Source organism: Triticum dicoccoides, chromosome 5A (genome assembly GCF_002162155.2).
Source record: "Triticum dicoccoides isolate Atlit2015 ecotype Zavitan chromosome 5A, WEW_v2.0, whole genome shotgun sequence".
NCBI classification, from domain to species: Eukaryota; Viridiplantae; Streptophyta; class Magnoliopsida; order Poales; family Poaceae; genus Triticum; species Triticum dicoccoides.
Window position 1 is genome coordinate 348,831,090 of NC_041388.1, and position 72,089 is coordinate 348,903,178.

General features: G+C 44.3%; 1 protein-coding gene across 2 annotated transcripts; it reads left to right on the forward strand.

The window, feature by feature from the left end:
* The first annotated feature begins 36,127 nt into the window (after positions 1 to 36,127).
* On the forward strand, positions 36,128 to 41,666 carry LOC119301453 (protein FAR1-RELATED SEQUENCE 5-like). 2 transcript variants are annotated; one of them, XM_037578414.1, is made up of 3 exons: positions 36,128 to 36,447; positions 38,425 to 38,540; positions 38,629 to 41,666. In XM_037578414.1, the coding sequence occupies exon 3, from the start codon at positions 38,912 to 38,914 to the stop codon at positions 41,432 to 41,434; it is 2,523 nt and encodes an 840-aa protein (XP_037434311.1). In that variant the 5' UTR covers positions 36,128 to 36,447; positions 38,425 to 38,540; positions 38,629 to 38,911; the 3' UTR covers positions 41,435 to 41,666. The 2 variants fall into 2 exon arrangements, with proteins under 2 accessions (XP_037434311.1, XP_037434312.1); XM_037578415.1 differs by lacking the exon at positions 38,425 to 38,540 and having other exon boundaries at positions 38,589 to 41,666.
* The last annotated feature ends 30,423 nt before the right edge of the window (positions 41,667 to 72,089 follow it).

Sequence of the window (72,089 nt, forward strand, 5' to 3'; positions counted from 1 at the left end):
GCAGCATCGTGGGATGAAGCGGCCCGGACCAACCTTACACGTACTCTTACGTGAGACTGGTTCCACCGACTAACATGCACTAGTTGCATAAGGTGGCTAGCGGGTGTCTGTCTCTCCCACTTTAGTCGGATCGGATTCGATGAAAAGGGTCCTTATGAAGGGTAAATAGCAATTGGCATATCACGTTGTGGTTTTGCGTAGGTAAGAAACGTTCTTGCTAGAAACCCATAGCAGCCACGTAAAACATGCAAACAACAATTAGAGGACGTCTAACTTGTTTTTGCAGGGTATGCCTTGTGATGTGATATGGCCAAAAGGATGTGATGAATGATATATGTGATGTATGAGATTGATCATGTTCTTGTAATAGGAATCACGACTTGCATGTCGATGAGTATGACAACCGGCAGGAGCCATAAGAGTTGTCTTTATTTATTTATGACCTGCGTGTCAACATAAACGTCATGTAATTACTTTACTTTATTGCTAAAGCGTTAGCCATACTAGTAGAAGTAATAGATGACGAGACAACTTCAAGAAGACACGATGATGGAGATCATGGTGTCATGCTGGTGACAACGATGATCATGGAGCCCCGAAGATGGAGATCAAAATGAGCAAAATGATATTTGCCATATCATGTCACTATTTGATTGCATGTGATGTTTATCATGTTTTACATCTTATTTGCTTAGAACGACGGTAGCTTAAATAAGATGATCCCTCTCTAAAATTTCAAGAAAAGTGTTCCCCCTAACTGTGCACCGTTGCGAAGGTTCGTTGTTTCGAAGCACCACATGATGATCGGGTGTGATAGATTCTAACGTTCGAATACAACGGGTGTAAGCCAGATTTACACAGCAAAAACACTTAGGTTGACTTGACGAGCCTAGCATGTACAGACATGGCCTCAGAACACGGAAGACCGAAAGGTCGAGCATGAGTCGTATAGAAGATACGATCAACATGAAGATGTTCACCGATGTTGACTAGTCCGTCTCACGTGATGATCGGACACGGCCTAGTTGACTCGGATCATGTTTCACTTAGATGACTAGAGGGATGTCTATCTGAGTGGCAGTTCATTAGATGAACTCAATTATCATGAACAGAGTCTAAATTGTCTTTGCAAATATGTTGTAGATAAATATCTCACGTTGTAGCTCCCTGTTTCAATACGTTCCTAGAGAGAGATTAAGTTGAAAGATATTGTAAGCAATGATGCGGACTGGGTCCGTAGTCCGAGGAGTGTCCTCACTGCTACACAGAAGGCTTACGTCTTTGATGCACCGCTCGATGTGCAAACCCCTACAACGTCATCTGTGGATGTTGTGAACACCTGACAGACACGTCCTCATGACTACTTGATAGTTTAGTGCACCATACTTTACGGCTTAGAATCGGGATTCCAATGACGTTTTAAACGCCATAGAACATATGAGATGTTCCAAGAGCTAAAATTGGGATTTCAGGCTCATGCCCGTGTTGAGAGGTGTGAGACCTCTGACAAGTTCTTTAGCCAACAAGATGGAGGAGAATAGCTCAGCTAGTGAGCATGTGCTCAGAATGTCTGGGTGCTACAATCACTTAAATCAAGTGGGAGTTAAACTTACAGATAAGATAGTGATTGATAGAGTTCTCTAGCCACTATCACTAAGCTACTAGATCTTCGTGATGAACTATGACATGCAAGGGATGGAGTTGATCCCGGAGCTGTTTGCGGTGCTTAAGACCATAAAGGGTAGAAATCAAGAAGGAGCATCAAGTGTTGATGGTTTAACAAGACCACTGGTTTCAAGAAGGGCAAGGGCTAGAAGGGAAACTTCATGGATGGCAAACCAGTTGCCGCTCCAGTGAAGGAACCCAAGGTTGAACCCAAACCTGAGACTAAGTGCTTCTATTGTAAGGGGAACGGTCACTGGTAGCGGAATTACCCCAAATGCATGGTAGATAAGAAGGCTGGCAACTTCAACAAAGTATATACGTGTTATTAATGTGTACCTCGCTAGTACTCCTGGTAGCACCTGGGTATTAGATACCGGTTTAGTTGCTATTACTGGTGACTTGAAGCAAAAGCTACGGACTAACGGAGACTGGCTAAGGGCGAGGTGACGATGTGTGTTGGAAGTGTTTCCAAAGTTGATGAGATCACCATCGCACGCTCCATCTGCCTTCGGGATTAGTATTGAACCTAGATACATGTTATCAGGTGTCTACGTTGAGCATGAATATGATTAGATCATGTTCATTGCAATACGGTCATTCATTTAAGTTAAAGAATAATGGTTATTCTGTTTTACATGAATGATACCTTTCATGGTCATGCACCCTATGTGAATGGTTCATTGAATCTCGGTCGTGGTAATACACATGTTCACGCCAAAAGATGTAGAGTTAATAATGATAGTACCACTTTCTCGTGGCACTGCCGCTTAAGTCATATTGGCATAAGATGCATGAAGAAACTCCATGTCGATGGATGTTTGGAGTCACTTGATTTTGAATCGCTTGACACATGCGAGCCATGCCTCATGGGCAGGATGACTAAGACCCCGTTTTCAGGTACAATGAAACGGGCAAGTGACTTGTTGGAGATCATGCATGCTGATGCGTGTGATCCAATGAGAATTGAAGCGTGCGGTGGATATCGCTATTTTCTCATCTTCACTGATGATTTGAGTAGATGTAGGTATATTTACTTAATGAAGCACAAGTCTAAAACGTTTGAAAAGTTCAAGCGATTTCAGAGTGAAGTTAAGAATCATCATAACAAGAAGATCAAATTCCTATGATCTGATCAATGAGAATATCTGAGTTATGAGTTTGGCAAACACTTAAGACATTGTGGAATTGTTTCACAGTTGAAGCCACCTGGAACACCACTGGGTTATGGTGTGTCCGGACATCGTAATCGAACCTTATGAGATATGGTGCGATCTATGATGTCTCTTATCAATCTACCGTTTTCATTTTGAGGTTATGCGTTAGAGACTACTGCATTCACTTTAGATAGGACACCATCTAAGTCCGTTGAGACGACGTCATAAGAACATTGGTTTGGCAAAAAACCAAAGTTGTCGTTTCTGAACATTTGGGGATGCGATGCTTAAGGCTTCAGCCGGAGAAGCTCGAACCCAAAGCGGACAAACACATCTTCATAGGATACCCAAAGGTGACAGTAGGGTATACCTTCTATCTCAGATCCAAGGGCAAATTGTTTGTCGCTAAGAACGGGTCCTTTCTCGAGAAGGAGTTTCTCTCGAAAGAATTGAGTGGGAGGAAGATAGAACTAGATGAGGTTGTTAAACCTTTATTTCAACCAGAAAGTGATGAAACACAGAAAGATGTTTTCTGTGGCACCTACGTCTGTTGAATAGGAAGTTAATGATAGTGATCATGAAGCTTCAGATCAAGTTGCTATCGAACATCGTAGGTCGACAAGGATATGTACTACTCCTGAGTGGTATGGTAATCCTGTCTAAGATATCATTTTGTTAGACAACAATGAACCTACGAGCTATGGAGAAGCGATGGTGGGCCCGTATTCCGACAAATGGTTAGAAGCCATGAAATCCGAGATAGGATCCATGCATGGACTTTGGTGGACTTGCCCGATGATCGGCAAGCCATTGAGATAAATGGATCTTTAAGAAGAAGACGGACGTGGGCGGTAATGTTACCGTCTATGAAGCTCGACTTGTGGGAAAGAGTCTTTTCACAAGTTCAAGGAGTTGACTACGATGAGAATTTCTCACCCGTAGCGATGCTTAAGTCCGTCGGAATCATGTTAGCATTAGCTGTATTTTTCGATTATGAAATATTATAGATGGATGTCAAAACAAGTTTTCTTACCAAGTTTTCGTAAGAAAAGTTGTATGTGATACAATAAAAAATTTTGACGATCCTAAGGATGCAAAAAGGTATGCTGGCTCCAGCAATCCTTCTATGGACTAGAGCAAGCATCTCGGAGTCGGAATATATGCTTTGATGGAGTAATCAAAGCTTTTAGGTTTATACAATGTTTGTTAGAAACTTGTATTTACAAGAAAGTGAGTGGGAGCACTACAATATTTCTGATAAGTATATGTGGATGACATATTGTTGATATGAAATAATGTAGAACTTCTGGAAAGCATAAACAGTTGTTTGAAGAGTGATTTTCAAAGGAAGACCTGAATAAAGCTGCTTACATATTGGGCATCAAGATCTATAGAGATAGATCAAAATGCCTGATGATACTTTCAAAGAACGACACCTTGACATGTTTTTGAAGGAGTTCAAAATAGATCAGTCAAAGAAGGGGTTCTTACCTGAGTTGTGAGGTGTCAAGTTGAGTAAGACTCAAAGATTGACCACGACAGAAGAAAGAGGAAGGACGAAGGTCGTCCCCTATGCTTCTGTCATAGGCTCTGTACAGTATGCCATGCTGAGTGCCGCACCTGATGTGTGCCTTGCCACATGTCTGGCAAGAGGGTACAAAGGTGATCTAGGAGTGGATCACCAGATAGTGGTCAAATTATCCTTAGAGGAATAAGGAAATGTTTCTCGGTTATGGAGGTGATAAAGAGTTCGACATAAAGAGTTACGTCGATGCAAGCTTAACACCTATCCGGATAGCTCTTAGTAGAGATACCGAATACGTATAATGGAGCAACAATTTGGAATAGCTCCAAGTGGAATGTGGTAGCAGCATCTACGATATAAAGTTTTGCGAAATACATAGGGATCTGAATATGGCAAGACCCATTGACTACAACCTCTCTCACAAGCATAACATGATCAAACCCAGAACTCTTTGAGTGTTTATCACATAGTGATGAGAACTAGATCATTGAGTCTAGTAAACTCTTGGATGTTGGTCACATGGCGATGTGACCTGTGAGTGTTAATCACATGGCGATGTGAACTAGATTATTGACTCTAGTGCAAGTGGGAGCCCTAGAGGCAATAATAAATTGGTTATTATTATATTTCCTTGTTCATGATAATCGTTTATTATCCATGCTACAATTGTATTGATAGGAAACTCAGATACATGTGTGGATACATAGACAACACCATGTCCCTAGTAAGCCTCTAGTTGACTAGCTCGTTGATCAATAGATGGTCACGGTTTCCTGACCATGGGCATTGGATGTCGTTGATAACGGGATCACATCATTAGGATAATGATGTGATGGACAAGACCCAATCCTAAGCCTAGCACAAAGATCGTGTAGTTCGTATGCTAAAGCTTTTCTAATGTCAAGTATCATTTCCTTAGACCATGAGATTGTGCAATTCCCGGATACCGTAGGAGTGCTTTGGGTGTGCCAAACGTCACAACGTAACTGGGTGGCTATAAAGGTACACTACAGGTATCTCCGAAAGTATCTGTTGGGTTGGCACTAATCGAGACTGGGATTTGTCACTCCGTGTAACGGAGAGGTATCTCTGGGCCCACTCGGTAGGACATCATCATAATGTGCATAATGTGACCAAGGAGTTGATCACGGGATGATGTGTTACGGAACGAGTAAAGAGACTTGCCGGTAACGAGATTGAACAAGGTATCGGGATGCCGACGATCGAATCTCGGGCAAGTATCGTACCGCTAGACAAAGGGAATTGTATACGGGATTGATTGAATCCTTGACATCGTGGTTCATCCGATGAGATCATCGTGGAACATGTGGGAGCCAACATGGGTATCCAGATCCCTCTGTTGGTTATTGGCCGGAGAGTTGTCTCGGTCATGTCTGCATGGTTCCCGAACCCATAGGGTCTACACACTTAAGGTTCGATGACGCTAGGGTTATAGGGAATAGATATATGTGGTTACCGAATGTTGTTCAGAGTCCCGGATGAGATTCCGGACGTCACGAGGAGTTCCGGAATGGTCCGGAGGTAAAGATTTATATATGGGAAGTCCTGTTTTGGTCACCGGAAAGGTTTCGGGTGCTATCGGTAATGTTCCGGGACCACCGGGAGGGTCTCGGGGGTCCACCAGGTGGGGCTACCTACCCCAGAGGGTCGCGTGGACCAAGTGTGAGAGGGGACCAGCCCCAGGTGGGCTGGTGCGCCCCCCACCAGGGCCCAAGGCGAAGAGAGAAGGGAAAAGGGGAAACCCTAGGCTCAGATGGGCCTAAGGCCCACCTAGTGGTGCGCCCCCCTCTCTCCCCCCTTGGCCCCCCCTAGATGGGATCTAGGGCTGGCCGCCACCCCTAGGGGTGGAAACCTAGGTGGGGGCGCAGCCCCTCCCTTTCCCCTATATATAGTGGGGTTCTGGGCTGCCATACACACGAGAACATCTCCTTCTTGGCGCAGCCCTACCCCTCTCCCTCCTCGTCTCTTGCGGTGCCTGGCGAAGCCCTGCTGGAGTACCACGCTCCTCCACCACCACCACGCCATCATGCTGCTGCTGGACGGAGTCTTCCCCAACCTCTCCGTCTCCCCTTGCTGGATCAAGGTGTAGGAGACGTCACCGGGCTGTACGTGTGTTGAACACGGAGGTGTCGTCCGTTCGGCACTAGGATCATCGGTGATTTGGATCACGACGAGTACGACTCCATCAACCCCGTTCACTTGAACGCTTCCGCTTAGCGATCTACAAGGGTATGTAGATGCACTCTCCTTCCCCTCGTTGCTAGATTACTCCATAGATTGATCTTGGTGATGCATAGAAAATTTTGAATTTCTCCTACGTTCCCCAACAAATATGTGTATACCCATTAGAGGAAGGAAATGGTCCCATATAATCAAATCCCCAAACATCAAATGGTTCAATAACAGGTGAATAATTCATAGGCATTTCTTGACGTCTACTAATATTACCAATTCTTTGACATTCATCACAAGACAAGACAAACTTACGGGCATCTTTGAAGAGAGTAGGCCAATAAAAACCGGATTGCAATACCTTATGTGCAGTTCTATCTCTAGCATGGTGTCCTCCATAAGCCTCGGAGTGATAGTTGCGTAGGATTTGTTCCTGTTCATGCGCAGGCACACAACTTCTAATAACACCATCTACTCCTTCTATATAAAGATGTGGGTCATCCCAAAAGTAATTCCTTAAATCATAGAAGAATTTTTTCTTTTGTTGGTAAGTAAAGCTAGGTGGTATGTATTTAGCAACAATATAATTAGCATAGTCGGCATACCAAGGTGTACTATGAGAAACATTTATTGCATCTAATTGCTCATCACGAAAACTATCATTAATAGGTTGTGGGTCATCAAGATTATTTTCAAGCCTAGACAAGTTATCAGCTACGGGGTTCTCCGCTCCTTTTCTATCAATGATATGCAAATCAAATTCTTGTAGCAATAGAACCCACCTAATGAGTCTAGGTTAGCATTTTTCTTTTCCATAAGATATTTTATAGCAGCATGATCAGTGTGAACAATAACTTTAGAATCAACAATGTAGGATCTGAATTTATCACAAGCAAACACCACTACTAAGAATTCTTTTTTAGTAGTAGCATAATTTCGTTGAGCACTGTCTAGAGTTTTACTAGCATAATGAATAACATTCAGTATTTTAACAACACCAACAACATAATCACTAGCATTACACATAATTTCAAAAGGCAAGTTCCAATTAGGTGGTTGAACAATAGGTGCAGAAATAAAGGCTTTCTTGAGTGTTTCAAAGGCTTATAAACAATCATCATCAAAAACAAATGGAATATCCTTTTGCAAAAGATTTGTAAGAGGCCTAGAAGTTTTCGAGAAGTCTTTAATAAACCTCCTGTGGAAACCGGCATAACCAAGGAAACTACGAATACCTTTGATATCTTTAGGACATGGCATTTTCTCAATTGCATCAACTTAGCTTTGTCCACCTCAATACCTCTTTCAGAAATTTTATGGCCCAAAGCAATACCTTCATTAACCATAAAGTGGCACTTCTCCCAATTCAAGACAAGATTTGTTTGCTCGCATCTTTGCAAAACTCGATCAAGATTTCTCAAACAATCATTAAAAGACTTCCCATAAACAGAAAAGCCATCCATGAAAACCTCAATGATATTTTCAAAAAATTCAGAGAATATAGCAGTCATACATCTTTGAAAGGTAGCAGGTGCATTTGATAACCCACAAGTATAGGGGATCGCAATAGTTTTCGAGGGTAGAGTATTCAACCCAAATTTATAGATTCGAAACAAGGGGAGCCAAAGAATATTTGAAGGTATTTGAGTTGTCAATTCAACCACACCTGGAGATTAATTATCTGCAACAACGTGATCAGTAGCAAAGTAATATGATAGTTTTGGTAATAGTGACAACAATAATAGTAACGGTAATAGTGATAGCAGTAGTTTTGTAGCAAATGTGACAGTAGTGATAGCAGTAATAACTTAGCAAGAACAATATAAGATAAATTCGTAGGCATTGGATCGGTAATTTGTTGGATGATATTCATCATGTGACAGTCATAACCTAGGGCGATACGGCACTAGCTCCAGTTCATAAATATAATGTAGGCATGTATTTCGTAAATAGTCGTACGTGCTTATGGAAAGAACTTGCATGACATCTTTTGTCCTACCCTCCCGTGGCAGCAGGGTCCAATTGGAAACTAAGGGATATTAAGGCATCTTTTTAATAGAGAACTGGAACAAAGCATTAACACACGGTGAATACATGAACTCCTCAAACTACGGTCATCACCGGGAGTGGTCCCGACTATTGTCACTCCGGGGTTGCCGGATCATAACACGTAGTAGGTGACTATAACTTGAAAGATCGGATCTACAACATGGATATAATGGTGATAACATAAACGGTTCAGATCTAAAATCATGGCACACGGTCCCAAAGTGACAAGCATTAAGCATGGCAAAGTCATCGCAACATCAATCTCAGAACATAGTGGATATTAGGGATCAAACCCTAACAAAACTAACTAGATTACATGATGAATCTCATCCAAGTCCTCACCGACCAGCGAGCCTACGAAGGAATTACTCACTCCCGGTGGGGAGCATCATGGAATTGGCGATGGAGAAGGGTTGGTGATGACGAAGAACGAAGATCCCCCTCGAGGAGCCCCAAACGGACTCCAGATTTGGCCTCTGATGAAGAACAGGAGGTGACGGCGGCTCCGTCTCATGGATCGTGATAATTCTTTCTCCCTGATTTTTTCTAGAAAAATAGGATTTTATAGCGTCGGTTTCAGGGTCTGCGGGGCCACCGGGTGGGGACAACCCACCTGGGTGTGCCAGGAGGGGGCGCGCCCTGGTGGGTTGTGCCCACCCAGGTGCCCCCCCCTCCAGTGGATCTTGGCTCCAGAAATTCTCTTTATTGATATAAAAAATCCTCGCAAAGTTTTATTCCATTCCGAGAACTTTTATTTCTATACAAAAACAACACCATGGTAGTTTTGCTGAAAACAGGCTCAGTCCGGGGTTAGTTTCATTCAAATCATGCAAATTAGAGTCCAAAACAAGAGGAAAATCGTTAGGAAAAGTAGATACGATGGAGACGTATGAACTTCCCCAAGGTTAAACCTTTGCTTGTCCTCAAGCAATTCAGTTGATAAACTGAAAGTGAAAAAGAAAAACTTTTACGAACTCTTTTTCTCTTGTTTGCATAAATAAGCTTAAACAGCACCCGGGTTTTCAGCCAACATTATAACTAACCATGCCGACAATAACTCTTAAAGATTATATTAACTCATATCAATGACATAATCAGCTAGCGAGCAATAATAAGATATCTCAAATAGCAACATGTTATCAAAACAACCATGATATAATATGACAATAGTGGTATCTTTCTAGCCCTTTATGAGACCGCAAAACATAAATTCAGAGCACCTCCAAAGTTCAAGCAACGACTAAGTATTGTATTTCATGGTAGAAAAGATCCAGTCATGATGCACCCAACATTAGCTACACACAATGCATAAGCATGACATCAGTGCTCTCAGGTTCTGGTGCTTATTTTAGAAGGTGATGACACAACATAAAAATAAATAGATAGTCCCTTCGCAGAGGAAAGCAGTGATGTGCAGAGGTGCTAGAGCTCAAGTTTTTAAAACAAAGGTAAATGATATTTTGAGACATGCACCCTTCTTGTTTACTTCACGACCACCAATTATCAATATCTTCCATGCTAAGCACGCTAGTGGCGGTTCCCAAGCGATAAAAGTAAAGGTTTTGACTCCATTGGGAGTTTTTGTTTGATTATTTCTAAGCTTTTTCTGTTTGCAGTTTGGGACTGGGCATCCCTATTACCGCCCTTTTCTTGTGCGATGGCAAGTGAATAAACACTCGACCTTAGAATAACCCGCTTAGCATGGAAGATACCCGACCACCTCCTATCGTTCCATGAATGATCCAGGCACACAAAAAAAGATATTTATTTGAAGTTTTTAGAGGTGGCACATGCAAATTTACTTAGGACGGCGGGGTAATACCGCATATAGGTAGGTATGGTGGAATCATTTGGAATAACTTGGGTTCAAGGTTTTTGATGTACAAGCAGAATTCCCACTTAGTACGGGCGAAGGCTAGCAATTAGATTGAGAATTGGCCAGCTAGAGAGCAACAATGGTCATGAACATGCATTATGCATAAGTAACATTGGACACTAGCATGAGTAGGATATGAACACCATGAACATAAATATCATAGAGGCTATGTTGGTTTTGATTCAACCACATGCATGAACATGTGCCAAGTCAAGCCACTCGAACATTCAGAGAAGGATACCATATCATCATACTACATCACAATCATTTTAACGCAATGTTGATATCTAAGATAAATCATTATCCACTCCTAGCCACTTATGCATGGCATGAGAAACTATAATCTCTAATTGTCATTACAAACATGTTTAATCATAATGGGCTGAAGCATGGATACTAGGTTAAACATATTCACAAAAACGGAACAAGTCGAATTCATGCCAGTTTATCTTTGCCACGGCCAATTCATCGAATATCGTTATTATTGTCTTTCACTTGCACGACCGAACGATGTGAAAATAATAATAGTGCAAGAGTGCCATGTATTAAGCTGGAATATGCAAACATTTTATTCAACAGGAGAAGACAAGGTAAAATGGGATCTTCTTAGATCAACAATTATGCAAATGAGAGCCACTCAACATTTTCATCGTGGTATTCTCCTCAGTAAGACTCGAATAAAAAGAAAATAAGTTCAGAGAAACACACTAAAATATTTTTGGAGTTTTTCGTTTTCTTAAACAAGCAATTAAAAGGGAAAAGCAAAAACGAGAAAAACTATTTACATGGGAAAGCTCCCAACAAGCAAAAGAAGAATAAGGAAATCTTTTTGGGTTTTCTTTTTTAGTACTACAACTAAGCATGCATAGAAAGAAAACTAACTACAACTAATTTTTTGGCTTTTATTAAAGTTTTTCAAACACAGAAGAAGAAATCGAGAAAATAAAATTAAGCATGGATGATACAATGAAAAAGTGGAGACGCCGACAACTAGAATGAAATGTGTGAACATGAATGTAATGTCAGTGGAGAACACGTACTCCCCCAAGCTTAGGCTTTTGGCCTAACTTGGTAATCAATTAGTAGCCTGGATAATAGTCGGCGTGGTAGCTCACAGAGGCTGTCGGTGCGGATGCCTCGGCCTACCGTGCCGCCTCAACTGCTGCGTTGTGGGCTCAAGCCTCGCTCTCAAGAAAAAATATCTTCCCTTGCTGTGATAATCAAAAAGAGCAGGCACATGCAAATATGTGTGCACAATAGATTCTTGGTTAAACAACAATTTATAGGTGAAATTATGAATATTTCCTTTAAGGATCTTATGATTTTTCATAGCATCAAAGTCTAAATACTGCGTGGGTAGGGTAGGGTCAAAGGGCAAAGGTGAACACCTAGCTCTCTTGCTAAATGTGTGACATAAATTCCATCATAGAAATAGCCACAATTAGCGTTGTGTTGTAACCTGCGTGCAACAATCGCCCCAAGATTATAAATTCTATCACCGATGAGAGCGGTGCTGAGGCTCAAGTCTGGAGCACAAAGTGTACTACAATCTTGTTTGCCTACAATACATTTCCCATTGAATAAAGCAAAGTATTGAATTGCAGGAAAATGAATGCTCTTTATTATTCTACCTTGTGCCACTCCCCTCGTCTCACCATAGCAAAGGCTAGTAAAAAAATGATTGGTACTCAGCTCTTGGTGGTTCATCAAGCGAACCCCAAAATGGGAGTTTGCAGTGGTGAGCAAATCTCTCTAGTGATATGGTGAATGGATTTTCATACAGTTTAAATGACACCCTAGACTCATGTGGATGAAATTTAAATCCTTTTACAAATGATTCAGTGAGAGTGTGGTGTTGATCTCACTTATCTGAAATGTAGGGACCAAGACCGGCATTGTGAACATATTGCTCAAATTCCTCCTTAATGCTCACATGCACCATATAATCATCTCATGTCCATAGGCATGTTTTGGTGGCGGCATCTCGAATGGAACTTTCACTTGGTTCAACATAAGACCGACGAGCAGAGCTGTCACTAGAAGATGCCCCCAAGGATCTCCTCCTCGAAGAACTCCTTCCAAATAGGTTCATCATGTTCGCGTACAATTTTCTGAAAAAATTTGGTGACAAAAATTTATCAACAAAACTTTACAAGATTTATAGCAACTACTCATAGGGATACATAGACGCCATAACAAGCATTCAAACTATTTAGAACTCTAAGAATTCAACATGCAAGCTCATCTACAGCAGCACCAAGAGTAGCTAATTATTCAAAATATAAACTACTAAAGCAAAAACTAATTGGACAAACGGTAGAGTCACATACCAAGCAACAATCTCCTGAAACAGTTTCTGAAACGGAGCTTCGAGCAAAGAGATCGAAATCCGCGGGTTTGAGAGCAAGAACATGAGAGAGAGAGAGAGAGAGAGATCAATGGAGATTTTTTTCTGGAGGTAGGTGATGATGTGGTGTGAAGAGATAAGTGAGGGGGGCCACGTGGGGACCACAACCCACCAGGGCGCGCCTGGGGGTCCTGGCGCGCCCAGGTGGGTTGTGCCCACCTGATGCACCTCCCTTTGATATTATTTGCACTAGAAATTCTTAAATATTCAGAAAAAAAATCGTATTAAATTTTCAGGGCATTCTGAGAACTTTATTTTTGGGTCATTTTTTTATTGCACGAGAAATTCAGAAAACAAGCAAGATGTGGCATTTTATTTTATTTAACTAATAAAAACAGAAAACAAAAGGTAGGGACAGAAGTAGTGCTTACTAAATTCATCAACTTCATACCTCTCAAAAATGATCCATTAATAAGGTTGATCAGGTCTTATTAACAACCACTTTTGATTAATATGAAAATGAAGAACTTTCATAAATCACTAAGTTACCTCAATGGGGATATGAATGTCCCAACAATAAGCATTTCGTAATTCTTTTTGGTGGTAGGTAGAGGTATTTGAAAACTTCCAATAGTGATTGTCGGAGATTTTTCAATAACATTAATACCATTCACTTGGAATTGTTTCTTTGGAAAGTGCACCGTATGCTCATTACCATTAATATGAAAAGTGATCTTGCTTTTATTGCAATCAATAACAGCCATGTAGTATTCAAGAAGGGTCTACCAAGGATAATCGACATGTTGTCGTCCTCGGGCATCTCAAGTATAACAAAGTCAGTCAAAATAGTAACATTAGCAACAACAACGGGCACATCCTCACAAATACCGATAGGTATGGCAGTTGATTTGTCAACCATTTTCAAAGATATTTCAGTAGGTGTAATTTTATTCAAATCAAGTCTTTTATATAAAGAGAAAGGCATAACACTAACACCAGCTCCCAAATCACATAAAGCAGTTTTCACATAGTTCTTTTTGATGGAGCAAGGTATAGTTGGTATTCCTGGATCTCCAAGTTTTTTAGGTACTACATATTTAAAAGTATAATTAGTGAGCATAGTGGAGATTTCAGCTTCCGGTATTTGTCTCTTATTGGTAATGATGTCTTTCATATACTTTGCATAAGGAGGCATTTTAAGGATATCAGTCAAGCGAGTACGCAAAAAGACTGGCCTCAGCATTTCAGCAAAGCGTTCAAATTCTTCATCATCTTTCTTTTTAGTTGACTTAGGTGGAAAGGGCATAGGTTTTTGAACCCACGGTCATCTTTCTTTACCGTGTTTTCTAGCAACAAAGTCTCTTTTATCATACCTTTTATTTTTAGGTTGTGGGTTATCAAGATCTGTAGGGGAACGTAGTAATTTCAAAAAAATTCCTACGCACACGCAAGATCATGGTGACGCATAGCAACGAGAGGGGAGAGTGTGATCTACGTACCCTTGTAGACCGACAGCGGAAGCGTTAGCACGACGCGGTTGATGTAGTCGTACGTCTTCACGACCCGACCGATCAAGCACCGAAACTACGGCACCTTCGAGTTTTAGCACATGTTCAGCTCGATGATGATCCCCGGACTCCGATCCAGCAAAGTGTCGGGGAAGAGTTCCGTCAGCACGACGGCCTGGTGACGATCTTGATGTACTACTGTCGCAGGGCTTCGCCTAAGCACCGCTACAATATTATCGAGGATTATGGTGGAAGGGGGCACCGCACACGGCTAAGAATATGATCACGTGGATCAACTTGTGTGTCTAGGGGTGCCCCCTGCCCCCGTATATAAAGGATCAAGGGGAGGAGGCCGGCCGGCCCCTATGGTGCGCCAAGGAGGAGTCCTCCTCCTAGTAGGAGTAGGACTCCTACTAGGAGGGGGAAAGAAGTGGGGAGGGAGAAGGAAAGGGGGGCACCGCCCCCCCTCTCCTAGTCCAATTTGGACCAGGGGGGAGGAGGCGCGTGGCCCACCTTTGGTTGCCCCTCTCTCTCTCCAGTAAGGCCCATATGGCCCATTACTCCTCCCGGGGGGGTTCCGGTAACCCTCCGGCTCTCCGGTTTTCTTCGAAATCACCCGGAACACTTCCAGTGTCCGAATATAGCCGTCCAATATATCAATCTTTATGTCTCGACCATTTCGAGACTCCTCGTCATGTCCGTGATCACATCCGGGACTCCGAACTAACTTTGGTACATCAAAACTCATAAACTCATAATATAATTGTCATCATAACCTTAAGCGTGCGGACCCTACGGGTTCAAGAACAATGTAGACATGACCGAGACACGTCTCCGGTCAATAACCAATAGCTGAACCTGGATGCTCATATTGGCTCCTACATATTCTACAAAGATCTTTTATCGGCCAGACCGCATAACAACATATGTTGTTCCCTTTGTCATCGGTATGTTACTTGCCCGAGATTCGATCATCGGTATCCCATACCTAGTTCAATCTCGTTACCGGCAAGTCTCTTTACTCGTTCTGTAATACATCATCCCGCAACTAAATCATTAGTTGCTATGCTTGCAAGGCTTCAGTGATGTGCATTACCGAGAGGGCCCAGAGATACCCCTCCGACATTCGGAGTGACAAATCCTAATCTCGAAATACGCCAACCCAACATGTACCTTTGGAGACACCTGTAGAGCTCCTTTATAATCACCCAGTTACGTTGTGACGTTTGGTAGCACACAAAGTGTTCCTCCGGCAAACGGGAGTTGCATAATCTCATAGTCATAGGAACATGTATAAGTCATGAAGAAAGCAATAGCAACATACTAAATGATCGGGTGCTAAGCTAATGGAATGGGTCAAGTCAATCACATCATTCTCCTAATGACGTGATCCCGTTAATCAAATGACAACTCATGTCTATGGTTAGGAAACATAACCATCTTTGATCAACGAGCTAGTCAAGTAGAGGCATACTAGTGACACTCTGTTTGTCTATGTATTCACACATGTATTATGTTTCCGGTTAATACAATTCTAGCATGAATAATAAACATTTATCATGAAATAAGGAAATAAATAATAACTTTATTATTGCCTCTAGGGCATATTTCCTTCAGTCCCCCACTTGCACTAGAGTCAATAATCTAGTTCACATCGCCATGTGATTTAACAGCAATAGTTCACATCACCATGTGATTAACACCCATAGTCCACATCGATATGTGACCAACACCCAAAGGGTTTACTAGAGTGAGTAATCTAGTTCACATCGCTATGTGATTAACACCCAAAGAGTACTAAGGTGTGATCATGTTTTGCTTGTGAGATAATTTTAGTCACCGGGTCTGTTATATTCAGATCCGTAAGTATTTTGCAAATATTTATGTCAACAATGCTCTGCACGGAGCTACTCTAGCTAATTGCTCCCACTTTCAATATGTATCTAGATTGAGACTTAGATTCATCTAGATTAGTGTCAAAACTTGCATCGACGTAACCCTTTACGACGAACCTTTTGTCACTTCCATAATCGAGAAACATATCCTTATTACACTAAGGACAATTTTGACCGTTGTCCAGTGATCTACTCCTAGATCACTATTGTACTCCCTTGCCAAACTCAGTGGTAGGGTATACAATAGATCTGGTACACAACATGGCATACTTTATAAAACCTATGGCTGAGGCATAGGGAATGACTTTCATTCTCTTTCTATCTTCTGCCGTGGTCGGGCTTTGAGTCTTACTCAATTTCACACCTTGTAACACAGGCAAGAGCTCTTTCTTTGACTGTTCCATTTTGAACTACTTCAAAATCTTGTCAAGGTATGTACTCATTGGAAAAAAACTTATCAAGTGTCTTGATCTATCTCTATAGATCTTGATGCTCAATATGTAAGCAACTTCACCGAGGTCTTTCTTTGAAAAATTCCTTTCAAACACTTCTTTATGCTTTGCAGAATAATTCTACATTATTTCCAATCAACAATATGTCATTCACATATACATATCAGAAATGCTGTAGTGCTCCCACTCACTTTCTTGTAAATACAGGCTTCACCGTAAGTCTGTATAAAACTATATGCTTTGATCAACTTATCAAAGCGTATATTCCAACTCCGAGATGCTTGCACCAGTCCATAGATGGATCGCTGGAGCTTGCTTATTTTGTTAGCACCTTTAGGATTGACAAAACCTTCTGGTTGCATCATATACAACTCTTACTTTAAGAAATCCATTAAGGATTGCAGTTTTGTTATCCATTTGCTAGATTTCATAAAATGCGGCAATTGCTAACATGATTTGGACAGACTTTTAAGCATCGATATGAGTGAGAAAATCTCATCGTAGTCAACACCTTGAACTTTGTCGAAAACCTTTTGCGACAATTCTAGCTTTATAGATAGTAACACTACTATCAGCGTCCATCTTCCTCTTGAAGATCCATTTATTTTCTATGGTTTGCCGATCATCGGGCAAGTCAACCAAAGTCCATACTTTGTTCTCATACATGGATCCCATCTCAGATTTCATGGCCTCAAGCCATTTTGCGGAATCTGGGCTCACCATCGCTTCTTCATAGTTCGCAAGTTCGTCATGGTCTAGTAACATGACTTCCAGAACAGGATTACCGTACCACTCTGGTGCGGATCTCACTCTGGTTTACCTACGAGATTCGGTAGTAACTTGATCTGAAGTTACATGATCATCACCATTAGCTTCCTCACTAATTGGTGTAGTAGTCACAAGAACAGATTTCTGTGATGAACTACTTTCCAATAAGGGAGATGGTACAATTACCTTATCAAGTTCTACTTTCCTCCCACTCACTTCTTTCGAGAGAAACTCCTTTTCTGTAAAGGATCCATTCTCAGCAACGGATAACTTGCCTTCGGATCTGTGATAGAAGGTGTTCCCAACTGTCTCCTTTGGATATCCTATGAAGACACATTTCTCCAATTTGGGTTCGAGCTTATCAGGTTGAAGCTTTTTCACATAAGCATCGCAGCCCCAAACTTTCAGAAATGACAACTTTGGTTTCTTGCCAAACCACAGTTCATAAGGCATCGTCTCAACGGATTTTGATGGTGCCCTATTTAACGTGAATGCAGCTGTCTCTAATGCATGACCCCAAAATGATAGTGGTAAATCAGTAAGAAACATCATAGATTGCACTATATCCAATAAAGTACGGTTATGACGTTCGGACACACCATTATGCTATGGTGTTCCAGGTGGCATGAGTTTGTGAAACTATTCCACATTGTTTTAATTGAAGACCAAACTCGTAACTCAAATATTTGTCTCCGTGATCAGATCGTAGAAACCTTATTTTTCTTGTTACGGTGATTTTCCACTTCACTCTGAAATTCTTTGAACCTTTCAAATGTTTCAGACTTATGTTTCATCAAGTAGATATACCCATATCTACTTAAATCATGTGTGAAGGTCAGAAAATAACGATACCTGCCGCGAGCCTTAACACTCATCGGATCGCATACATCAGTATGTATTATTTCCAATAAGTCAGTTGCTCGATCCATTGTTCCGGAGAACGGAGTCTTAGTCATCTTTCCCATGAGGCATGATTCGCAAGCATCAAGTGATTCATAATCAAGTGATTCCAAAAGCCCATCAGCATGGAGTTTCTTCATGCGCTTGACACTAATATGACCTAAACGGCAGTGCCACAAATAAGTTGCACTATCATTATTAACTTTGCATCTTTTTGGCTTCAATATTATGAATATGTGTATCACTACGATCGAGATCCAACAAACCATTTTTGTTGGTGTGTATGACCATAGAAGGTTTTATTCACGTAAACAGAACAACAATTTATTCTCTTACTTAAATGAATAACCGTATTACAATAAACATGATCAAATCATATTCATGCTCAACGCAAACACCAAATAACACTTATTTAGGTTCAACACTAATCCCGAAAGTATAGGGAGTGTGTGATGATGATCATATCAATCTTGGAACTACTTCCAACACACATCGTCACTTCACCCTTAACTAGTTTCTGTTCATTCTGCAACTCCCGTTTCGAGTTACTACTCTTAGCAACTGAACCAGTATCAAATACCAAGGGGTTGCTACGAACACTAGTAAAATACACATTAATAATCTGTATATCAAATATACCTTTGTTCACTTTGCCATCCTTCTTATCCGCCAAATACTTGGGGTAGTTCCGCTTCCAGTGACCAGTCCCTTTGCAGTAGAAGCACTTAGTCTCAGGCTTAGGACCAGACTTGGGCTTCTTCACTTGAGCAGCAACTTGCTTTCCGTTCTTCTTGAAGTTCCCCTTCTTCCCTTTGCCCTTTTATTGAAACTAGTGGTCTTGTCTACCATCAACACTTGATGATCTTTCTTGATTTCTACCTTCATCGATTTCATCATCATGAAAAGCTCGGGAGTCATTTTCGTCATCCCTTGCATACTATAGTTCATCACGAAGTTCTACTGACTTGGTGATGGTGACTAGAGAATTCTGTCAATCACTATCTTATCTGGAAGATTAACTCCCACTTGATTCAAGCGATTGTAGTACCCAGACAATCTGAGCACATGCTCACTAGTTGAGCGATTCTCCTCCATCTTTTGGCTATAGAACTTGTTGGAGACTTCATATCTCTCAACTCGGGTATTTTCTTGAAATATTAACTTCAACTCCTGGAACATCTCATATGGTCCATGACGTTCAAAACGTTTTTTGATGTCCCGATTCTAAGTCGTTTAAGCATGGCGCACTAAACTATTAAGTGGTCATCATATTGAGCTAGCCAAACGTTCATAACGTCTGCATCTGCTCCTGCAATAGGTCTGTCACCTAGCGGTGCATCAAGGACATAATTCTTCTATGCAGCAATGAGGATAATCCTCAGATCACGGATCCAATCCGCATCATTGCTACTAACATCTTTCAACACAATTTTCTCTAGGAACATATCAAAATAAACACAGGGAAGCAACAACGCGAGCTATTGATCTACAAAATAATTTGCAAAATACTACCAGGACTAAGTTCATGATAAATTTAAGTTCAATTAATCATATTACTTAAGAACTCCCACTTAGATAGACACCCCTCTAATCCTTTAAGTGATTATGTGATCCAAATCAACTAAACCATGTCCGATCATCACGTGAGATGGAGTAGTTTCATTGGTGAACATCGCTATGTTGATCATATCTACTATATGATTCACGCTCGACCTTTCGGTCTTCGTGTTCCGAGGCCATATCTGTATATGCTTGGCTCGTCAAGTATAACCTGAGTATTCTGCGTGTGCAACTGTTTTGCACCCGTTGTATTTGAACGTAGAGCCTATCACACCCGATCATCATGTGGTGTCTCAGCACGAAGAACTTTCGCAACGGTGCATACTCAGGGAGAACACTTCTTGATAATTAGTGAGAGATCATCTTATAATGCTACCGTACATCAAAGCAAGATAAGATGCATAAAAGATAAACATCACATGCAATCAATATAAGTGATATGATATGGCCATCATCATCTTGTGCTTGTGATCTCCATCGTCGAAGCACCGTCGTGATCACCATCGTCACCGGCGCGACACCTTGATATCCATCGTAGCTTTGTTGTCGTCTCGCCAATCTCATGCTTCCACGACTATCGCTACCGCTTAGTGATAAAGTAAAGCATTACAGCGCGATTGCATTGCATACAATAAAGCGACAACCATATGGCTCCTGCCAGTTGCCGATAACTCGGTTACAAAAACATGATCATCTCATACAATAAAATTTAGCATCATGTCTTGACCATATCACATCACAACATGCCCTGCAAAAACAAGTTAGACATCCTCTACTTTGTTGTTGCAAGTTTTACGTGGCTGCTATGGGCTTAAGCAAGAACCAATCTTACCTACGCATCAAAACCACAACGATAGTTTGTCAAGTTGGTGTTGTTTTAACCTTCGCAAGGACCGGGCGTAGCCACACTCGGTTCAACTAAAGTTGGAGAAACTGTCACCCGCAAGCCACCTATGTGCAAAGCACGTCGGGAGAACCGGTCTCGCGTAAGCGTACGCGTAATGTCGGTCTGGGCCGCTTCGTCCAACAATACCGCCGAACCAAAGTATGACATGCTGGTAAGCAGTATGACTTATATCGCCCACAACTCACTTGTGTTCTACTCGTGCATATAACATCAACATATAAAACCTAGGCTCGGATGCCACTGTTGGGTTTCGTAGTAATTTCAAAAAAAATTCTACGCACACGCAAGATCATGGTGATGCATAGCAACGGGAGGGGAGAGTGTGATCTACGTACCCTTGTAGACCGACAGTGGAAGCGTTAGCACGACGCGGTTGATGTAGTCGTACGTCTTCACGGCCTGACCGATCAAGCACCGAAACTACGGCACCTCCGAGTTTTAGCACACGTTCAGCTCGACGACGATCCCCGGACTCCGATCCAGCAAAGTGTCGGGGAAGAGTTCCGTCAGCACGACGGCGTGGTGACGATCTTGATGTACTACCGTCGCAGGGCTTCGCCTAAGCACCGCTACAATATTATCGAGGATTATGGTGGAAGGGGGCACCGCACACGGCTAAGAATATGATCACATGGATCAACTTGTGTGTCTAGGGGTGCCCCCTGCCCCCGTATATAAAGGATCAAGGGGAGGAGACCGGCCGGCCCCTATGGTGCGCCAAGGAGGAGTCCTCCTCCTAGTAGGAGTAGGACTCCTACTAGGAGGGGGAAAGAAGTGGGGAGGGAGAAGGAAAGGGGGGCACCGCCCCCCTCTCCTAGTCCAATTCGGACCAGGGGGGAGGAGGCGCGCGGCCCACCTTTGGCTGCCCCTCTCTCTCTCCACTAAGGCCCATATGGCCCATTACTCCTCCCGGGGGGTTCCGGTAACCCTCCGGCTCTCCGGTTTTCTCCGAAATCACCCGGAACACTTCCGGTGTCCGAATATAGCCGTCCAATATATCAATCTTTATGTCTCGACCATTTCGAGACTCCTCGTCATGTCCGTGATCACATCCGGGACTCCGAACTAACTTTGGTACATCAAAACTCATAAACTCATAATATAACTGTCATCGTAACCTTAAGCGTGCGGACCCTACGGGTTCAAGAACAATGTAGACATGACCGAGACACATCTCCGGTCAATAACCAATAGCGGAACCTGGATGCTCATATTGGCTCCTACATATTCTACGAAGATCTTTTATCGGTCAGACCGCATAACAACATATGTTGTTCCCTTTGTCACCGGTATGTTACTTGCCCGAGATTCGATCGTCGGTATCCCATACCTAGTTCAATCTCGTTACCGGCAAGTCTCTTTACTCGTTCCGTAATACATCATCCCGCAACTAAATCATTAGTTGCAATGCTTGCAAGGCTTCAGTGATGTGCATTACCGAGAGGGCCCAGAGATACCTCTCCGACATTCGGAGTGACAAATCCTAATCTCGAAATATGCCAACCCAACATGTACCTTTGGAGACACCTGTAGAGCTCCTTTATAATCACCCAGTTACGTTGTGACGTTTGGTAGCACACGAAGTGTTCCTCCGGCAAACGGGAGTTGCATAATCTCATAGTCATAGGAACATGTATAAGTCATGAAGAAAGCAATAGCAACATACTAAACGATCGGGTGCTAAGCTAACGGAATGGGTCAAGTCAATCACATCATTCTCCTAATGACGTGATCCCGTTAATCAAATGACAACTCATGTCTATGGTTAGGAAACATAACCATCTTTGATCAACGAGCTAGTCAAGTAGAGGCATACTAGTGACACTCTGTTTGTCTATGTATTCACACATGTATTATGTTTCTGGTTAATACAATTCTAGCATGAATAATAAACATTTATCATGAAATAAGGAAATAAATAATAACTTTATTATTGCCTCTAGGGCATATTTCCTTCAAGATCAACTTTAGGTTCTATCTCAACATCATTGTATGGTTCTTCATTATTTGGTTGAGTGTCTTCATGAACATCATCATTATCTTTTTCATTATCAGAAGGTGAGTGTTCACTACCAGGTTCAGTTTCAGCATCAGAGATAGAAATTTCATTATCATTATCAGGAGGTTTTTCTACTTCAGGTTCACTAGAAGCATGTGAAGTCCTATTATTTTTCTTCTTCTTTTTCTTTTTAGAAGGACTAGGTGCATCAGTGTTAGCTCTTTGAGAGTCTTGTTCAATTGTTTTTGGGTGTCCTTTAGGATAAAATGGTTCCTGAGTCATTTTACCTCCTCTAGTTGCTACTCTAACAGCAAAGTCATGTATGTTATTGTTCATTTCATCTAGCAACTCTCTTTGAGATTTAGCAACTTGTTCTAACTGGGTTTGAACCATAGAAGCATGCCTTCCAACACCTCTAACATCATTTGAGATTCTAAATAACAAGTCACTCAAGCGAGCAATCATATCAGAATTGTATTTCAATTGTTTCATAACATTTGCATTGAAGTGATCTTGTTTTCTAATGTAGTTTTCAAACTCATAAAGGCATTGGATAGGGTGCATATTGTGAGGATTGTCATTATCATTGAACTTCATTAGAGAATTTACCCCTACCACCTTAGGCACTAGGCAGTGGTGGTGTATCAAGCCCATGTATTTCTTCAATAGAAGGTAAATTCTTGACAACCTCAGCTTTAATACCTTTTTCCTTCATAGATTTCTTTGCCTCTTGCATATCTTCAGGACTGAGATATAATATACCTCTATTCTTTAGAGTGGGTTTAGGCGGTGGTTCAGGAAGAGTCCAATCATCATAGTTTTTCAATATGTTATTCAATAATTCTTCAGCTTGCCCAATAGTTTGTTACCTGAAAACACAACCAGCACAATTATCTTGAAAATTCCTAGAAGCATCAGTTAGTCCATTATATAAGATATCAAGTATTTCATTTTTCTTAAGAGGATGATCACGCAAAGCATTAAGTAACTGGCAAAGCCTCCCCAAGCTTGTGGGAGATTCTCTTCTTTCATTTCCACAAAGTTAAATATTTCCTGTAATGCAGCTTGTTTCTTACGAGCAGGGAAATATTTTTCAGAGAAGTAATAAATCATATCCTGGGGACTACGCACACAACCAGGAGCAAGAGTATTGTACCAAGCTTTAGAATCACCCTTTAATGAGAACGGAAATAGTTCGACGAAGAGATGGCGATAAAAGTGTAATACTGATGGTAGAAATATATTTTTATAATCTGAATAAATAAAAACAGCAAGGTAGGAAATAGTAAACAAGCACAAAACGGTATTACAATGCTTGAAAATGAGGCCTAGGGTCTGTACTTTTGCTAGTGCAATCTCTCAATAATGCTAATATAATTGGATCATATAACCATCCCTCAATGTGCAATGAAGAATCAGTCCAAAGTTCCTATCTAGCGGAGAACATAAGACGGAATTTTTTGTAGGGTACGAAACCACCTCAAAGCTATTCTTTTCGATCAATCTATCCTAGAGTTCGTACTAAAATAACACGAAGCTATTCTTTCTAATCGATCTAACCAAGAGTTCGTACTAAAATAACACCAAAGCAAATTCAGATTCATAATATTCAATCCAACACAAAGAACTTCAAAGTGTGCTCTAAGATTTCTACCAGAGAAACAAAGACAAGAACATGCATCAACCCCTATGCATAGATTATCCCAATGTCACCTCGGGAATCCGCAAGTTGAGTGCCAACACATATATCAAGTGAATCAATACGATAACCCATTGTCACCACGAGTATTCAATTGCAAGACATATATCAAGTGTTCTCAAATCCATAAAAGTATTCAATCCAATAACAACGAAATCTCAAAGGGAAAAACTCAATTCATCACAACAAGATAGATAGGTGAAGACACCATATGATCCGACTATATTAACAAAGCCCACGATACATCAAGATTGTGACATCTCAAGAACACGAGAGAGAGAGAGAGAGATTAAACACATAGATACTGGTACAAACCCTCAGCCCCGAGGGTGGACTACTCCCTCCTCATCGTGGTGGCCACTGGGATGATGAAGATGGCCACCGGAGATGATTTCCCCCCTCAGGCAGGGTGCCGGAAAGGGTCTAGATTTGTTTTCAGTGGCTAGAGAGCCTAGCAGCGGCGGAATTTCTGATCTAGGGTAAAGAGGGGGTGCGAGAGGCCACCGAGGTGGGCACAACCCACCTGGGCGCGCTTGGGCCCCCAGGCGCGCCCTGGTGGGTTGTGCCCCACTAGGGGCACCCCCCAGGTGCTTCTCTGGCCCATCCTGGGTGTTCTGGTCCATAAAAAATCTCCAAAAGATTTCATGGCGTCTGGACTCTATTTGATACTGATTCCCTGCGATGTAAAAACAAGCAAAAAAACAGCAACTGACACTAGGCACTGGGTCAATAGGTTAGTCCCAAAAAATGATATAAAGTTGCTATAAAATGATTGTAAAACATCCAAGAATGATCATATAACGGCATGAATACTTCATAAATTATATATACATTGGAGATGTATTAGTAGCAAAGTAATATGATAGTTTTGGTAATAGTGACAACAGTAATAGTAACGGTAACATTGATAGCAGTAGCTTTGTAGCAAATGTGACAGTAATGATAGCAGTAATAACTTAGCAAGAACAATATAAGATAAATTCGTAGGCATTGGATCAGTAATTTGTTGGATGATATTCATCATGTGACAGTCATAACCTAGGGCAATACGGCACTAGCTCCAGTTCATAAATATAATGTATGCATGTATTCCGTAAATAGTCATACATGCTTATGGAAAGAACTTGCATGACATCTTTTGTCCTACCCTCCCGTGGCAGCGGGGTCCAATTGGAAACTAAGGGATATTAAGGTCTCCTTTTAATAGAGAACCGGAACAAAGCATTAACACACGGTGAATACATGAAGTCCTCAAACTACAGTCATCACCAGGAGTGGTCTCGGCTATTGTCACTCCGGGGTTGCCGGATCATAACACGTAGTAGGTGACTATAACTTGCAAGATCGGACCTAGAACATGGATATAATGGTGATAACATAAACGATTCAGATATGAAATCATGTGTAACACCCTCGATGCGGCTATATCTCCCACGTGTCGAGGCACGACTTAGAGGCATAACCGCACTGAAAGCAATGTCGCAAGTTAGGCAATCATCACAACATCCCATGTAATATATAGATAATAAAAGGGGAGATAACATAGTTGGCTTACACTCGCCACGTCAATCAAGTACATAAATAACATTACATCATTCAAGCACTCATGGCCCGACTACGGCGCCAAAATAAAAGATAACCCAACATGCGACACGGTCCCGATCACCCCCAACTGGGCACCACTACTGATCATCAGGAAAGGAAACATAGTATCATTGAGAGTCCTCGTCGAACTCCCACTTGAGCTCAAGCGCGTCACCTGGAGCGGAAACATCAGGCCCTGCATCTGGTGTAATAGTAATCTGTGAGCCACAGGGACTCAGCAATCTCGCACCCTCGCGATCAAGACTATTTAAGCTTATAGGTAAGGCAAGGTAAAATATGGTGGAGCTGCAGCAAGCGACTAGCATATATGGTGGCTAACCTGTTCGCAAGAGAGAGCGAGAAGAGGAGGCAAAGCGCGAGCGAGAAAACTAGAGAGCAACCTGCGCAAGCATCGCTCCAACACCGTGTCCACTTCCCGGACTCCGCCGAGAAGAGGCCATCACGGTAACACACTCAGTTGATTCATTTTAATTAATTTAAGGTTCAAGTTATCTACAATCGGACATTAACAAATTCCCATCTGCCCATAACCGCGGGCACGACTTTCGAAAGTTCAAATCCCTGCAAGGGAGTCCCAACTTAGCCCATGACAAGCTCTCACGGTCAACGAAGGAATAGACCTCCTCCCGAGATGTTCCGATCAGACTCGGTACCTCGGTTCTTCAAGACACTTTGACAGGTTAAAACAAATCCAGCAACACCGCCCGAATGTGCCGACAAATCCCGATAGGAGCTGCACATATCTCTTTCTTAGGGCACACTCAGATTGTCCTAGGTACGGGTAGGCCAGCCCAGAGTTGCCCCTGGTGGCCACCGGCAGCTGACAGGTGGACCAACACTCAGAGGAGCACTGGCCCGGGGGGGTTTAAAATAAGATGACCCTCGGGCTCCGGAAACCCAAGGGAAAGAAGAGGCTAGGTGGCAAATGGTAAAACCAAGGTTGGGCATTGCTGGAAAAGCTTTAATCAAGGAGAACTATCAAGGGGTTCCCATTATAACCCAACCGCGTAAGGAACGCAAAATCTGGGAACATAACACCGATATGACGGAAACTAGGGCGGCAAGAGTGGAACAAAACACTAGGCGAGAGGCCGAGCCTTCCACCCTTTACCAAGTATATAGATGCATTAAGATAACAATATAATATAATGATATCCCAACAAGTAAATAAATGTTCCAACAAGGAACGGTCTCCAATCTTCACCTGCAACTAGAAACGCTATAAGAGGGGCTGAGCAAAGCGGTAACATAGCCAATCAACGGTTTGCTAGGACATGGTGGGTTAGAGGTTTGACATGGCAATTTGGGAGGCTTGAAAACAAGTGGTAGGCATCGTAGCATTGGCATAGCAAAAGAGCGAGCATCTAGCAAAGCAAAGATAGTAGTGATTTCGAGGGTATGATCATCTTGCCTACAAAGTGGTCAGAGTTGACTGGATCCTCGAAAGCAAAATCAATGGGCTCCTTGTTAGCGAACTCGTCTCCCGGCTCTACCCAAACAAGACAAACAAGCAACAAGGACACAATCAACCACGTGCAAGGATCAAACAATATGATGCAAGGATGGTATGCTATGCGGGATGCGACGCAGGATGCATATGCAAGATTTGACAAGGGATGCATGAACCTGGCCTCAACTTGGGAATCCAAGTGTGCCACTGGAAAGATGAGATGAAATCGCTTGAAAACGATATAAATAATGTCGGAATCGGAGTTACGGTTTGGAAATGGCAAGCAATTCATATATGATCACGTGATCATATTTCATCGTAACGTGATCATATTTGAATTGCTTGCCATTTCCAAACCGTAACTCCAATTCCAGCGTTCTTTATATCGTTTTCAAGCGATTTCATCTCATATTTCCAGTGGCACACTTGGATTCCCAATTTGAGGCCAGGTTCATGCATCCCTTGTCAAATCTTGCATATGCATCCCGCGTCGCATCCCGCATAGCATACCATCCTTGCATCATATTGTTTGATCCTTGCATGTGGTTGATTGTGTCCTTGTTGCTTGTTTGTCTTGTTTGGGTAGAGCCGGGAGACGAGTTCTCTAACAAGGAGCCCGTTGATTTTGCTTTCGAGGATCCAGTCAACTCTGACCACTTTGTAGGCAAGATGATCATACCCTCAAAATCACTACTATCTTTGCTTTGCTAGATGCTCGCTCTTTTGCTATGCCAATGCTACGATGCCTACCACTTGTTTTCAAGCCTCCCAAATTGCCATGTCAAACCTCTAACCCACCATGTCCTAGCAAACCGTTGATTGGCTATGTTACCGCTTTGCTCAGCCCCTCTTATAGCGTTTCTAGTTGCAGGTGAAGATTGGAGACCGTTCCTTGTTGGAACATTTATTTACTTGTTGGGATATCATTATATTATATTGTTATCTTAATGCATATATATACTTGGTAAAGGGTGGAAGGCTCGGCCTCTCGCCTAGTGTTTTGTTCCACTCTTGCCGCCCCAGTTTCCGTCATATCGGTGTTATGTTCCCGGATTTTGCGTTCCTTACGCGGTTGGGTTATAATGGGAACCCCTTGATAGTTCGCCTTGATTAAAACTTTTCCAGCAATGCCCAACCTTGGTTTTACCATTTGCCACCTAGCCTCTTTTTCCCTTGGGTTTCCGGAGCCCGAGGGTCATCTTATTTTAAACCCCCCCGGGCCAGTGCTCCTCTGAGTGTTGGTCCACCTGTCAGCTGCCGGTGGCCACCAGGGGCAACTCTGGGCTGGCCTACCCGTACCTAGGACAATCTGAGTGTGCCCTGAGAAAGAGATATGTGCAGCTCCTATCAGGATTTGTCGGCACATTCGGGCGGTGTTGCTGGATTTGTTTTAACCTGTCGAAGTGTCTTGAAGAACCAAGGTACCGAGTCTGATCGGAACGTCTCGGAAGGAGGTCTATTCCTTCGTTGACCGTGAGAGCTTGTCATGGGTTAAGTTGGGACTCCCCTGCAGGGATTTGAACTTTCGAAAGCCGTGCCCATGGTTATGGGCAGATGGGAATTTGTTAATGTCCGGTTGTAGATAACTTGAACCTTAAATTAATTAAAATGAATCAACTGAGTGTGTTACCGTGATGGCCTCTTCTCGGCGGAGTCCGGGAAGTGGACACGGTGTTGGAGTAATGCTTGCGCAGGTTGCTCTCTAGTTTTCTCGCTCGCGCTTTGCCTCCTCTTCTCGCTCTCTCTTGCGAACAGGTTAGCCACCATATATGCTAGTCGCTTGCTGCAGCTCCACCATATTTTACCTTGCCTTACCTATAAGCTTAAATAGTCTTGATCGCGAGGGTGCGAGATTGCTGAGTCCCTGTGGCTCACAGATTACTATTACACCAGATGCAGGGCCTGATGTTTCCGCTCCAGGTGACGCGCTTGAGCTCAAGTGGGAGTTCGACGAGGACTCTCAATGATACTATGTTTCCTTTCCTGATGATCAGTAGTGGTGCCCAGTTGGGGGTGATCGGGACCGTGTCGCATGTTGGGTTATCTTTTATTTTGGCGTCGTAGTCGGGCCATGAGTGCTTGAATGATGTAATGTTATTTATGTACTTGATTGACGTGGCGAGTGTAAGCCAACTATGTTATCTCCCCTTTTATTATCTATATATTACATGGGATGTTGTGATGATTGCCTAACTTGCGACATTGCTTTCAATGCGGTTATGCCTCTAAGTCGTGCCTCGACACGTGGGAGATATAGCCGCATCGAGGGCGTTACATCATGGCACCCAAGCCCAAAGTGACAAGCATTAAGCATGGCAAAGTCATAGCAACATCAATCTCATAACATAGTGGATACTAGGGATCAAGCCCTAACAAAACTAACTAGATTACATGATGAATCTCATCCAACTCCTCACCGACCAGCGAACCTACGAAGGAATTACTCACTCCCGGTGGGGAGCATCATGGAATTGGCAATGAAGAAGGGTTGGTGATGACGAAGAACGAAGACCCCCTCTCTCTGGAGCCCTCAAACGGACTCCGGATCTGGCCTCCCGATGAAGAACAAGAGGTGGCGGTGGCTCCGTCTCGTGGATCACTATAATTCTTTCTCCCTGAATTTTTTTGGAAAAATAGGATTTTACAGCATCGGTTTCAGGGTCTACGGGGCCACCAGGTGGGCACAACCCACCTGGGCGCGCCAGGAGGAGGCGCGCCCTGGTGGGTTGTGCCCACCCAGGTGCCCCCCTCCAGTGGATCTTGGCTCCAGAAATTCTCTTTATTGATATAAAAAAATCCTTGCAAAGTTTCGTTCCATTCTGAGAACTTTTATTTCTGCACGAAAACAACACCATGGTAGTTCTGCTGAAAACAGTGTCGGTCTGGGGTTAGTTTCATTCAAATCATGCTAATTAGAGTCCAAAACAAGAGGAAAAGCATTAGTAAAAGTAGATACGTTGGAGACGTATTAGCATTGCATAAACCAAAAGGCATATGTCTATAAGCATAAGTTCCAAAAGGGCAAGTAAAAATGGTCTTTTCTTGATCACGTTGAGAAACAAGTATTTGTGAAAAAACCAGAATATCCATCAAGGAAGCAAAAAATGTGTGTGCTTAGATAATCTTTATAGCATTTGATCAATAAATGGTAGAGGGTAATGATCTTTTCTAGTTGCTTTGTTTAATTTTCTAAAATCAATTACCATCCTATAGCCAGTAACAATTCTTTGTGGAATAAGTTCATTCTTATCATTAGGAACAACAGTAATACCTCCCTTCTTAGGGACACAATGAACATGACTTACCCATCTACTATCAGCTATAGGATACATTATACCTACTTCCGGAAGTTCCAATATTTCCGTTCTTACCACTTCTTTCATTTTCGGATTTAACCAACGTTGGTGATCAACAACAGGTTTAGCTTCAAGTTCCATATTAATCTTGTGCTAACATAGAGTGGGACTAATGCCCTTAAGATCATCAAGATTATATCCAATAGCAGCTCGCTGCTTCCTTAGAACTTTCAATAATCTTTCGTCTTCATGTTCTGAAAGGTTAGCACTAATAATAATAGGATATATCTTCTTTTTGTCAAGATAAGCATACTTCAAAGTGTCTGGCAATTGTTTTAATTCAAACACAAGATCACCTTTAGGTGGAGGAGGACCTCCTAGAGTTTCAATAGGCAAATTGTGTTTAAGCAGAGGACGTTGTTCAAAGAAAATCTTATCTATTTCATTTCTTTCATGCATATGCATATCATTTTCATGGTCTAGCAAATATTGTTCTAAAGGATCAGTAGGAGGCATAGCAATAGAAGCAAGACCAATAATTTCATCCTTACTAGGTAATTTTTTATGAGGTTTTCTACTAAACTTGGAAAATTTAAATTCATGAGACTCATCGCCAAAGCTAACACCGACAGTTTGTTTCTCACAATCTATTTTAGCATTAACGGTGTTCAAGAAAGGCCTACCAAAGATAACGGGACAAAAGTCATCTTGTGGGGAACCAAGAACAAGAAAATTAGTAGGGTATTTTATTTTCCCACACAAGACTTCAACATCCCTAACAATCCCAAGTGTTGTGATGGTGTCTCTATTAGCAAGTTTAATAGTAACATCTATATATGTCTTCTATTTCAGCAAGTGCTATATCATTCATAATTTCTTGATATAAGGTAAAAGGAATAGCACTCGCGCTAGCACCTATGTCACATAAACCATGATAACAGTGATCTCCTATTTTAACTGAGACAACAGGCATGCCAACAACATGTATGTGTTTATCTTTTTCATCGGGTTTGGCAATTCTAGCATCTCCATCACAGAAGTAAATAACATGCCCAGCTATATCTTCAACCAGGAGATCCTTAACCATAGCAACACTAGGCTCTACGTTGATTTGTTTAGCTGGTTTAGGTGTTCTAATATAACTCTTATTGACCACAGTTGAAACTTTAGCATGTTCCTTTATCCTAATAGGAAAAGGTGTTTTTTCAATATAAGCAGTAGGAACAACTATATCAACATTATAGATTATAGTTTCCTCTTTGGCTATTACTGGTTCTTTAACTTCTTCTTTAATATGTGGGTGATATTTGAACCACTTCTCTTTAGGGAGATCAACATGAGTAGCAAAGGATTCACAAAAGGAGGCTACTATCTCAGAGTCAAGTCCATATTTAGTGCTAAACTTTTGAAAAGCATCGATATTCATAAAAGATTTAACACAATCAAACTTAATCTTAATACCTGACTCTTTACCTTCGTCGAGTTCCCAATCTTCAGAGTTGCACTTAATTCTTTCCAAAAGATCCCACCGGAATTCAATAATTTTCTTCATAAAGGAACCAGTACAAGAAGTACCAAGCATGGATCGATCATCATGAAAAAGCCGAGCATAAAAATTCTGAATGATAATTTCCTTCGAGAGCTCATGATTGGGGCATGAATATAACATTGACTTAAGCCTCCCACAAGCTAGAGCGATACTTTTTCCTTCACGAGGCCAAAATTTATATATATAATTCCGACCACGATGAACTAGATGCATAGGATAATTTTTTTTGGTGAAACTCCAATTTCAATCGATTCCAATTCCAAGATCCAATATTATCGCATAGCCTATACCATGCCAATGATTTTCCCTTCAAAGATAAAAGGAAAAACTTCTTCTTAACTTCATCTCTGGGTAAACCTGCAAGTTTAAACAATCCACAAATTTCTTCCACATATATCAAGTGCATATCGGGATGTTCTGTTCCATCTCCTGCATAAGGATTAGCTACCAGTTGTTCTATCATACCCGAAGGAATTTTATATTCAATATTTTCAGTAGGTGCAGTAGGTTGAGGGGTGATTAATTGTGGTTCCGGTCGAGGTGAAGATACCCCGAACAAACCCCTCAAAGGATTGTTTTCCATAGTAGCAAGTAACAATAAATTTCAGCACGTAGTAATAATTTTTCCTTACCAATTTCCACTAACCAAGAGCGCTTCACTCCCCGGCAACGGCACCAGAAAAGAGCCTTGATGACCCACAAGTATAGGGGATCAATCGTAGTCCTTTCGATAAGTAAGAGTCTCAAACCCAACAAGGAGCAGAAGGAAATGACAAATGGTTTTCAGCAAGGTATTCTCTGCAAGCACTGAAATTATAAGTAAAGAGTAGTTTGATAGCAAGATAATTTGTAACGAGCAAGTAACGAAAATAGTAACAAAAGTGCAGCAATGTAGCCCAATCCTTTTGAGGCAAAAGACATGCCAAAACGGTCTCTTATGATAAGCAAATTGTTCTTGAGGGTACACGGGAATTTCATCTAGTCACTTTCATCATGTTGGTTTGATTTGTGTTCATTAATTTCATAATTTGATATGTGGGTGGATCAGTGCTTAGGTGTTGTTCTTACTTAAACAAACCTCCTACTTATGATTAACCCCCTCGCAAGCATCCGCAACTATGAGAAAATTATTAAGAATAAAATCTAACCATAGCATTAAACTTTTGGATCCAATCGGTCCCTTACGGAATAGCGCATAAACTAGGGTTTAAGCTTCTGTCACTCTCGCAACCCATCATCTAATAACTACTCCATAATGCATTCCCTTAGGCCCAAATATGGTGACGTGTCATGTAGTCTACGTTCACATGACACCACTAAGGGAATCACAACATACATACCATCAAAATATCAAACACATATCAAGTTCACATGATTACTTGCAACAAGATTTCTCCCGTGACCTCAAGAACAAAAGTAACTACTCACAAATGATAATCATGCTCAAAATATCAGAGGGTTATTAAAAAGCATATTGGATCTGAACATATAATCTTCCACCAAATAAACCATATAGTACTCAACTACAAGATGTAATCAACACTACTAGTCACCCACAAGTACCAATCTATAGTTCCGGTACAAAGATTGAACACAAGAGATGAACTAGGATTTGAGAGGAGATGGTGCTATTGAAGATGTTGATGGAGATTGCCCTTCCCAAGATGGGAGAGTTATTGGTGAAGATGATGACGATGATTTCCTTCTCCGGGAGGGAAGTTCCCCCGGCGGAATCGCTCCGCCAGAGGGCAAAAGTGCTCTTGCCCAAGTTCCGCCTCGAGACGGCGGCGCTTCATCCCGAAAGTCCTTCCCTTATTTTTTTTCTAGGTCAAAATGACTTATATACCAGAAGATGGGCACCGGAGGTGGGCTGGGCTGAGCATAACCCACCAGTGCGCGCTTGGGGCCCAGGCGCGCCCTGGTGTCTTGTGCTCACCAGGTGGCCCCCCTCCGATAGTTATTTGCTCCAGTATTTCTTATTTATTCCATAAAAATTCCTCGTGAAGTTTCAGCTCATTTGGAGTTGTGCAGAATAGGTAGCTTGACGTAGCTTTTTCAAGGTCCAGATTTCCAGCTGCCGGAATTCTTCCTCTTTATGTGTACCTTATAAATTATGAGAGAAAAGACATTAGAATTACTCCAAAAAGCATTATTATGCATAAAACATTATAAATAACAGTGCATAAACATGATGCAAAATGGACGTATCATCCATCACCAACTATAAAGCCGATTACATCGTCGCCGTGACATCTCCTCTTAAAAAGACTAATTCTCAAATCCATCGATGGACCATAAAAGCCCATTATGTCATCGCCGTGACATCTCCTCTTAAAAAGACTAGTTCTCAAATTCATCATCGACCATAAAGTCGATTACCTTGTCGGGAAAGCATCCAGAGCTTCTTTATTTGGTGTCGTCGTGCTGCCGCCGAAGCCAAGACATCTAAAACCTAAGCTACTAGGCCGTAAAACCTAAAGCTACATGATCCTAAAGACCGTTGGCGGAGAGGAGCCGCTGGAAAATGACACCGGAACATTGGACTCCGCTGGTGGCGACTAGGGTTTCTAGGCCGGTTGGGGGAGGAAAACTTTTCACATCTATTTGTGTTCCCGTAACCATGATATGAACATTCATGTTTATTCATCAAAGCCACCATTAAGAAAGTATTACTTATATTGTCTCTAATACATTGGGAAAATCGACAAACTTCTTTATCTGCAACATGAATTTGATGCACGAGAAGGCATGATACATGGGCATGTAGGATCAACCTGGCTCTAGTCGGTGGCCTGCCATCCAGCGTCGTGACCCAGTGCTACCTGGGCATGTAGGACCGACCAGGCTTTCGCCGCAATGGACGAGAGTGTTGTACGCTTCTGTCGCGAGGCCATCGACGAGAAGTCGACTGCTGGGTGACTGCCGGCGGTGATGTCATTTAGAGCAGTCGCCATAAAAGCCCATTATGTCATCCCCGTGACATCTTCTCTTAAGAAGACTAGTTCTTAAATCCATCACCGACCATAAAGCCGATTACCTCGTCGGGAAAGCATCTAGAGCTTCTTTATTTGGCATCGTTGTTGCTACCGCCAAAGCCAAGACGTCTAAAACCTAAGCTACTAGGTCGTAAAACCTAAAGCTACACGATCCTAAAGATTGTTGACGGAGAGGAGCCGCCGAAAAATGGCACTGGAACGTTGGACTCCGCTAATGGCGGCTAGAGTTTCTAGGCCAGTTGGGGGAGGAAAATATTTCGCATCTATTTGCGTTTCCGTAACCACGATATAAACATTCATGTTTATTCATCAAAACCACCATTCAAACAGTATTACTTGTACTGTCTTTAATACGTTGGAAAAATCGACAAACTTCTTTATCTGCAACACGAATTTGATGCACGAGAAGGCATGCTACGTGAGCATGTAGGATCAACCCGGCTCTAGTCGGTGGCCTGCCATCTGCCGTCGTGAGCCAGTGCTACCTCGACATGTAGGACTGACCATACTTTCGCCACCATGGACGAGAGTATCTTGTACACTTCTACCGCGAGGCCACCGGCGAGAAGCCGACTGTTGGGTGGCTGCCGGCGGCGACGTCATTTAGAGCGGCCGCCATGGACAAGGGCGAGCAAGCCTTGAGAGAGTACACGTACAAGTGGGAATGGGCTTGATGCTTTGAGATTGTGATGTCCACGTGTCGTGCATCCGAGCGGATCTAACCAGTTGGAGAGTTAGACCCATTCTCGTAGATTTTTTCCCCCTCGCCTCCTAGCTCAGGAACCACAGCGCTGCCATGTTCTCTCCGCCGGCGCAGCCCAGATTCGACCCTCTGCGCCCCACCTCACCGACGAGCTAACCATCCCTCACACCTCCCTGTTATCTACGACAACGCCGCCCAGGTGCACCCCCCTGCAGCGACCCACCCGATGCCGCCCCGGGTCCAGTTCGCCGGTGCGTCACCCGGGAATTAGGGTGGCCGCAGCCACCATCACCACCCCGTTTCTTGCCTCGCCAGGCTGCCCGGAGGATCAACCGCTTGCCGGCTACTGGAGTAAGAACAGTGGCCGCTCCTTTTCTTCGGTCCTCCAGTTTTTAATTTCTGCAAAGCAAGTTGGTTTCTAATGTGCCCAGTATTCAATGCTAGATATACTCATATCCTATTGAATATGGAATGTTGTTGGCTGTGAAATCGAACTGTTCGTTGTGTATTATAGAACACTAAACCATCAACCAATTTAGGTGTATTTGGATTTTGGATTACACGAACTTAGGGTGTGTTTGGTTCTAAAACCAAGTGGAATGTCATGTAACATCTTGATGTTCGGCAAGAAGAGAACGAGGTCGGATGGAACGGTTCCTTGGGACAGAATGCCAAAAATTGATAGATACCGGACTTGAGCAAGAACTCCAATCGATCTAGGGAGATGGTGGCGATCTAGGGAGAGGGTCGCGAGCGATCCCACGGGACATCCTTGGGCTCCGCCTGGGAGGCATCCCCGCCACGGCCACTCCCCGCCTGGGAGGCATCCCAGCCCTGGCCGCTCCTCGCTGGCTCGAGCGGGTGATGCAGGAAGTCAGGTACGGGGAGAAGAGGAGCCGCCCCGGACAACTGCGGCGGAGACGGCGGATGGGACCTCTATCCCGTCGGCTTCGGATGCGGCGTCCCTGGCGCGGAGCTTCTGGAGTTCGGTGAGGAAGGGGCTTGTCCGGATAGGAGGCTGAGGAGGAGGAAAGGGCTGCGAGGGTGGGGAAGGAGCTCGGCGAGCGGCGGAGGTCGCCGGTGATGGTCGGCAGCTGAACGGGAGTAGGCAGGCGCGCGAAGGATGTGACGGAGAGGCGAGAGGCAAGCGGTTCTGCGTGGTCCGCCCGATTTGGAAAGACCACTCGGAATGGTATAAACAGGGAATATGCCATTCTCTGGAATCGATTGATTCCGGTTCCTTCGACGATCCGAACGCGAGAATGAGTTCTGGGAACGGAACCGACCCGTACCGTCCCACTTCCTGACAGAAACCAAACACACCCTTACATACCCATGTTGGCGGCAGCAATCATACTTCAGTCGTTTTTTCAGATTTCCATCCTTCCAACAAAGATGAGTTAGTTCAGGCATCACTGTTCTTATGCTTCCTACTTATGGAGCTTCCAAATTATACTACTTACTATGTATGCTTCGGTCCACATAGTTTTGCTTCCATAGTTCAACCATTTTCGCAAATTTGGAGTGTAGGTGTTAAAAATTGCATCTCCATGTTCGTGAGAATCTTAGTTAACTTTTCTATGCTTCAATTGAAATGAGTCATATCGGCATAGCACATTTTCATGCTTCCTACTCACGGGTCTTCTAAATTGTACTTCTTTGGTGTCCATAGATTACTTCCATATTCCTACTTTTACAAAATTTTCGAAATTCAGATATGTAAAATGCAGCCAATTTATCTTCTTATTTTGAGGTACCATCCTGCTACCGGTAGATTCTATTTTATTCTAATTGTATATGTTGATAAATCATGATTTCCCCCCTTATTTCAGTGTGTGTAGGCTAACAAAATTACCAATTGAAATTGACAAAATTGGTTTGTTCATCACAAAAAGGATGCACACACAAGTTGCCGCTAGGCATTGCTAATTTCAGTTTCAAAATGTTATGCTTACGCTAGGCATGGGTATGTTAAGATAGCATGAAATTGATGTTTTGTGTATCCATGCTTCTGAATTTATTGAGTTTGTTGTTCACTGCAGATAGTTTGCTGCAATAGAATATGCTTCTACTTTTTTCTGTACTTGTTACACTGTAAGACCATATTTTGTATTTAAATACTCTCATCATGCTTCCTACATTTCATACGTGTATATATATATATGCATATAATGCAAGTTCACACCTTTCAGATTTCTTTGTTTCCATTGGTACAGTCAGGTTGCCAAATTAGTAGTTGCTACAGACCATTTTATTTCTTGCATAAGCTTCTATAGTGTGTTTATTCCATGCTTGGAAAGCTAACTATATATTACTTCTACTGTGTAGGTAGTTTGCTAGTTTGCTTTCATGGTTCCTGCTTCCGTAGTCTGATCCCTAGCGGTTCCCATGCTAGTTTGCTAGTCTGATCCCTAGCGGTTCCCATGCAGCCGAGCAACCTGAAGGTACCGCCTTTCCTCTTTACTCACTGAATCAGCCTCCTTTCCCTGCAGTTCTGTTGGAAACCAAGGTCTCACTGGGTCAAATTACTAGGGTTCTTGCTCTCGATTGGTGCAACCGGAGTTACTTGCTTACTGTTTCTCGGTGAAGTTATTGAAGCATCGGGTTTGTTGCTTCCCCACAGAAGGTGCGGAGGCATCGTAGAGCCAGAGGGAGAGAGACCTGGAGTAGTTTTCTGGTTTTTGGATTGGGCATCAGAGAGTGGCAGCTGTTGGTTGGTTTCTTGGTTCTTGATTTGCTTCTGTGGTGGAGGGAAGGGCTAAGAATACAAGGGAGGGTATTGAGGGCAAGGGTAATGGAGGTCGGGGGGTAGGCGATGATGGAGCCCCAGGGAGTGGAACTCGAGGATGACAGCATCGATTTCTGGGCCTCCCTCGGCGTGAGCACCCATGTCCATGGCGTCGACCAGATGGCGCTCCACAGTGTGCACATTCTTGACCACCAAGGACAATCGCTGCCACCGGCAGTGGTCTCACACCCAGAGTCTGTCTGTAAGGAGTTGTTCCCTGTTGAAGCCGACCCCTGCCTTGAGCCCCGGGTGGGGATGGAATTCGAGTCGGGCGAGGCTGCCAAGACCTTCTATATTGCTTATGCTGGCCGTGTTGGGTTTTCGGTCCGCATCGCTCGGTCCCGTAAGTCCAAGTGCAGTGAGTCCATCATCATGCTAAGGTTTGTTTGCTCAAAGGAAGGGTTCAGCAAGGAGAAGCGTGTTGTTGAAGGGAAGAAGACAAGGAAGAGGCTAGCCTCCATCAGGGAAGGCTGCAATGCCATGCTTGAGGTTCTCCGCAGAGGCGACAACAAGTGGGTTGCCACCAAGCTTGTTAAGGAGCATAACCATGAGGTTGGGATGCCCAGCACAGTGCACTATATAGCCACTGAGAGCGATACTATGGTTGACCCATACATTGACATGGAGTTTGAATCCCTTGAGTCTGCCAAGACATTCTACTACTCGTATGCTATCCGTGCAGGATTTGAAGTTCGCGTGCGCCAGTCTCGGAAATCACAAGATGAGTCACTCAAGATGCTGAAGCTTGTGTGCTCAAGGCACCGCTACCATTCAGGACGGGAGAACAATGGAGACGATACCAAGAGAGATCCCTCCAGAGACGGTTGTAATGCACTGTTTGAGATAATTCGGAAGGACAAAGGTGTCTGGAGGGTCTCCAAACTCATCCTAGAGCACAGTCATGAGCTGAACCCTGCACCAGCAAGCAGCGTTTGTTGTGTCCGCTCACAAGGTGAGGTACTTGTCATTGCAAAGAACTTTGCTGACACACGGAATCTTCTATTGAATGGCCAAGATTCTCAGCCTCATAGAGAGATCCGGTACAATGATCTAGGGCCAGAGGATGCTCAAAGCCTACTTGAATATCTTAAAAAGGTACAGGCTGAGGACCCTGCATTTTTCTATGCTGTGCAGCTTGACAAGCATGAGGACACGGTTAATATCTTCTGGGCTGATGCGAGCGCTAGGATGGCTTATTACCATTTTGGTGACGCTGTTAGGTTTGAGACAGCATACAGGAGCAACAAGGAGCATATACCCATTGTCATATTTTCAGGTGTCAATCATCATGTGCAGCCTGTTATTTTTGGCTGTGCACTACTTGTTGATGAATCTGAAGAATCATTTGTATGGTTATTTGAAAAATGGCTTGAAGCAATGCATGTGAGGCCTCCTGTTTCTTTCGTAACAGAGCTGAACCAAGAGATGGCAGCTGCAGCTGCCAAGGTATTACCTGACACCTGTCATATTTTCTGTGAAAAGCATATATTAGGTACTGTCAAGGAGGAGTTGCATAGTATTTATCCAGGACTAGACCATTTCATAACTGATCTGAGAAAGTGCATTGATGGATGCAGAATAGAAGAATCATTTGAATCATGTTGGGAATCAGTTCTCATAAAACATGGCTTTAGAAATAATGAACATTTACAGTCTCTTTATGATATTCGTGAACGATGGGCCCCTGCATACACAAAGCAATCATTTCATGCCAGAAACCTGCTTGCACAAAGCTGTCAAAATCTTGAAAAGATTATAGATACATACTTCTCGTCCAAGACCCAGTTAGTGGTGGCTGTGCAGCAACTTGAACAAGCTATTTGTAATTTCCATGCGAAAGAAGCCCAGGTGGATTATCTGACAATGTTTCAACCACCAGCACTGAGGACTGCTTCACCAGTGGAGAAACAAGCAGGTTTAGTATTTTCTAGGAAAGTGTTTGATATATTTCAGGAACAATTTGCGGAGTCCTTTGGGTACCATGCAGAGAGGCTCGAGGATAGGATGCTACACAAGTACCGCCTGACAGTAGATGATGGTGACGAGGAGGCACATATCGTCTCTTTCAGTCCAGATCAAAGTACAGTGTGCTGTAGTTGTTGCTTATTCGAGAGCTGTGGAATCTTGTGCAGGCATGCTCTTCGAGTTTTCATCATCGAAGGAGTGCGTTTCCTTCCAAAGGCCTATGTCTTGAAACGCTGGACAAAGCATGCAAAAAGTACTGTCACCCTGGATAACTACATTGAACTAAGGGGATACTGTGAGGACCCTTCGACTTCAAGGTACAATGATCTTTGCTATGATGCAAACAAATGTGCAAAAGAGGGCTCAACATCCACTGAGCGCTATAAAATTGCTAAAGAGGCACTGTGCAAGGCTCTTGATGAAATAATGCCTACAAGGAATATTAGAGAGCAAAATTCACAAAACTGTACAACATCATTAAGAAGTCCAGTCAAGAAACTTGGGACATCTAAAGGTACCTCTGGCAAGAGCATAAAGAGGCCAGCATTCAAAAATTCCCTTGTGGAGAGCAATGGCAGTAGATGACCAGATATTGTGAATTTGAACATAATGCGATTTCACCTGTTCTGACCTTGTATAGTTGTAGTATCATTCAATCTAGTACTAGTCTCTTATGCTGTGGCTGGCCATGGCTTTTTCCTGTCAGCAAGGGTGCTAATGAATCGTTTGAGACATTACTGTTCAAAAGGAATGTAGGAACATATGCCCTTCGTGGGAATTTTCTATGAATGGCACTGTAGGAAGGGCAATTTTGTTACATGGTAGTACATCCATAATTTTGTACGTACCATTGCGTGACCAACGTAGCATAGCCTTATGTTAGTTGGGATTTACTTTTTATACCGAAAGACTGTTAAATTGCGGTTAGCATGTGTAGAAGTGACAGTTGTGCTACGAAAGCTAACTGCAGTCGAGTACTTATGCAGTTAAGCACCTGTACTGCTTTTTTCTTTTGCGAATAAGCACCTGTACTGTTTAGGACAGGCATTTGTATGTTTTGAGTTCTGTGCTTCTCCTTGATCGTTCGTATGAAATGCAGTATGTTATGTATGTTGCACATTTAGGTATTTGTATCCTCAAAACTTGTTTTCTGTTCTGGATTGTAGCTGTCTGGCTTTCATATTTGTTACTCAAAAAACGTCGTATATTATGATACGGAAGGAGTATAAGATGTTTTGGATATTTCAGTATGGACCATATACGGACTGAAATGAGTGGACAAACACACTAAAACGTGAGAAAAAAATTTAGAACATCTTTTATATTTGTGAACAGAGGGAGTACTTTTCAGCTCAGGGTATTATATTTTAGTTGTACGGTACTGTGTTCCGTTGTTTTATACATGTGTTCATAATAACGAAATACTGTATGTGTGTTTCCCAATGGCTACTCTAGCATCATTTTAATTTGAAGCTTCATAATAGTTGTAGTTTGCGATGACTCTGATTAGATTCTGTGACTAATACTGCAATTATACTCTTCAGCTTCCAGGACCCTAATATGTGCTGAGTTGAGTGGTGCTTGTTGTTTGCCGTCATTTGATATTTCATGAGTTGAGTCTGTCCTTTTTTATACTTGGGAGCCACTTGAATGGTGATTTAGGTCTCGTGGAATCTGTTTTAGCAAGTTCGTTCTTAAATTCCAATCCCAACAGCTCCCATCTCTCTTGGACATCTGGTTCCTTCCGCTTCCAGGAGCACACATAACACACCACTCATGTGCTAACTTTAAATTGGGAAAAGTTTGGCCGAATAATGGTATCCAGGCTCCACCCCTCTACCGTTAGAGTTCTATTCGAGATCAGCGACAAATGCACATGAAATTTTTATTTTGTTTGATTTTATTTAAATTCAAAAATGTTCATGAATTTTAAAATTGATCATAAATTTCAATAAAACCGCCAATTGGAAAAGGTGATCGTGAATTTGAAGAATGTTCCTGAATTTGAAAACATATCCATGAATTTGAAAAATAATCACAAATTTGAACATTTACGTGAATTTAAAAAAAATAGTTTGAAGAAAAACGAGATTTTAAAAGATGTTTGCGAATTTGAACAATATTTCTGAATTTGTAAAATGTTCATGAATCCAAAAAATTATTCATGAATTTTAAAAATATTCATAGATTTTAAAAATATACTTGAATTCAAATAATATTCATGAATTTGAAAAGTTATCATGATTTCAAATAAATTTAGAAAATTTTAAAATATTCATGAATTCTTCAAAAAAAGAAGAAAATGAATAAATAGAAAGGAAAACATAAAACAAAGAAAACAGAACACAAAAATAAACAAAAACGAAAACCAAATATACAACTATAAAATAGAAAACCAGCAGTGAAAAATTGAAAAAAAAGAAAAGAAAATACAGGCCCAGAATCTTCCTGAAACTGGCTGACAAGCTTCCTAAAACTGCTCATAGCTAATCGGTTTAGGGCGCCTCGGTTCTTTAACGGGCCGACACACGTAACAACGCCCGTGGACGATTGCACCGATATGTATCGCAACACTCAGCTAGCAAATAGGGACATATGGAGTCTATACCGCACGAGGATTTCATCAAGATACTTGTAACACTATGGGCGATTTGGCAATGCTCGGAGAAAGGCTATCCATAAGCATGTATTTCAGGGCCGTTAGCTACTAATTAGTTTGTCAAGAATTATGTAAGGGAGCTTCAGATTTGCAAACCTTTGAGCAACATGCGGTAGTTCAAACACCTTCGAGACAACATCACAGATGGATCCTGCCACCTACAGCGCAATTTGTGTTGATGGTGTCGTGTCACGCGATGCAATGGAAGAGACTTACAGCGCAATTTGCAAGGATCCCACTGAAAAATAACTAGGCTCTTCGGCGATAAAATGTCAAGGTGTGATTGACCCAACATCATTGGAGACATTGGCTTCTTGAGAAGCACTCACTCTCACTTTTCCTTGACTTATCACTTGCAAACTTACAAATAGCTTCAGACTATCAAGATGTGATCAAAGATATCCATGGAAATATGGGTGGGCTACACTCTAGCATTATTAAGGAGATCAATCTTACATCTCAACAATTTTCTCGTTGTTCCTTCATCTTCGAAGGAAGAGAAATTAAGACGCCACACGCTCGCTGATCCCTCAGATTTACATTGTATCCTTATGAACTTTTATAATCAAATAAAGTGGAGTGTGTTTAGAGTAAAAAAAAGCAAACAACGACATATATCATTTTCGTGTATGAAATACAAACATATATAGTTGAGTAGTAGAAGCTAGAGAAGAGGAAAGTCCCCAATTGCTCGCGAGCTCAAATGAGCTTGCCATAAAGAGTAAATTCAGAAAAGTGAGAAAAAAATTCAGGTAAACTTTAACAAATGCTTTCGGAGCTTGCAAATTTTCATTTTGAAATGACACTCGTGGCAGAAAAATCGGCACTCCAAAATGCTTTTGAAGATGATATTTTTGGAGCATTGATTTTGCTTTTTTGCCACGACATCCACGAATGTGATTTCATGATGAAATTTTGCGAGCACTTAGAACATTTGTCAACGTTTTGCACAAAAGAACCAGAATAATTTATATATTTTTTACAATTTCACTATTCGTCCAAGCATGTCCGAGGAGCACGACGCCCGACGTTAAGTATAGTTAAAGCATCAGTTACCAGTAACGCCTGTAATAAAACTCCATCTTTCATCCCTTGTAACGCAATCATACGAGGGGCGGCGGACTCTACATAAGTGCCCCGTAGCGCTAGAACAAGGGTTTGCATCTACTGTAATTGTTGAGGATCGTAGCAGAAATTTAAAATTTTCTACGCATCACCAAGATCAATCTATGGAGTAATCTAGCAATGAGGGGAAGGAGAGTGCATCTACATACCTTTGTAGATCGCTAAGCGGAAGCGTTCAAGTGAACGGGGTTGATGGAGTCGTACTCGTCGTGATCTAAATCACCGATGATCCTAGCGCCGAACGGACGGCACCTCCGCGTTCAACACACGTACGGTTGGGAGACGTCTCCTCCTTGATCCAGCAAGGTGAGAGGAGAAGTTGAGGGAAAACTCCGACAGCACGACGGCGTGGTGGTGATGGAGCTCGTGGTTCTCCGGTAGGGCTTCGCCAAGCATTACGGAGGAGGATGAGGTGTTGGAGGAGGCAGAGGGCTGTACCAGGGGAAGGGTGCGGCTGCCCTCTCTCTCCCTCACTATATATAGGGGAAGGGAGGAGGGGGATGTTGGGGAACGTTGCAGAAAACAAAAATTTTCCTACTCGTTTCACCAAGATCATCTAGGAGTTCATCTAGCAACGAGTGATCAGATGCATCTACATACCTTTGTAGATCGCGCACGGAAGCGTTCAAAAGAACGGTGATGATGTAGTCGTACTCGACGTGATCCAAATCACCGATGACCAGCGCCGAACGGACGGCACCTCCGCGTTCAACACACGTACGGAACAGCCACGTCTCCTCTTCTTGATCCAGCAAGGGAGGGAGGAGAGGTTGAGGGAGATGGCACCAGCAGCAGCACGACGGCGTGGTGTTGATGGAGCTGCAGTACTCCGACAGAGCTTCGCTAAGCACTATGGAGGTGGAGGAGGTGTTGGGGAGGGAGAAGGAGGCAACCAAAGGCCAAGGCGTTCAGGTATGAAGTCCCTCCTCTCCCCCACTATATATAGGGGTGCCAAGGGGGGGTGGCCGGCCCTAGGAGATCCAATCTCCTAGGGGTGCGGCGGCCAAGGGGGGTTTCCCTCCCCCCCAAGGCACCTAGGAGGTGCCTTACCCTCCTAGGACTCTTGCCCCCTTGAACCCTAGGCGCATGGGCCTATGTGGGGCTGGTGCCCTTGGCCCATTAGGCCAAGGCGCACCCCCTTGCAGCCCATGTGGCCCCCCGGGGCAGGTGGACCCACCCGGTGGACCCCCGGGACCCTTCCGGTGGTCCCGGTACAATACCGATAACCCCGAAACTTGTCCCGATGCCCGAAACAGGACTTCCCATATATAAATCTTTACCTCCGGACCATTCCGGAACTCCTCGTGACGTCCGGGATCTCATCCGGGACTCCGAACAACATTCGGGTTACTGCATATACATATCCCTACAACCCTAGCGTAACCGAACCTTAAGTGTGTAGACCCTACGGGTTCGGGAAACAAGCAGACATGACCGAGACGACTCTTCAGTCAATAACCAACAGCGGGATCTGGATACCCATGTTGGCTCCCACATGCTCCACGATGATCTCATCGGATGAACCACGATGTCGAGGATTCAATCAACCCCGTACGCTATTCCCTTTGTCTATCGATATGTTACTTGCCCGAGATTCGATCGTCGGTATCCCAATACCTCGTTCAATCTCGTTACCGGCAAGTCACTTTACTCGTACCGTAATGCATGATCCCGTGACCAGACACTTGGTCACTCTGAGCTCATTATGATGATGCATTACCGAGTGGGCCCAGTGATACCTCTCCGTCATACGGAGTGACAAATCCCAGTCTTGATCCATGTCACCCAACAGACACTTTCGGAGATACCCGTAGTCTACCTTTATAGTCACCCAGTTACGTTGTGACGTTTGGCATACCCAAAGCACTCCTATAGTATCCGGGAGTTACACGATCTCATGGTCTAAGGAAAAGATACTTGACATTAGAAAACTCTAGCAAACGAACTATACGATCTTGTGCTATGTTTAGGATTGGGTCTTGTCCATCACATCATTCTCCTAATGATGTGATCTCGTTATCAATGACATCCAGTGTCCATAGTCAGGAAATCATGACTATCTGTTGATCAACGAGCTAGTCAACTAGAGGCTCACTAGGGACATGTTGATGTCTGTTATTCACACATGTATTACGATTTCCAGATAACACAATTATAGCATGAATAAAGACAATTATCATGAACAAGGAAATATAATAATAATGCTTTTATTATTGCCTCTAGGGCATATTTCCAACAGTCTCCCACTTGCACTAGAGTCAATAATCTAGTTACATTGTGATGAATCGAACACCCATGGAATTCTTGTGTTGATCATGTTTTGCTCTAGGGAGAGGTTTAGTCAACGGATCTGCTACATTCAGGTCCGTATGTACTTTACAAATCTCTATGTCTCCATCTTGAACATTTTCACGAATGGAGTTGAAGCGACGCTTGATGTGCCTTGTCTTCTTGTGAAACCTGGGCTCCTTGGCAAGTGCAATAGCTCCAGTGTTGTCACAGAAGAGCTTGATCGGCCCCGACGCATTGGGTATGACTCCTAGGTCGGTGATGAACTCCTTCACCCATATTGCTTCATGTGCTGCCTCCGAGGCTGCCATGTACTCCGCTTCACATGTAGATCCCGCCACGACGCTTTGCTTGCAACTGCACCAGCTTACTGCCCCACCATTCAAAATATACACGTATCCGGTTTGTGACTTAGAGTCATCCAGATCTGTGTCGAAGCTCGCGTCGACGTAACCCTTTACGACGAGCTCTTCGTCACCTCCATAAACGAGAAACATTTCCTTAGTCCTTTTCAGGTACTTCAGGATATTCTTGACCGCTGTCCAGTGTTCCTTGCCGGGATTACTTTGGTACCTTCCTACCAAACTGACGGCAAGGTTAACATCAGGTCTGGTACACAGCATGGCATACATAATAGAACCTATGGCTGAGGCATAGGGGATGACGCTCATCTCTTCTATATCTTCTGCCGTGGTCGGACATTGAGCTGAGCTCAATTTCACACCTTGTAACACAGGCAAGAACCCTTTCTTGGATTGATCCATATTGAACTTCTTCAATATCTTATCAAGGTATGTGCTTTGTGAAAGACCTATGAGGTGTCTCGATCTATCTCTATAGATTTTGATGCCTAATATATAAGCAGCTTCTCCAAGGTCCTTCATTGAAAAACTTTTATTCAAGTAGGCCTTGATGCCGTCCAAGAGTTCTATATCATTTCCCATCAACAGTATGTCATCTACATATAATATGAGAAATGCTACAGAGCTCCCACTAAACTTTCTTGTAAATGCAGGCTTCTCCATAAGTCTGTGTAAACCCAAACGCTTTGATCATCTCATCAAAGCGAATGTTCCAACTCCGAGATGCTTGCACCAGCCCATAAATCGAGCGTTGGAGCTTGCACACTTTGTCAGCATTCTTAGGATCGACAAAACCTTCCGGCTGCATCATATACAATTCTTCCTTAAGGAAACCATTAAGGAATGCGGTTTTGACGTCCATTTGCCATATTTCGTAATCATAGAATGCGGCAATTGCTAACATGATTCGGACGGACTTCAGCTTCGCTACCGGTGAGAAAGTCTCATCGTAGTCAACCCCTTGAACTTGTCGATAACCCTTAGCGACAAGCCGAGCTTTATAGATGGTCACATTACCATCCGCGTCTGTCTTCTTCTTAAAGATCCATTTATTTTCTATGGCTCGCCGCTCAACGGGCAAGTCAGTCAAAGTCCATACTTTGTTTTCATACATGGATCCTATCTCGGATTTCATGGCTTCTAGCCATTTGTCGGAATCCGGGCCCGCCATCGCTTCTTCATAGTTCGAAGGTTCACCGTTGTCTAACAGCATGATTTCCAAGACAGGGTTGCCGTACCACTCTGGTGCGGAACGTGTCCTTGTGGACCTTCGAATTTCAGTAGGAGCTTGATCAGAAGTATCTTTATCATTAACTTCCTCTCTAGTCGGTGCTGGCACCTCAGGAACATTTTCTTGAGTTGCGCCATTTTCCGGTTCAAGAGGCAATACTTCATCAAGCTCTACTTTCCTCCCACTTACTTCTTTCGAGAGAAACTCTTTCTCCAGAAAGGACCCATTCTTGGCAACAAAGATCTTGCCTTCGGATCTGAGGTAGAAGGTGTACCCAATAGTTTCTTTTGGGTATCCTATGAAGACGCATTTTTCCGATTTGGGTTCGAGCTTTTCAGGTTGAAGTTTCTTGACATAAGCATCGCATCCCCAAACTTTTAGAAACGACAGCTTAGGTTTCTTCCCAAACCATAATTCATACGGTGTCGTCTCAACGGATTTCGACGGAGCCCTATTTAAAGTGAATGCGGCAGTCTCTAAAGCATAGCCCCAAAAAGATAGCGGTAAATCGGCAAGAGACATCATAGATCGCACCATATCTAATAGAGTGCGATTACGACGTTCGGACACACCATTACGCTGAGGTGTTCCAGGCGGCGTGAGTTGTGAAACTATTCCACATTTTCTTAAGTGTGTGCCAAACTCGTGACTCAAGTATTCTCCTCCACGATCTGATCGCAGGAACTTGATTTTCCTGTCACGTTGATTCTCAACCTCACTCTGAAATTCCTTGAACTTTTCAAAGGTTTCAGACTTGTGTTTCATTAAGTAGACATACCCATATCTACTCAAGTCATCAGTGAGGGTGAGAACATAACGATAGCCACCGCGAGCCTCAACACTCATTGGACCGCACACATCAGTATGTATGATTTCCAATAAGTTGGTTGCTCGCTCCATTGTTCCTGAGAATGGAGTCTTGGTCATTTTACCCATGAGGCATGGTTCGCACGTGTCAAATGATTCATAATCAAGAGACTCTAAAAGTCCATCAGCATGGAGCTTCTTCATGCGTTTGACACCTATGTGACCAAGGCGGCAGTGCCACAAGTATGTGGGACTATCACTATCAATCTTACATCTTTTGGTACTTACACTATGAATATGTGTAGCATTACGCTCGAGATTCATAAAGAATAAACCATTCACCATCGGAGCATGACCATAAAACATATCTCTCATATAAATAGAACAACCATTATTCTCGGATTTAAATGAGTAGCCATCTCGAATTAAACGAGATCCTGATACAATGTTCATGCTCAAACTTGGCACAAAATAACAATTATTGAGGTTCAAAACTAATCCCGTAGGTAAATGTAGAGGTAGCGTGCCGACGGCGATCACATCGACCTTGGAACCATTCCCGACGCGCATCGTCACCTCGTCCTTCGCCAGTCTCCGTTTATTCCGCAGCTCCTTTGGTTTTGCCGGCCTTCTTGTCTGCTAAGTATTTGGGGCAGTTCCGCTTCCAGTGACCACTTTCCTTGCAATAAAAACACTCAGTCTCGGGCTTGGGTCCATTCTTTGGCTTCTTCCCGGCAGCTTGCTTGCTGGGCGCGGCAACTACCTTGCCGTCCTTCTTGAAGTTCTTTTTACCCTTGCCCTTCTTGAACTTAGTGGTTTTATTGATCATCAACACTTGATGTTCCTTTCTGACTTCTACCTCTGCTGATTTCAGCATAGCAAATACTTCAGGAATGGTCTTTTCCATCCCCTGCATATTGAAGTTCATCACAAAGCTCTTGTAGCTTGGTGGAAGCGACTGGAGGATTCTGTCAATGACCGCATCATCCGGGAGATTAACTCCCAGCTGAGTCAAGCGGTTATGCAACTCAGACATAGTGAGTATGTGCTCACTGACAGAACTGTTTTCCTCCATCTTACAGCTGAAGAATTTGTCGGAGACTTCATATCTCTCGACCCGGGCATGAGCTTGGAAAACCATTTTCAGCTCTTCGAACATCTCATATGCTCCATGTCTCTCAAAACGCTTTTGGAGCCCCGGCTCTAGGCTGTAAAGCATGCCGCACTGAACGAGGGAGTAGTCATCGAAACGTGCCTGCCAAGCGTTCATAACATCTTGTTCTGCAGGGAGAACGGGTGCGTCACCAAGAGGTGCTTGTAGGACATAATCTTTCTTGGCAGCTATGAGGATGATCCTCAGGTTCCGGACCCAGTCCGTATAGTTGCTGCCATCGTCTTTCAGCTTAGTTTTCTCTAGGAACGCGTTGAAGTTGAGGACTACGTTGGCCATTTGATCTACAAGACATATTGCAAAGATTTTAGACTAAGTTCATGATAATTAAGTTCAACTAATCAAATTATTAGTGAACTCCCACTTAGATTAGACATCCCTCTAGTCATCTAAGTATTACATGATCCGAGTTAAACTAGACCGTGTCCGATCATCACGTGAGACGGACTAGTCAACATCGGTGAACATCTTCATGTTGATCGTATCTTCTATACGACTCATGCTCGACCTTTCGGTCTTCTGTGTTCCGAGGCCATGTCTGTACATGCTAGGCTCGTCAAGTCAACCTAAGTGTTTGCATGTGTAAATCTGTCTTACAACCGTTGTATGTGAACGTCTGAATAAAACACCCGATCATCACGTGGTGTTTTGAAACAGCGAACTATCGCAACGGTGCACAGTTAGGGGGAACACTTCTTGAATTTTATTGTGAGGGATCATCTTATTTACTACCGTCGTTCTAAGTAAACAAGATGCAAAACATGATAAACATCACATGCAATCAAATAATAAACGTGACATGATATGGCCATTTTCACATAGCTCCTTTGATCTCCATCTTGGGGCTCCGTGATCATCTTGTCACCGGCTTGACACCATGATCTCCATCATCATGATCTCCATCATCGTGTCTCCATGAAATTGCTCGCCAACTATTACTTCTACTACTATGGCTAACGCGTTTAGCAATAAAGTAAAGTAATTTACATGGCGTTTCTCGATGACACGCAGGTCATTAAAAGAATAAAGACAACTCCTATGGCTCCTGCCGGTTGTCATACTCATCGACATGCAAGTCGTGAATCCTATTACAATAGCATGAACATCTCATACATCACATATAGATCATTCATCATTCATCACAACTTTGGCCATATCATATCACAAACCACTTGCTGCAAAAACAAGTTAGACGTCCTCTAATTGTTGTTGCAAGTTTTACGTGGCTGAATTAGGGTTCTAGCAAGAACGTTTTCTTACCTACGTTAAAGCCACAACGTGATTTGTCAACTTCTATTTACCCTTCATAAGGACCTTGTTCATCGATTCCGCTCCAACTAAAGTGGGAGAGACAGACACCCGCCAGCCACCTTATGCAACTAGTGCATGTTAGTCGGTGGAACCGGTCTCACGTAAGCGTACGTGTAAGGTTGGTCCGGGCCGCTTCATCCCACAATACCGCTGAAGCAAGAAAGGACTAGTAACGGCAAGAAAGTTGACAAATCTACGCCCACAACAAATTGTGTTCTACTCGCGCAAGAAGAACTACGCATAGACCTAGCTCATGATGCCACTGTTGGGGAACGTTGCAGAAAACAAAAATTTTCCTACTCGTTTCACCAAGATCATCTAGGAGTTCATCTAGCAACGAGTGATCAGATGCATCTACATACCTTTGTAGATCGCGCACGGAAGCGTTCAAAAGAACGGTGATGATGTAGTCGTACTCGACGTGATCCAAATCACCGATGACCAGCGCCGAACGGACGGCACCTCCGCGTTCAACACACGTACGGAACAGCCACGTCTCCTCTTCTTGATCCAGCAAGGGAGGGAGGAGAGGTTGGGGGAGATGGCACCAGCAGCAGCACGACGGCGTGGTGTTGATGGAGCTGCAGTACTCCGGCAGAGCTTCGCTAAGCACTATGGAGGTGGAGGAGGTGTTGGGGAGGGAGAAGGAGGCAACCAAAGGCCAAGGCGTTCAAGGTATGAAGTCCCTCCTCTCCCCCATTATATATAGGGGTGCCAAGGGGGGGTGGCCGGCCCTAGGAGATCCAATCTCCTAGGGGGTGCGGCGGCCTAGGGGGGTTTCCCTCCCCCCCAAGGCACCTAGGAGGTGCCTTACCCTCCTAGGACTCTTCCCCTTCTAAACCCTAGGCGCATGGGCCTATGTGGGGCTGGTGCCCTTGGCCCATTAGGCCAAGGCGCACCCCCTTACAGCCCATGTGGCCCCCCGGGGCAGGTGGACCCACCCGGTGGACCCCCGGGACCCTTCCAGTGGTCCCGGTACAATACCGATAACCCCGAAACTTGTCCCGATGCCCGAAACAGGACTTCCCATATATAAATCTTTACCTCCGGACCATTCCGGAACTCCTCGTGACGTCCGGGATCTCATCCGGGACTCCGAACAACATTCGGGTTACTGCATATACATATCCCTACAACCCTAGCGTAACCGAACCTTAAGTGTGTAGACCCTACGGGTTCGGGAGACAAGCAGACATGACCGAGACGACTCTCCGGTCAATAACCAACAGCGGGATCTGGATACCCATGTTGGCTCCCACATGCTCCACGATGATCTCATCGGATGAACCACGATGTCGAGGATTCAATCAACCCCGTACGCTATTCCCTTTGTCTATCGATATGTTACTTGCCCGAGATTCGATCGTCGGTATCCCAATACCTCGTTCAATCTCGTTACCGGCAAGTCACTTTACTCGTACCGTAATGCATGATCCCGTGACCAGACACTTGGTCACTCTGAGCTCATTATGATGATGCATTACCGAGTGGGCCCAGTGATACCTCTCTGTCATACGGAGTGACAAATCCCAGTCTTGATCCATGTCACCCAACAGACACTTTCGGAGATACCCGTAGTCTACCTTTATAGTCACCCAGTTACGTTGTGACGTTTGGCATACCCAAAGCACTCCTACAGTATCCAGGAGTTACACGATCTCATGGTCTAAGGAAAAGATACTTGACATTAGAAAACTCTAGCAAACGAACTATACGATCTTGTGCTATGTTTAGGATTGGGTCTTGTCCATCACATCATTCTCCTAATGATGTGATCTCGTTATCAATGACATCCAGTGTCCATAGTCAGGAAATCATGACTATCTGTTGATCAACGAGCTAGTCAACTAGAGGCTCACTAGGGACATGTTGATGTCTATTATTCACACATGTATTACGATTTCCAGATAACACAATTATAGCATGAATAAAGACAATTATCATGAACAAGGAAATATAATAATAATGCTTTTATTATTGCCTCTAGGGCATATTTCCAACAGGGGAGGCACCCTAGGGTTCCCTAGGGGAGGGGCGGCGGCCACAGGGGAAACCCTAGATGGGTTTGGGCGCCCCCACCCCCTAGGAAACTTGCCCCCCAAGACGGGAGGGGCGGCTGCCCTAGGGGTGGCGCCCCCACCTCTCCTAGTTACGTGAGATGGGGTGGGAGGGGAGCTCAGCCCCTTAGTGGGCTGATGTGCCCTCTCCCCTTGGCCCATAAGGCCCCCCAACGCTTGCCGGGGCCTTCGAAACCCCTTTCGGACACGCTGGTCATCACCTGGTACCCCCGGAACAATTCCGGACTCCAATACCCTTCGTCCAATATACCGATCTTCACCTCCGGACCATTCCGGAGCTCCTCGTCATGTCCGGGATCTCATCCGGGACTCCGAACAACCTTCGGTAACCACATACTATTTCCCATAACAACTCTAGCGTCACCGAACCTTAAGTGTGTAGACCCTACGGGTTCGGGAACCATGCAGACATGACCGAGACAACTCTCCGGTCAATAACCAACGGCGGGATCTGGATACCCATGTTGGCTCCCACATGTTCCACGATGATCTCATCGGATGAACCACGATGTCGAGGATTCAATCAATCCCGTATACAATTCCCTTTGTCCAGCGGTATTGTACTTGCCCGAGATTCGATCGTCGGTATCCGATACCTTGTTCAATCTCATTACCGGCAAGTCTCTTTACTCGTTCCGTAACACATCATCCCGTGATCAACTCCTTGTTCACATTGTGCACATTATGATGATGTCCTACCGAGTGGGCCCATAGATACCTCTCCGTTTACACGGAGTGACAAATCCCAGTCTCGATTCGTGCCAACCCAACAGACACTTTCAGAGATACATGTAGTGTACCTTTATAGCCACCCAGTTACGTTATGACATTTGGCACACCCAAAGCACTCCTATGGTATCCGGGAGTTGCACAATCTCATGGTCTAAGGAAATGATACTTGACATTAGAAAAGCTTTAGCAAACGAACTACACGATCTTGTACTAGGCTTAGGATTGGGTCTTGTCCATCACATCATTCTCCTAATGATGTGATCCCGTTATCAACGACATCCAATGTCCATGGTCAGGAAACCGTAGCCATCTTATTGATCAACGAGCTAGTCAACTAGAGGCTTACTAGGGACATGGTGTTGTCTATGTATCCACACATGTATCTGAGTTTCCTATCAATACAATTCTAGCATGGATAATAAACGATTATCATGAACAAGGAAATATAATAATAACCAATTTATTATTGCCTCTAGGGCATATTTCCAACAGTAATCATCAGACACCGGCGAAACATAGCCTCAAGACTCGAGACGTAGGGTTGTTACCTCTCTGCAAGGGGTCCGAACTCATAAAATCCGAGTGTAATACTTGTGCCTCAGACCAGTGGCGGAGACAGGGGGACCAGCAGGGGCCCTGGCCCCCCTAACAATAGAGATGTAGTGCTAATTTGCTGATGAATAGTGATAAAATTAGTGATTATTTTCTATCAAAAGCATGTTTTCCATTGGCTTAGCCTTTCCCAAGCAGTTTTTACATCATTCAGCTCTGTTGATACTATTTTCCTGCCTCCACCACTGCCTCAGACAAGTGCAGCTCCCACCGATTGGAGCATGGTGACCTTGTTGATTATCTTCTATATGGTCTGTGTCCGCGTTTCCATATCTTTGAGCATCTCTCCGAGTCTACCTAACTCAGGTCTTACACCCGACTGGATCGTTCACTCGGATTTGTATCACTTGAATCATCCGATGAAAATTACAGTCGGCTTTTCCATGTAGCGACTAGAATATTTTATTCCACATATGTTTTGTCAAAAGAGAGTGGAACACGTGTGTGCCTTCAGCGTGTTTCTGCTGGAACTACTCACCGGGAAGGCCACGACAGGGCAGGGTGACGGCGCGGAGCTGGAGCAGATGACTCGGTGATCAGGAGGGAATGGACCGCCGGGGTGTTCTACCGTGACGGCATCAGCGAGCAGCGGATGGCGCGGCTGCTGCAGGTCGCTATTAGGGGCATCGACGCCTCGCGGCAAGGTGCCGCCGACCATGAGGGAGGTTGCCGGGATGATCAATGCCATTCGCGGGGAGGACGACAGGTCTCTCTCCGCGGAAGCATGACACGGAGTATTTAACCAAAAACTACCACATTTGTCGGAAACGTGACGGAAAACTACCACTCTATGATTTTGTGCGAAAAACTACCAAATTTTTCCTAAACCGTGGCAAAAAACTACCAACTCGCGAAAGCGCTCGCTTCGCCTGCGCTAACCCCATTTCTGACCGGTTGGGCCCGCGAACAGTTGCCAGGCTGGCTAACGGATGGCCGGCGCGCATTGACGGCCGTTAACGGCCCGTCCGCTGTCGGGACGTCGGCTGTCGGTCGGCCAATAAGTGAGAGCGAGCGAGCTCAGCCACTCGCTCATTCTCTTCCTCCTCGCTCACTCTCACTCATCCTCATCCTCTCCCCTCTCCCTGGTGCTGTGAGCTAGGTCAGCCTATCGCCATTGTCGTCACGGCCATTGCTGCCGGTAGAAGTTGAGGATGCCATCCTAGAATGACGAGGAGAGCTCGGACGAGGATATCAACATGGTTTCAATGGATCCTCAACTCTTTGTAAGTGCATGATGGTGGAACAGAGTTAGGGTTAGGGTTAGTTCATCCAAGTTGGAGATTCCAAGTTGCTTTTGGTTTGATTCGAAGTTTCTTTTGCAGGAAACCCCTGACAGTGTGGTGGAACCATTTTTCTGTGGTTCTTACATTGAATCTGAGCCGACGTGCATGATGCATCATCAGAGGCCGAAGAAGATGGTGGCTTTTGAAGGTGCTTTGACTGGGAGGTGATTCCTGGGTTGTCCTGTGCAGCAGGTATTAAATCTTGAACGCTAACTTGTTTTGCTGGTGGAGATGTGTGATGTGTTTTGCTGCTGGAGATGTGTGGTGCAACATATGGTGCAAAGATGTGTGATGTGCAGAGATGTGTGCTGTAGTTTAGAACTGAAACTTGAAAGTGCCATACATATGGAAGCTATATGTGAAAGTAGATCTTTAGTTAACTGAATTCAATACATGACTGAACCTGAGAACACCTACATGCAGAGATCTTTAGTGTACTGTGAACTGAATGTATTAGTTAGGTGTTTACTGAATATAGTTGTTAACTGAAAAAGAATAGAGTTAAATGAATTTATATTTACTGCTTAATATAGCTGTTAACTGAATTTATCTCTGATGCTAAGTCAGGTGTTGTGTGCTTACCATGAAAGAATTATGTTTGCATAATTCAGAGAGCATATTGATGTAGGTGTGAACTTTGGTTATCTGTACTAAGTTTGTTACTAAGTGATTTGTGCTTAATTATAAATAATTGCTTCTGTAGGATGTAGGTGTGAACTGTGGGGTTGTGAAGTGGGTGGATGGTCCTTGGCCAGAGATTCTACAAAGGTGCCTAACAAGGATTTGGGACATGTACCATGAGCAGAACTTGGGGAGGGTGAAGGACAAACAAGCCCATGAGAAAGAGGTGGCCAAGCTACAGAAGGAAATTGATTTCCTGTCAAACAACTACAGCTAGTTGGTGGAAGATGTATCCAAGCTTTTTGACTATCAATATGGCAAGATGTCTCATGACATGGACTATACCAGTCAGGCAATCAATGATCTAAATGCAAAGAAGAAACAACTTGAGGATCAAGCAAAGATTGAGATAAGTATGGAAAAGATGAAGCTTGCCAAGGAGCAAAGGTGCATTCTTCAAAGCCAAGCAGATATCATTCAGAACATGAGGAAGGCCATGAAGGAAGTGGAGGGGGATAGGGACCTACTTAAGCAAGAGAAGAAGAAGCTGGAGTATCTGATTGCTGATCTGGTCAATGCTGGGCATGCCAGCAAAGATAAGGTGGAGAGGATCAAGGCAATTATGAATGAGTGAAGTGCTTGGTGTATGGGTTAAGTAATTAGTAGGCCTATATATATATAGCTGGCCTTGGAATGTCATGCATGTTAGGTGTATATTTTGGGAAAGTTTCATGTGCTTTCAGAATGGTATGAGGGAGGAAGGTACTGTTATGGTTTAAGAACTAGTTGGTTTTATCTATGATGTAATGACTATTATGTTAAGACCTACTATGTTAAGTGAGTACTCATGCTAAGTTAAGTAAGTAAGAATGTTTTATCTATGATGAGGCTGCTTTACTCTGCATATATCATGTGTGGATAACTGACAGTAGTGACAAATAACTTAACATATGTAGCAAGTAGCTTAGATAGTGTGACAAATAACTTAACATATGTAGCAAGTAGCAAGTAGCAAGTAATATATATATATATAGTCTGACATAGATAGATAGTACTGCCATTCATAGTCTGACATAGAAAGCAACTAGTAGTAGATAGTGCCTGACATAGATAGAAACTATTAGTAGATAGTGCCTGACGAAACTGAATCTAGGAACTTACTGAACTTACGAAAGTTCAGGACTGACGAAACTGAATTTTTTTGCACTGAAGTAACTGAAGGCAGCACTTCACTCCTCCTTCTTCAGCATCTTCAGGCGCTGGGAGCGGCGCATTGCAGTCACGACCGCCCTCTTCTTCTTGCCCGGCGCCGGCTCCACCACATCTTCCTCGCCGCCATCTTGTTCTTGCTTCACGACGATGCCGTCTGGGAGATCGACCTCCGGCAGCGCATCCACGTGGATTGGGAGGTTCATGTCCCCCTCCATGGTGTCGAGGACGGGAGCCAGCAGCTGCACTTCAGGCTCGTCGTCGGAGAGGACGATGACCTCATCCACCTCGTCGTCAGATTCGTCAGACTCCTCCTCATCATCATCTTCACTGGACTCGTCGTCTGAAGACTCGCCATCAGAGTCGTCAGAGGGCCCAAGGACCCATGGATTGCGCCTCTCCCAGTAGGCGTTGTTGATTGGGGCTGGGAGCGCGAGGACGGCGTCGGTGAAGTGGTCCGCGGTGGCCGGCGGCGTGGTGGATGAGCGGTACATCCACCATTGGGCGCGCTGCCTGGGGTCAGGGGAGCGCTGCACCTCGCGCATCGCCCACAGCAGAATGGTCGGTGGCGGGATGGTGCGGCCGGCAGGGAAGGTGTGCTGCTTTTCAGCAGCTGTCATCACCTTGACGAGGCCGCGGGCATGGTTCCTCAGCATCGCCATATTGGGGAACCAGCGCGCGATCTCCCTGTACTGCGCACATCTCCTGGTTGTTGCCGGCGAGAGCTTCGATGGCCAGCTGGCAGTCCATGGCGACAGCGGTGGCGGTGGTTGTCGGTGGCGATTTCGACAGGAGAGAGGGGGAAGTGGAGTGGGCGGTGCGAGCGGCGAGTGGGCGAGTGAGCGGAGAGCATGGTGGGTGGACACGTAATGAAGTCGTAGAAATGAAACGACTGGGTTTACTCAACGCACGCTCACCATGATGCCAGCTGCAACGCACGCTGAACAGACAACGTGGTGGACAACATATAATAAGTTTGGCCGATGCTAGTAAAACAAATCACTAGCACTAGCCCACTGGTATTGAACGCATGGTTACAACCAACTGGTCCTGGGTTTGAGCCCCAGGCCAGACTTTTTTTTGTGCATATTTTTTTTCTAAAATGAATTTGGCAGTCACTTCTGAACTGTAGAAATGGCAAAGTAAAACAAAAAAAATAAAACAATTAAAACATGCACCTAAACTATACAAATGGCAAAGTAAAACAAATAAAACAAATCACTAGCACTTAGCCCATTGGTATTGGGCACAAATAAGTAGCAACCACACATTCAACATTGTACACAAGTTCACATGTCTGAATTTAAGCAGTCTAGTAGCACAACACACATTTAGTAGCAGATCACACACTTAGTACCATACAATCAAACTAAGTAGCAGAACACAAACTTAGTAACAAAGTTTCAATGGTTTCCATTAGCACTAAAATATAGTGCAAACTTGCTAGGGGGTTTCCTCTTCCTCTTGCCTGCTAATATCCCTGGTTCTGCAGTGGATGCTCTTGGTGCATTGAATGTTCTTGTTGATGCTGATCCTCTTGGAGCTCTTGTTGACGCTGATCCTGTTGGAGGTGCTGGTGAAGACCTGGCTGCTCCTGCAGAAACAGTTGATGCCAAAGCTCTCTTATCTGCTGCTGTTTTTCTGTTCCTCACTGCTTTAGTAGGTGGAGCAGATGAGGCAGGCATCTGTGAAGTTTGGTGTTGATGTGGTGGTTCTGGAGGTGGGTGACTAGCACTAGAGGAACCCCTAAAAATTTCTCTATTCTCCTGCATGACAGAATTAAGATAGTTAGTACAATTGCTGCAGACCTAAAATAATTAAACAACTATTAACTAAACAAAGAATGCAACATTTTTAAATGACCTGGTGTAAGTTCTTTCTCATTTGAAGACTTGGGTTTAGAGCTTTCCCACAGTAAGTAAATCTATGACCCTGTAGACCACAATTGCTGCATGTAATTGTTCCCATCCTGCTTGTGTCTTTTGGTGCAGGCACCTCAAACTAGCCCTTTCTCCTAGTTGTTTGTTTCTTCCCTGCTTTTTCTTTGAACACTGGTGGCTCAATATCCTGAGTATGGGTGTCAGGCCAGAATCCAGGACCAGGGACAGGGTACACTATGTCTTTGTATGCTTCAATATATAGTGGTTTTTTGAAAAATTCATGCACATCGTCCTCTGGGTGCATGTGAATCTTGCTCATTGCTGCTATTGCATGACTACATGTCACACCTGTCATGTCCCACCTCCTGCAGTCACATGAGTTAGTAGCTAGGTTGACACAGTATTGATTTTCCTTACTAGACACTTGCCAAATGTCAGGACCAGCCTTATGTGCCTCACAAAATCTGGCATACTTCTTATTCTCATCTAGTTTCTCTGAATAGTTGGGTGTGATCATCCACCTGCTATTCTCTGTTTTTTCCTAGTCTTCTACCTTTTGATCATCTGCTTAGTCCTTATTCCTTCAAACATAGTCCTAATTGGTTTGGCCCTAATATCAAGGATCATTTTGTTAAAAACCTCACTAAGGTTGTTCACAACAAGATCAGTTTTGCAATTGTAATCCATTGAAGACCTAAACCAAGTCTCCTTTGGAATTTTTGTAAGCCACTTCCAGGCATTCTCACACTCTGCTTTAAGCTCTGCCATTGCTAATTCATGGCCATGTTTGGTGAATGAGTAGCTAGCCTTATCTACTAGCTTTTTTAGTTCTGCTCCTCTGAAACCAGCCGACTGAAAATTTGCATAGATGTGCCTGAGGCAGTATCTCTGAGGGGAATCAGGGAACACTCATTTATAGCCTTAAGAAGACCCTTATTGTAAATTAATAACCATGGTCATGAACAAAAAGAAATAAAGCCAGTAATAACTATATTTATCTGAACTACTGGCTACGATAGGTTGCATACCTTTTGCATGTCAGAAGTTCCAAATTTGCTTCCACTTCCAATGCAACATCTTAGCTGGGTTAAGAACCATGTCCAACTCTCTGAATCTTCCTTATCAACCACACCAAAGGCTATGGGGTAGATGTTGTTGTTGCCATCTCTTCCTGTGGCTGCAAGAATTTGCTGTCCAGTGGTTAGCTTGATGAAGCAACCATCAAGCCCTGCATCCATACCCAAATTAGCTACCAAAAAATTACAACAAGATATTTTGAACAAAATGCAGTTATAGATTTACCTATAAAGGGCCTGCAACCATTAAGAAATCCTTGCTTTGATGCATGCAAGTAGTAGAACATGTACTTAAATCTAGGAGTTGGGGCAGGGTTTTCTGGGTCCTCAAATGTTGTAACTACACATGTGCTACCAGGGTTTGTGTCAAGAACTGCTTGTAGGTAGTCCCTCAGTCTATAGTACTGCTCCTTGTGGTCACCTTGTACAACCTTAATAGCCTTCCTCCTTGCCCTATAGGCCACATTCTTTGATACATTAACTGAAAACTTGACTTTATTGTTTTTAATAAGTGAATCCACAGGTGCTCTAGGATCTGCTCTAAGAGAAGGCTCAACTGTTTTGGAAAGCCACTTAGTAGTAACCTTTGTGTTCTCTGCCGATGCTGGACAAGTGTGCTCCATGTTACACTTCTTAATGCAAAATGTTCTTTCATGAGCTATCCTGGAGGCACACATGTAAAATTCACATCCATGCTCTCTCTGTGAACACCAAACAATAATTCTTGTTGGAGTGTTCCTGTGGTAGTGAAAAGACCTCAAAGTCCTTATATGAAAATCTCTTAATGCTTCTCTGAACTGGTAAATAGAATCAAAACACAAGCTCTTGCACAAGAGTAAATGTGAATTGGGAATTGAAGGGTCAAAATATACCCTTTCCTTCATCTTTTTCTTACTACTCTTTGTCTTTGGCTTCTTCATGAGGTATGGCAGTTCAACTTCATCTTCTTCTTCCTCATCACTTATGCCTGCATCACCAGCAAAACAAAACTCATCTGATTCAGGAACCAATCTTCAAAACGTTTTTTCTCTACCTCATTGTGACATCTGCTAGTCGGCCCAGGGTTCTTCACATGTTTCACAATAGCAGTACTTTGCAATGTTGTTTCCTCTTCAGAGGCACACTCTATTTCCATTTGTTGAACAACTTCAGCACTCCCATCTGAATGAACTGAATCATCAGAACAAAATTCAGACACTTCAGTGTCTCCTTCAAAGTGGTTCAAATCTGTCTCTCTTTGAATCCTGCTCCTCTCAAGCTGAGCCTTCCTATCATCTATCTCATTCTGAAGCTCAGATTGCTCCACAACCTTTTGCACACAGCAACTCTTTTGAGTGTTCATGTAATTCTGAATAGCCTGTGTGCTTATTCCAGGTTCAACATCTCTCACAACCTTTATGTTCACAACATTGACATGATTAAAAAACTCCAACATTTCATGAACACTAGCTTCATTACCTAAATACTTTACTCTTTCAGATCCAATTTCCTCCTCCTTCACATAGTACATGTAATCACTCTGCCCATACCCTTCACTAGCAATGAGTGATTGTAGAGTAACAAAAGATATATCTGACTCATATATACCCCTTTTCACAGGGTTTCTTCCTTCTAAATGAAACCATATCTCCCACTTCTTGTCAGCAAAACTACAGAAATAGGTGATCATGAATTGAATTGAAAATGACAGAGCTACAAGTGCAATACAGTTTACTACACAACAATCTCTAACAAACACATCTTACTAATTTGCCAGATTGAAGCAGCTAACCAATTCATGAGCAGCTAACCAATTTGACAGATTGAAGCAGCTAACCTAGCAGATGATATTTCCATACCTGCAACCCATTGGCGATGACTGGGCGAGCTGTGCCTCCTGCTGCTGCGAGCCGGCCTGCGTCGAGAAACTACTGCTCCCCAACCAATTGTCGACTGAGCCCGCAGCGTCCAAACTTGTGCCACCGCCGCCAGCGTCGCCGCTGCCGCCGCCACCACCCATATCGCCGACGCCCCACTCCGGAACCACCGCCGCCAGCGTCGTCATCGCCGCCGCCACCTAGTTCAGAGAGAGGGAGAGGACGGAGAGAGTGCAGCGAGAGGGGAACGGATCAGATCTTGACCCGCACCGCACCCGACCGACAGCCGATGTCCCGACAGCGGACGGGCTGTTAACGACCGTCAACGCGCGCCGGTTGTCTGTTAGCCAGCGTGGCAACTATTCACAGGCCCAACCGGTCAAAAACGGGGTTAGCGCGGGCGAAGCGAGCCCTTTTGCGAGTTGGTAGTTTTTTGCCACGGTTTAGGAAAAAATTGGTAGTTTTTCGCACAAAATCATAGAATGGTAGTTTTTCGTCATGTCTCCGGCAAATGTGGTAGTTTTTGGTTAAATACTCCATGACACGAGAACCAGTCGGCTCTCTGAGAGTTCTTCGGTCTCTGATCGGTGCTATATGTATACTCATATCTAATTAGTTGCATTATTAGATTAGAGCAACTCCAACGGGCCGACCCAAATGGATGGTCGGCCGCCCGCCCGGCGTCTGTCTTTTTTTTAATTTAGGTCGACAGTGCGCCTACTGCGTCCACCCATTTCATGACCGCGCGCGCTTTAGATCATGCCAGCGGCCATGTTGTCATCCTGATTTTGGCGCTCCAGCGCGCGGGAAAGGTTCGCATGCGCGGGAGAAAATCGGCCTAGCGCGCGCTGGTTTTGGCGCGTCGAGGTCGGCGCTTGTTATAAGAAGGCGCTCCCTCCACACTCTATCCGCCGCCCAATCGTCTCGCCCCTCTCACTAGCCTAGCCGCCCTCTGTGCCACCATGTCGATGCGTCGCCTGAGCACTTCGGATTTTCGCGGAGTGTCACACCCTAGCTAGTTCATGCATTAGAGTGTTGCATCATGTCTATCATTTCATCAGAAACTTGAAATGGGGATGCCAGAACCCCCAGCCCTCTCTAAAAACAACTAGGGTTTACTAAAAATAATTTCAATGAACCTGAAATGCCCTTCTAAAATGTCCATCATTTTTGTCCTGGTTCAGAACCTCTGCCAAAAGTGTTGCACAATTTTCTAGGTCATCTTAGGGTCTTTGGATTAAATGATAAGTATTTGAATTTGGGCATTTAAAATTATATAAAATATTTCAAATGCTCAAATATTCCTAAACTGAAATGTTTCATGTTGGAAATATTCCAACTTTGAACTAGGAGCAGTTTGGTGAATTTTGGAACTTTCTAGGTATTTTTAAAAATTCAACAAAGTTGCAGAAAAATAGAAAAAGGAAAATAACAGAAAGACTTACCTGGCGCCCGCTAACCGGCCCACCTGCCGGCCCAGCCCAGCGCCGCGCCAGCGAGCTGCTTGGCCGGCCAGGCAGGCAGGCAGGTGCTCGACGGCGAGCACCGCATGGGTGCCACGCACCTGCTCGCCGCCTCGCCGCTCCACTCGCCCGGCTAACGCCGTGGATCGACCCCTCTCTCTTCCCCGAACCCCCCAGACGTCCCCTCTCCTCTCCAGCTCCTTCCCCTCGCGCTCCCCAGCCATGGCTGACGCCACCGCCGCCGCTCCATCGCCGTAGCCGCGCTCCCCGCCGCCCGTGCGTCGTCTCGTTCTGTCCAGGAGCTCCGCCGCCGTCCACTTCGTCGAGCTAACCGAGCCCCGCGTGCTCGTGAGGCCCGAGTCCACCGCACCGACCTCACCCGAGTTCGCCGTCGCCGGAGATCCCTTTCAACGCCGTCGCCGCATCAGCTCGTCCCCGACCTCGCCGGTGGCCTCTACGGGTGCTCTGTGAGCCTAGCTACCTCTCCTACCCTTCCTCTCTCGCCCCCGAGCCGTGTAGCCACCGCACGAAGATCACCCGCACGCACCGTCGTGGATCTCGTCGCCGACGTGCTCCCGGCCATCCTCCGGCCACCTCTCGGTGTCCATCGCACTCACCATGCTGCGCTGAGTCCAACCGTGCACTCCGCGCACCTCACCGCACACCCTAGCCTCGAGTTCGTCCCCAACCGAACTCCGGTGGCCGCCTAGGTCATCGCCGGCGCCAACTCCGGCCACCCCGACCCCAACTGACTCCACCAAGAGCCGCGGCTCGTCCTCAGCTCCACCCCGATGCCCTCCGCGACCCATTTGGTGGCCGGAACGGCAAAAACCACTTCCGCCGCCGCGTCGGGCTCGCCGGCGGCTAAACGCCGGTGCAGCCGTGTTGACTTTGACCACGGGTGGGCCCTGGTTGACTCTGTTGAGTCAATGACAGGTGGGGCCCCCTTCTGCTAATTATCCAGATTAGTTTAAACTAAATTAAATTAGTTAATTAGCCACTGACACCCTGGACCCACGCGTTAGGTTTGACCTGGACCGGGTCTGTTGACTTGCTGAGGTCAGCATGACCTCATGCTGACGCAGTAATCCTTTTCTGGAATTAAAATAAATCTAAAATGATTTATAAATTCCAGAAAATAACCCAAACTTCAAAAATTCATATAAATTCAACCGTAGCTCCAAATCAAACAAATTATATATGAAAAATGATCAGAAAAATCCAATCTATCCATCTGTACTAGTTTCATGCATGTTTAAACAAGCTAACTTGAGGTTTAGTGCAAAACATGATAAAGCACTATTTAAGATCACAAATGTGTTTGGAATTTGAATCTTTGGTTCAAATTGGCTCAAACCCATCTGGTCTTAGTTGCATTAGCCCAACACACTCATACTGCCATGTCTCATGCATGCATCATATTGTTGCATATTGTTTGTTGACGTTGTGTATCGGTGTTCTTTGCGGCAGGTTCTGCCCCCAAGGAGTACCGTGATTACCCTAACGAAGAGCAATATCAGTGCACCGACCCATCAGGCAAGCAACCAACCAGTTGATCATATCGATACAAACCCATGTTCTCGCTTCTGCTCTCTTTTACTGCATTAAGACAACGCGTTTCAAACTGCTGTGTGCTATGGTAGTTGAACCCATTTCCTCTGCATGACCCGTCATTGCCACAGTAACTAGATGAAACCCACTAGCATGTGTAGGAGTTGATTGAGCCATATGTATGTGTTGTTCCTACCTTGCTATGCCTGCTATGCTTAGAGTCGTGTCAGGTCTGGTTCATCTGGGTGATGGGCTAGAGTGAAATGATCATGCCGGTATTGAGAGTGATGTGGTGAACACGATTTGGTAAAGGTATCGATGAGAGGCCATGTAGGAGTACATGGTGGGTTGTTTCATTGAAGCCGACCTTAAGCACTGAGATCTGTATGTGTGATTTAAGAATCAGCTACTACCATGCATTGGGCCCGAAACCAATGGACCCTCTCGGCTTCTTATTCACCCTAGTTCTCTGTCCAGGAGTTGCAAGTAGTTTCTGGTGTTTGTAGCCTACTGGAGGCCGTGGACAGCGCTGACCGTAGGGGTGGGCTGTGATGTGGTAGGTACGTGGCACGGTGTACCGGATACCCGTTAGGTATCTCGGGAACCCTGTACACATCGTTCGGGGCCGTATGGGAAGCCTCGGCCGGACTCCCTGCGGATGGAACCTGGATAGGCGATAAACCTGGATTGGAGACTTAGGTGATTAGGTAGGTCGTGGCCGACACCCACGTTGGGCTTCCGCTTGAAGGTTGCCGAGTACATGTCGTGTAAACGGCGGTAAGTGGTGAGAGCGTGTATGAAGAAGTACACCCCTGCAGGGTTAACCTAATCTATTCGAATAGCCGCGTCCGCGGTGAAGGACTACTTGGTTGCCTATACAGTTCATAGACAAGTAAACTGGAAACTACTAAAAGCTTCAAGATAAGCGTGAGTGCCGAGGATGGCCCCTCCGTAGGAAGACGGAGGTGGATTCTCGGTAGTGTATTGAAGTGGTGAGTAGTGGACTCGTGTGCGCAAAACCATTTCAAGTTGGAGTCTCGTAGGATAGTTTAGCCAAGAGTCAAGCTGGCTTGCTGCAATAACTCCACCAACCCTTCTTGATAATGTGCATGTATGTAGGATCTGACGTAAGACTTGCTGGGTACCTTTGTACTCATGTTGCTATAATTTACATTTTACAGAAGACGCTGCAACCCCTTCTGATGGGTTCTTCGTAGACGTTGACATCGACGGGTAGACTAAGGCCCAGGTGGTAATCCTAAGCTTGTGAAGGTCCACGTAGTATAGCTAGGCTTTCCAAGCCTCTTTTATTTTACTAGTTGTCTATACTCAGACAAGTTACTTTCGCTGCTGGCTTGTATGACTGTATGACTTGAATGTGGGTCGTGTGACCCGTACTTGTATGTATGTTATGTATGGCTCTCTGAGCCTTTAAATAAAGTACTTGTGTCGTAGAGTCATGTTGTGATGCCTTGTTGTATTTGCACATATCGAGCATATTGTGTGTATGATTGAAATGCTTGGTATGTGTGGGATCTGACTATCTAGTTGTTTATCTTTAGTAGCCTCTCTTACCGGGAAATGTCTCCTAGTGTTTCCATTGAGCCATGGTAGCTTGCTACTGCTCCGGAACACTTAGGCTGGCTGGCATGTGTCCTTCTTCGTTCCCGTGTCTGTCCCTTCGGGGAAATGTCACGCATTAAGTACCGGAGCCCTGTTAGCCCGCTACAGCCCAGTTTACCGGAGTCCTGCTAGCCCAGTGCTACAGCCCGGACCCACTTGCTGATGACCGACACGTTAGATGCTGGGTCATGGATGCCTGTCCCAGTAAGTCTGTGCCACTTTGGGTTTACGACTAGTCATGTCAGCCCGGGCTCCTTATCATATGGATTCTAGCGACATCATCATATACGTGAGCCAAAAGGCGCAAACGATCCCGGGCAAAGGTAAGGCGACACCCGTGGGAGTATCGTGCGTGAGGCCGCAAAGTGATATGGGGTGTTACAGGCTAGATCGATGTGACATTGAGTCGGGGTCCTGACAGCATTGGTATCAGAGCCGGACTGCCTGTAGGTTCTCCAAGCCAAACTGGTCGATGTTGAGTCTAGAAATGCTTTAGTTATATGTAGGGTAATTGATTGTGGGATGGTACGTAAGGCTCTTTTTACTTCTTTACCTCATGGCATTCTGATCTGAGTCAGTCCATTCTTCTACCGGGGATTAAGGATTAGAATCTTCTTTCTCTATCAGGTTCACGTGTTACGAATCAGTAGTACCTTATAGGTTTGATGACTACAAGCCTAGTTTAGTTCTACTACCTTGTTATGCTGATAAGTTGAACTCAGAACCTTGATATGATATTGTTAAGTGTCTATGCAACTTTTTGATAAATGTCTCAAACCTTTCTTGAGCATTTACAGCCATTATGCTGTCAAAATTTTGCTAGAAATTCTAATGCCTTTGCATTATGATTGTGCTTTCAGATGGCCACTCGCGACCAAAATCAAGTGGTTCGCCTGACCCGATGCATTGGTGTGGCCAGTCTACGGCTATGTTAGTCCGAGTGATGATCGAGACGGGTTACCGTTGGTATCCCGAATACACGGTCGAAGAGCAGTTTCGAGATTTTAACCAAAGCCAGTATCTTTGCACTGTCCGGATATTTCCATCTTATCCTGGTTCTACCGAGGCTCTTCACTGTTCCTATGGGCTCGGTGTTACTATTGAGATGGCTGTGCAAGATGCGGCTTATTCTATGATGACCATCATGCGAGTCAGGACTGACCTGCTTTGCAACACCGACTTTCGGTATATGCCAGCTTCACTTCCTGGAGCGCACGGATATCTCCGGGCTATCTATGCTGACCCCAGTCAAGAGGACTCACTAACTCGCACCACTGCTGAGTTGCTCGAGGATAAGGACCGAGAGAATCGGGCCTTGAGAATGGAGCTTTTCAACACCCGCGCCGATCATTGGGCCACCTTGACTCGGTTTGCACCGGCTGTGCAAGCTGGATGCATGGATATGAGAGATCTGTATCCTGTTAGGTCTGCTCTGCCGGACATGATGGATTGGCGTGATGTGGGAGGCATCACCCCACCTCGTGGTCCTCGCAGGCAACCGTTTGTTGGTCCAAGACCTCACCCTAGCCCTTTTGGTCCACAGGCTCCTCAGGACCGGTTGTTTCCGGATGCTCACGTTGAACTTCCAGGCTATGGAGGAGACCTCTATGAGAACTACTACGGAGATGACTGAGATAGTAGTAGTTCCACTAGGTATTGTAATAGTTGTATTCCCACCGTCCTGCGTGACTTGTGGAATATGACTTAGCATGTAGTAATCCCGGGGGTGTAAAAAAATAATGTATAGGAGCTTGGGATGCCTCCGATGATATGTAATCCTCCTCTCACCGTAGTAGTACTTGTTGGTCTTGTACTAAACCTCGTATGGTGTGTATGACGATGGAATAAAAGAAGTAGTTCCTGTATCTACCATGTCATACGGATGATCATCTTGCATTCTGAGTTGTCCATTACATTCTACATTCTATGTCGGAATCTTGTCATGTTGGACTAAACCATTGTCTTGTTTTTCCTAGGATGGTCAACACCCGCAACAACCCTGCTCCCCCAGAGCAGGCTGAAGGCAGCAGAGTTGGGGATACAAATCTGCCTCACCCTCCCTCTCTGGCAGAAGTTATGCTAGAGGCTGAGAGAAACAAGCGGGAGACCAACCGTTTGTTGGAGCGTATTGAACAGAACACAGCACACCATCAGAGGACTAACTTGGTGTCACTCAGTGATTTCACCAAGTTACATCCACCCACGTTCCACCACTCCGTCGAGCCTCTCGACGTTGATGACTAGCTTCGCAGTATTTCTCACAAACTGCGTTCTGCGCTAGTAGCTGAGGCTGACAAGGTCACCTTTGCTGCATATCATCTTGAAGGCCCCGCCAGTCTATGGTGGGAGAATTATGGAGCTATGCGCCCAGCGGACCATGTCACTACTTGGGCTGAATTCAGCGAGGCTTTCCGTGAACATCACATTCCGGAGGGTCTCATGGACCGTAAACGTGAGGAGTTCTGTAGTTTCACTCAAGGTCGACTCTCTGTTGACGCTTACAGCAGGGAGTTTGGTAACCTTGCCCGTTATGCAACGGAGGAAGTTTCTACTGATGCCAAGAAGCAGGCAAGGTTCCGTAAGGGGCTTAGTCCTGAGCTTCACCGCGACCTCCGTCTGCATGAGTGCACATCTTTTTAGAAGCTTGTTAACAAATCCATCAGTGATGAGACTGGTCAGACTGATTATGAAGCAACACGCAAGCATGTCCGTGACTTGGGTTCCTCATCCGGTGTTGGTCCTCAGAAGCGCCGCGTGTGGGTGCCTAACACTGCCCTGCCACCCAGGTTCACACCGAGGCCATCCTTCCAGGCGCCTCGCCCAGCTCAGCCATATGCACTAGCCAAGCCCTATGGTGGTCCAACCAACAATGCCCCTCCACGTACCAGTTCCGTGACTTGTTTCAAGTGTGGGGAATCAGGCCACTATATGCGCGAGTGTCCCCAAACCAACCCCAACCAGACAGAAAAAACTGTTGGCCGCGGCAAGCCGACAGGGAAAGTGTTCCACGCCAAGCCGGCCACCGCTACACGTGGCCATGCTAACTGTATCTCTGCTGAGGAAGCTCAAGAGGATCCCAACGTCGTTCTCGGTACGCTCCTTGTTAATTGCCACCCGGCATCTGTTCTTTTCGATACAGGAGCATCTCATTCATTTATATCCGAGAGTTATGCTCGTCTGCATAACACCACATTCGGTGAGATGCCCACCTCTATGGTAATTCAAACTCCCGGATCCAAATGGCAAACTTCTAGAGTAAGCCATGGAAATGAAATTCAAGTCGACAAACTTGTTTTTCTCGCATCTTTGATAGCCCTCAAATCTTCGAATATTAATATCATCTCGGGTATGGACTGGATGTCAGCCCATCATGCCAAAATTGATTGCTTTTCTAGGACTGTTCAACTCACCCATCCTTCGGGGAAGATAGTCAATATCTTGACCCGAATAACCAAGCGACAGTTATATTCTCTTAACGCTAGCCCTTTGCCAGACCTTGAGGACATTCTGGTAGTCCGTGACTTTCCGGATGTCTTCCCAGAGGAATTGCCAGGGGTTCCACCTGACAGAGATGTCGAATTCGTGATAGATCTCATTCCAGGAACTGTCCCGATTTCCAGAAGACCCTACAAGATGGCACCTTTTGAACTAGCCGAGCTTAAGAAACAACTTGATGAGTCCTTGAAAAAGGGTTTCATCCGACCTAGTTCATCTCCTTGGGCTTGCCCCGTCCTCTTCGTCAAGAAGAAGGATGGTACGGACCGGATGGTTGTAGATTATCGACCTGTCAACTTGGTCACAATTAAGAACAAGTATCCGCTTCCCAGGATCAACGACCTGTATGATCAGCTCGCTGGATCCTCAGTCTTCTCTAAAATGGATTTGAGGTTGGGCTACCATCAAATCAAAATCAGGAACGGGGACATTCCGAAAACGGCCTTTGTAACTCGTTATGGCCAATACGAGTACACCGTCATGTCCTTCGGTTTAACCAACGCCCCAGCCACCTTCTCTCGGTTGATGAACTCTATCTTCATGGAGTATTTGGATAAATTCGTCGTGGTTTACCTCGATGATATACTCATCTACTCCAAGAATGAGGAAGAACATGCCGAACACCTAAGGCTAGTGTTGAAGAAACTTCGAGAGCATCGCCTTTATGCCAAATTTTCTAAATGTGAATTCTGGTTGTCAGAAGTGACCTATCTTGGACATGTAATTTCTGGTAAAGGCATTGCTGTTAACCCTGAGCGAGTTCAAGCCGTCCTTAATTGGACTCCACCTGAATCGGTCAAGCAAGT

What these genes read in the sequence shown, in the direction of transcription:
- LOC119301453 (XM_037578414.1), top strand. Translation starts at nt 38,912, where the DNA reads ATGATGGAGCCCCAGGGAGTGGAACTCGAGGATGACAGCATCGATTTC.